Source organism: Actinia tenebrosa, unplaced genomic scaffold (genome assembly GCF_029948245.1).
Source record: "Actinia tenebrosa isolate PJP-AT-01 unplaced genomic scaffold, QUT_ActTen_1.0 PGA_scaffold2__45_contigs__length_23673736, whole genome shotgun sequence".
NCBI classification, from domain to species: domain Eukaryota; kingdom Metazoa; phylum Cnidaria; class Anthozoa; order Actiniaria; family Actiniidae; genus Actinia; species Actinia tenebrosa.
The window spans coordinates 14,325,131-14,397,219 of NW_028292579.1; the positions used below are offsets into that span (position 1 = coordinate 14,325,131).

General features: G+C 41.5%; 3 protein-coding genes, 1 long non-coding RNA gene and 2 pseudogenes across 4 annotated transcripts; 5 read left to right on the forward strand and 1 right to left on the reverse strand.

Moving 5' to 3' along the window:
- Positions 1-2,398: 2,398 nt before the first annotated feature.
- On the reverse strand, positions 2,399-5,836 carry LOC148909330 (uncharacterized; annotated as a pseudogene).
- A 2,604-nt stretch (positions 5,837-8,440) lies between these two features.
- Positions 8,441-8,995, forward strand: LOC148909331 (uncharacterized). Its single transcript, XR_016120557.1, has 3 exons — positions 8,441-8,496; positions 8,574-8,671; positions 8,903-8,995. It is a non-coding gene; the product is annotated as an uncharacterized LOC148909331 (long non-coding RNA).
- A 2,468-nt stretch (positions 8,996-11,463) lies between these two features.
- Positions 11,464-12,432, forward strand: LOC148909332 (uncharacterized). The gene has a single exon (XM_089034088.1). The coding sequence runs from the start codon at positions 11,464-11,466 to the stop codon at positions 12,430-12,432; it is 969 nt and encodes a 322-aa protein (XP_088890214.1).
- Positions 12,433-18,853: 6,421 nt separating this feature from the next.
- On the forward strand, positions 18,854-19,736 carry LOC148909333 (uncharacterized; annotated as a pseudogene).
- Positions 19,737-27,706: 7,970 nt separating this feature from the next.
- LOC148909334 (uncharacterized) lies at positions 27,707-28,933 on the forward strand. Its single transcript, XM_089034089.1, has one exon. It carries the CDS (start codon positions 27,707-27,709, stop codon positions 28,931-28,933), a length of 1,227 nt encoding a protein of 408 aa, XP_088890215.1.
- Positions 28,934-29,020: 87 nt separating this feature from the next.
- Positions 29,021-30,142, forward strand: LOC148909335 (uncharacterized). Its single transcript, XM_089034090.1, has one exon. The coding sequence runs from the start codon at positions 29,021-29,023 to the stop codon at positions 30,140-30,142; it is 1,122 nt and encodes a 373-aa protein (XP_088890216.1).
- The last annotated feature ends 41,947 nt before the right edge of the window (positions 30,143-72,089 follow it).

The following is a 72,089-nucleotide window of genomic DNA, read 5'->3' on the forward strand; positions in this document are numbered from 1 at the left end:
GGTACATGGAGTGTCATGGGGTATCAGAATCATGATACTCTGTGTCACCGCGTGTCATTTAGTACCTGGATACGTATACCCGTACCACTGCGTGTCATACGTATCACGGTACAGTATATTTCGAGTGTCGTAATGTATTATTCTAATTTATTATACAATTACCAATGAAATATCTATTTTTCTCTATTTCGAAAAATTGATATCTTCACACGTGAAAATAACATATATAATAACAATATTGCGATGGCTATTCAAAAATACACGGAAAGAATTGCCTGAAAAAGTCAAAACATACTTCATTGATAATTATATAATAAACAGAATATTACATGGGCGCTTGGAGATACGAAATTTATCTTCTCGTGTTGAAAATCTCTCACTCGTTCGCTGCACTCACTTGTGAGAGATCTTTTCAACACTCGAAGATAAATTTCGTATCTCCGCGCGCCCATGTAATATCCTCTATTTATTATATAATTACCAATGAAGAAAAAAAAAAAAAAAAGAAAAAATCAAAAAAATATATATATTCACACGTGAAAATAACATTAAATTATTTTCAAGTGTGAAGATAACACCATTGCGATTGCTATTCAAAAATACACGGAAAGAATTGCCTGAAAAAACCAAACATACTTCATTGATAATTATATGATAAACAGAATATTATATGGCCGCTTGGAGATACGAATTTTATGAAAAGATCTCTCACGAGGGAGCGTAGCGAACGAGTGAGAGATTTTCAACACGAGAAGATCAAATCCTCTATTTATATTTAGATTTTCAACACGAGAAGATCAAATCCTCTATTTATATTTAGATTTTCAACACGAGAAGATCAAATCCTCTATTTATATTTAGATTTTCAACACGAGAAGATCAAATCCTCTATTTATATTTAGATTTTCAACACTAGAAGATCAAATCCTCTATTTATATTTAGATTTTCAACACGAGAAGATCAAATCCTCTATTTATATTTAGATTTTCAACACGAGAAGATCAAATCCTCTATTTATACTGCTGTCACTACGTGTTTCAAATTCGTATTGTTCTACGGAATTGAATTAGTCAATATATCGTCAATTTTCTCTTTTCCCATGCCCTTGTAGCTTAGAATAAACTATACAGAGTAACGCAAAATATATGATATGGAGAAATTTATGACCTTGCTTATTTCTTTTGGACCTTGCATTGAATGATAACGAGTCTTATCATGGCCGTGTTCTTCCAAGTACTATTTTTGAATTATTTGTGGAGATCCCCTAGACCACAGCACAAAAGAACAAGTCTCTGCCTACAGGTGAAGTTGCGACTCTTCTCTGCAAAGCGAGTGCTTGAACCTTCGGCCTTCCTCGAATGTCGGAGCGCCTTAAAAGGTCTTTTGTAGTTCTGAGGAACTTGACGGTGCCTTCACTTGACTGCATGGGAGGCTACTACCGGGACCCAAGGCCACAGATAACGCCGCCGCGCATTGATAGTACCTATTCTTTTGTCATGTGCAGCTGGTCGACGAGTACATCCCACCCCCTCACTATGAGCTAAGATTTGTGTCCCATGTGGGACCGGAGAACAACTTGCGAAAATCTCCTCTTGTAGCCGCATATTCATAGCATGTACCAATTTTTTCGTCAAATGCAACTAGTGACTGTTTCTTTATCCAATATGAGTTAATAGGTATATCACATACGCAAAAATCTATAAAAATCTTTATACGCATGCGCAGTTTGGAAATTTGAAAAAGCGATTGTTCCTATAACGTAGAACCAAACAAAACAAATGAAAAAACACGAACCGAAAAATTGCAGGCTTGAATTACACGAATTACGGCTCTAAATACCCGAGACAGGAATCAAAGAAAAAACTTATGTATACATACACGTTAACACAGTGTAAAATTAAAATGTATCAGAATTCTTCAAGAAATGTTCATTTGGGGTCAGTTTTTTTATCTTGCATTGCATTTTAAAACAATAGTTTTTTTTTTAAATAATGAAGTAATAATATACTAACAGCTAGAATAAACACCTGGTACAATACGAGACAATGTTATCATTTTTTCATCAAAAATACTATCATTGCAATTTCTGGATATACTATACTCGAATATCTAACTATAAACATCATCTTTATACAAACTACACAAGCTAGAGTGAAATCAGAAACCTTGAAATAAGGTTTACTGACAGTAAGACAAATTCAAAGAAAACAATAGAATTATAATATCTATTTCCCAGGTCAGTGACTCCACTCTCTCTTTCTCTGTCTATCTATGTTTAATATATATATCAACATCAGTTTTATGTAAATGTATTCTCATCATATGTAAATACAGATAATGGATTAAGTAAAGCAACAGTAAATTTTATGTTGGTTTTTAGTGAATATCTGTTATAATTTATAACATTGTGGATTTTGGCAAGGGAATAATGACATTGACCTTTTCTTTTTGTCTACTTGATGCCAAGATTACAGTCTTAACTGCAACACGACTTTCCTGAATTCTAGCTACTGGCATAAAGTTAGCATATGGAGGGACAGAATGCTCAAAGTCAGTAGACCAGACTTGAAGTGGAGATGAGTACCTAGCTGTGCACAACGGGTGCTTAACAAACCAATCTACTTTTGCCAAAACATGAGTTATTCTTTCGGACTTGCCATTTTCTTTACCTAAAACAATGTCATGTGAAAGAAATTCCCTAATTACGGCTGGTCTTTTGCCACCATCAAACCAAACTGCAAAAACCGTAGAGGCCTGTTGGTTATCAGTTGGATGGGATTTATAATGACAATCAGAAAGAAGAAGATGTTTAAATTTCTGACAAAAACTCGACACATGAAGAATTCTATGATTAGGATAAACATATTCATACATGTGCCTTAATTTTGTAACTTATAGAGCATTGACAGCAGTTTTACAAATTGGGGGCAGGGGAAATTCAGCCTCACTCTTTGAGAAGTTAATTTCTTGGGGGTTTCCATCCACTGATGCTGCAGTGGCTGTAAAAAGCTTAGGATCTACAGTTGTTTGTAAAAGTGTTCCTCTTTGCTTGACTGCATCATCAATGAGTTCTTTGATATCCTGCATCTCATCTGGAAATTCAGAGTTGATCAGCTCCTGCTCTCTGAAAAACTTGCGCATCATCTGTACACCTAAACACACAAAAAAAAATTTTTTTTTCAATAACAGTGTTGTATCACTTTCCATAGGTGGGATCGGGGGGGGGGGGGGTTGAGGGGCATGGGGACATGGGAACTGTATGTTCATATCAAGATGTACTGTATAAATTAAATAGTAATATTACAAGATATCACCTACATGTAGAGACCTTACTTTCGATGTCCTTTACATCGTTTGAAATAATAATGGTTTGGAGACTGGCTAATCACCCTTCCATGCAGAATAGGTGAATTGCAGAGGACACATCTCATGGAGGCCAACTCATGACTGACCATGAAACACAGCTCAGATCAAGTAAGGGTTGATTTTTGTTAAGGAAGGAAAACCAGAGAACCCAGACAACGTTCCCCCTATGGCCAGGTGAGAACTAACAAACTCAATTCACTCATGGTGTTGAGTCCAGTTGTATGTGTTATGGTTATTACATTAGATAATATAACTTACCAATGTTGACATTATTGGTGTGATACTCCCCCAAGATTCCATTGTACCGTTCGAATGAAAAACACCAGAAAGAATATACTGCACCATAATCTACGACACACTCACATAAGTGTCCATGAAGATGCATGTTTGGAGTGCATCTTTCCTTTTCCACACAGCTCTTCAAATTGTTTACAAAAAGACATCAATTCTTTATCCGCCTTCTTGCAACCAATTGTAGTTATTACTTTGGAGCATAAGATTTGGCATGCATGGACAAAGTGTGTCCACATACAGTACTGTTCATTGGGAATTAAACCCTTTAATGCATACAAAGAGTACACACAAACCCAGTTCTTCCACTGATCTGCTGTGAATCCAGTAAAGCCATTCAATATTTTTCCAGGTATTCTACCAATTTCTGTTGGAGCCTTGACACTGTTAACACGAGTTTGAATTCTCTGAAAAGATGCATTACTGAGAAAACCCATATCTAACCAAGTGTTAAGCACATGCTTAGCAGTTCCAAGTAAAAGATTGTGCATGGGGTCAATAATAACAAATCGCACGGCATCATAATATGGCAGTTGGAATAAGGCAGAATATCTTGCTCCAGTACCTGATGAGATACTTTTTGCATCAGTTGGTGTTTTAGCATGCAACTCTCTTTCTGCATCTGCCTTGTGTTGATCACTTGTGCGAGGTATCCAGTTGTCTCTGTCAAAGCCTGAATAATCTGTTTTATCTCCAAACCTTTGTCTTGTAAATTCTTTGAAGCATTTATTGCATCCTGCAAATGAAATAATTTAACACCATAATATTATAGCAAAATCATACACATAAGAACCTGATTGTTTCAAGTTAGCCTAAAGAGGTTTTTTACATAAACATTGGCAATTCCTGGGAAATCAGGCTAAATAGGTTCTTTATTTTTAAGAGGAAAAAAGCACTTGTTGTTGAGAGAATAATGGTGCAGTATATTGGTCTATAAAATGTGTGCATATAGTTTTGTGTAAATTCTTGAAAATAAAATACAATAAATTGTGAATTCTTAAGACTTCAATCTTGAAGTGTTGTAATTAAATGAATTTGACAATGGCAAGAAGCTGTTTAAAATCATAGCCCTAAAAACGTTTTTATAAAAATAGGCAGGCAATGACTGCATGTCTACTGCTGCTACAGTACTAAATGCCCTTAAAAAAGAACCTCTACCAATTTACAAAATTATTGCCTTTCCTATTTGAATTATATCAAGGCTTTAACCCTTTCACTGCTTTTCATCAGTGACATTCTGTGTTACTAGAATGTATCTAGGATTTGTACTTTAAACTAGGATAGTGATGTGTGTGCACACACAGTTGGTTGATTTTGATTAGTTGATAAGCTAGTCACCTAGTTTGGCTTGTGTTTTGTTATTAAGAGAGTGCTCAAATCTTATTTGACAGTGACATTTTCAGCCCCTTTTGGCCACTCAAGAAAAAAATGTTACATTCCTGGCAGGCCACTTTTGGCCTTTTTAGTAGTGAAACTTATTAAAGATCGGATATAAGATGATGTCAAAACATGAAAATATAAAACATACAGATAGCAAACGCAGAAAACAAAATCAAATATACTAGTGTTGATTGATATTTACCTCGCTTAGCTCCATGGCCTACAAATCCACCACACTTCCTTGATGCTGGTATATCACATGACAATGCAAGAAGTGCTGCTCTAAACATCTCATGTCCTCCAGCTTTTGTCTTCAATAGGATTCCATCCCACAGATCTATGAGTTCATCAGCAAGTGGCTGAAGGAAAGTGTTCACATGTAGTTTTGGTTCTTTTGGTGCCTGGAATGATGCCCACAATTATAACATTTTCAGGTTTAAAGCGCTCATCTCTAGGAAGGTTCATGACTACCATGTAAAGCACTCCAACTGAATGGCATCCATGCTTTATTGGTTGGAACCAGTCGAGATTTAACATGAAGCCAAATGTGTTTGGAACTGAGAGAAATGGTTGACCATCAACATATTGAAAGTCCTTCCAAACTTTGCCTTCAAAGCAATCTCCTAAAACATTATCTTCCAAATAGTCACTACGTATTCTCCATTCTTCACACTTTTCAATAAAATTTGGTTTCTTGATTAGTGCTTCAAGGAAATCTGACAATTTTTTGTAACAGTAGAGTTCCTTGGGATATAAAAAGTTTTTTCCAGATTTAGAGCGCATAGTTTTTGACAGTACAGCACCACATGGACGTCTACGAGATTGATGTGGGTGACGTGGAAATCTTATATGACTGCATTTTGCTAATACTATTTCTCCTGATAGTTTCCTTTTGATACACTGATCCTTTGTATAAAGAGTTTTACATTTTGGGCAGACTCCATACTTCACAAACCCATCTTTCTTAATTTTCAGAGACTTGTGAATCTTGTACATTGTTTCAGGGATTGCTTTTGCAAACTCAACAAGTGCATCTGCTTTGATTGCCTTCGATAGATATATGATGAACAGCTTAAAAAACTTGAGCAGCAAAATAATTGCTCTATCTGACACCTTAAAAGTCATTTGCCAGAGGAGTAGAAACCAAAGCAGAACAGTTGTTTCTGAATGGGATTCAGGTTCCGGATGTACACTACCAGCATTGTTGTCTGTAATTATGTCTTCTTCTATTTCATCTGAGTACTCAAACTCGCAATCTTCCTCTTCATTGGCCTCAAACCCATCCTATGTAAAAGGGAATGCTCAAATTAAAAACAGTTATATCATGCAATTACAGGCACATACACATAATCAGCTATGGCAATACCCCATTAGTTCTTACAATTTCTCTATTGAGGGATGGGGGTGGGTTATACTGATGTTTTTAAGCTTCTAAAATTGATGGATTATGGAAAATAGAGGAGGGAATATGACTATACTTAAATCAATAATTTGATCATAAACAGGAATTGTTAAAAACAGGGGCCACCAAAAGAATGTAACGCAGATCTGAGTATCCGAACTTGTATCCATCTTTGTCCATAAATAGACCTCTTTACTTTCGTGTGCAAATTGCCCATTTCAAACCATGTGATGTTTACATGATGGTCACTGGAGAATTTTTTTTTTTTTTTTCCTGGATTGTTTCCCTTCATATTGAAAGACTAAGAATTCTCCTGAGACCATCATGTAAACATCATATGCTTTGAAATGGGCAATTTTCATACGAAGGTAAAGAGGTCAAATGATTGACCATATTTTTAACTTACTTCCACATGTTCACTATCAGGGGTATCTGAGTCACTATCTCCAGAAAATGATCTATCCTCTTCTGAGAAAAAAGCCATATCTTCTTCCTCCAAATTATGATTTGGTTGAAATTCATCATGATCAGGAACGGCGTGTTCAAGAGTTTCTGGAACATGATCAGCGGCTAAATCCCGTAATTCTTCGTGATCCCTAGTAGCAGTACTACTACCTGTACCATATAATGCCAGATGATCATAATAGGTTCTCTTGCTAACAATTGTGTTGCAATGCTCACAGTGATAGACCTTATTTCGAGCAGGAAGACGCTTTCTTTTTCCTGTGTAACGAAAATGCAATTATAGTGAATAAAATAGCTAGTGAATGATAGGACTTCATTTTAAAGCTGCTTCTCTCCAGCAATTCCTGGGATGATGTACTGTATATTTTAAGCAAAAGGTCAAAGTTGATCAGAAGCAGATATAAGCTTAGCCTACTTACCATGAAGATTTGGTTGGGATGACTCGCATTTTTGAGACATTCTACATGGCAAATGGTCGTAGTAAGTCCTTTTTCCCATCCAATTCTTACAGCAACTACAAAACTTTTTACTTTTGTTCATGTTTAAGGAACGTCAAAATGTATAATGAAAGAAACATACGATAAGAAAACTGTAGATAAGATCTGTAATGTAAGGATCAGCTTTCACAAACTCCTGCGTATGTTTGAACAAGCAAGGACTTTGTCCTCATCCGGTCTATGTCTGTCTCTGTCGGGATAAGAAGCACGAGTGTGTTCACGTGCACGTTGTACGTCATAGCATTTCGAAATTCCTATTGGATGAAATTGCAATGGCGGGCTTTTTCATTATATCAATAGATGCAGAATCAATCACTTCATTCTTTCCAGTTCTGGCTTTTTGTGAGCAGAAGGTTTTCGATTTGTGAATTCACGACCTCTTTTGTGTACTGTAATCCATAACTTACATCTCTAATAGTCATCATGGTTCTTACCACAAGTTCTTTCTTTTCGGGAAGTGGAAATCGCACACAGACTACTACCTCGAGGTCTGATCGCAGTGCCTCCACGAATGATCAGGACCGGCGAGAAACAGTAGTGGTGAGTTCGCTGGAGTTGCGACAAATATTCGAAAGCATTAAGATATTGAGCAACACAGTTAAAGAACAAAGTGGCAAACTCGAGCAGTTGAACAACAATGTGAGTTTCGTGAAAGCTGAACTCATAAAGTTATCAACTACTGTGGATGAGATGCGGTCCGAGCTTCCATTGATAAAGGAGGCGGCAAACGAACAAACTGGCAGCCAACATTACGGACCAGTCCCTAAAGCAGTAAAGGTTAGACTTCAGAAAACATTATAGATTTTTAAAAAATCATTTTCCTGCTCGATGTGTTAAATTGAAAAGATTTGTTATTCCAGTTTTATTCCAGTTTTAGTTTATTCAATTTACTCTAATTTATATATTACTGATTTAAGCTTATACCCTGTATGCGGCGCAGCTTATATTAAGCTTAGTATCAGGCAACTCTTAATTTATTGCTTAGATATGTTTGAATATTATGCAGTAATATTTTTTCTCTCTATTTTAAAGGATGCCGTTCATTTACTGCATAACAAGCAAGAAGACAACAACAAGTTCAAAGGACAGGAAAGGTAGGTATTTTAGCACTTAAAAACTAAATCAACACTGTCAATTTTATTAAGTCGCTATTGTTTCATGCTCTTTGTAGGGTTGACAGCTCTCACAATTCAAGGCTGAGAAGTTTTCTAGTAACAGAGTTGGAAAAAGACGCGGATTTAAGTGAATTTTCAAAGCAAACGATTTTTCGTAAGTATTGTTGTTTCAAGCTCACTTTGTTAGGCGCATTTTTTGAGAACCGTATAAATATTCAATTGCAGGACAATTTTTAGTTTGAATGATAGTTTCGACAGTAACAACGTCTGCCACCTTCAGATTTAATATCGTAATGCATATTGCACGAGGTATAAATACATGAATAAACAATAAAATTTAATGTAGCTTAAGTTAACTTATTTTCGATGAAATTCTTTTCAATAGGTGGTGTGACAAGATACTACGAAACTAAGCGCCAGCAACATCTGGACACTTTACCTGAGCGTTTAGAGGCTGCAGAAAAGAAGAATTATGAAAAAAAACTCACATCCAGAAGACGGAGAGTGAGTATATTAAGCTCATATTTATTCATCGAAGCAGGGCTCGAAAACTAACCAAAATGCCCATCGTGTGTGTGCGTTTGCGTGTGCAGGGGAGGGGGAGGGGGAGGGGTGATTGTAGAAAAAAATTCATGTTAGTAGCTTTCTTTCTTGCTAAAGTAAATTTCATTATAAGGAGCCATCTTAAATACCTTGAAATCATCAAGATCTTTGAAAGTCGGTAATGCAAAAGCGAAATGAATACTGAAGGGGTGGACCATTAGATAATTGATGGGAGGAGGGCGGGGGGGGGGGGTTGAAATTGCACAGCCTCCTATCAACTATCTAATGGTCCATCCCTAATACAAACCTTAAGACTAACAAACCTTATTGACAGAATATTATAAGTGCAGTCCTTTTAGTTAATGCTTTCTTTCTTTCTCTCCCGCAGCTATTTGTCAATCGCCTCAAAGTGTGCGACGAAAATCAACAAGAAAGGTGGCAGGAACTAGATCCCATTCTAATGAGTGACGAAGAGGATGGAACTGGAGAAAATTCAGGCGCTTGGCTTGTTCGAAAACCAATATGGCGAAGCCCGGAACTGGAAAACCTCATAGCAACACTCCAGAAAAAAGTGGACGAAAGGGATGCAAAAACCACTTTCAAACATCCCAAAAATAGGCGTGTACTTGGGCGACCTTGTCAGAGGCCTGTGCCATCTTCTTCTCCATCCTGGGCCATCCGTGAAAGACAGCCTGCAGCCCGGAGTAATCCTTCAAGTAATTCGTCGTCGTCGTCGTCCTCCCCCTCTCAACACTCAACTTCAACTCCACGAGCACAAGCAAGTACACCTCGTCTGATAACCCCTACTTCTCCCTCAATGCCTCGTAACGCTTCTTCCTCATCAAACAGCGGAAATTCGGAAAGGCAAAGTCGTAAGCGGAAGGCATCCAAAAAGAAACGTGACCATCATATAAATAGACGGCGACTAGAACTATCAGACGTGGTACTCGCAGTTCAAGCTTCAAGCAAAGAGTATGACAGCAGCGATGAAAAAATAAGCACTAGCGTTTGTTCATCAAACTCCTCTAGCTCCAAAAAGCGATATCGCAGAATAATGAGTGACGATTAAGACCAATTTGAACTTTAACGTCAGTGTATTTTGCATATTTTCATTTAATTGCAATTTGGCTTTAGCATTACTTATTCCATATACACGACTTCTTTGTTATGACTTTATTTAAAACTCTTTTTAATTGCCATGAATTGTTCCAGTTCCATATTAAAAAGTAGATTATCTCATCACATGACATGTACTAGATCTGATATTGATTGATGTAAAATAAAATGATTTGCTGTTGAAAGAAAACATTGCATATATTTTTTGTGGTAACGGGGGTACTTTTATTAGATTTGAAACCATAAGTTTAGAGCCTAAAGAATCCTCAAAAAATTTAAATTTCCGATATTCATTGAGTATTAACCGAATGACATTAAGTGTCAGATCACGTATTTTTAGTAACATGTAGAGTATCAGGGCAGCTTTGACATCTTATATTCCACCACACTTCGAGAAACACGAAAGGTAAAAATTAGTATATAGCCCATAGTATTTATATAAGACAAAAATACTATTTTGAATTAGCTAGCAATCAGCTTTGATAAAAAAATCGCCTTTCGTACTTGCAAAGTATACGGGAGTATAAAGTAAGTGTAACAAAGCTGACACTTCACGTATCTTAAGCGTATCCTGATATCGGAAATTTCAATATTCGCACTATATAGTGCGAATCCAAGAAAGTCCTTCGTTTGACACGCTATGACATTTGGCGTATACGATGCCCGACACGCCCGTATTTTAGCGTATACTCTGAAAATACAAGTGCGAATATGAGAGTTTCTGGTCTACGACACGCGGTTTTTCACGCAGTGTACACTACAGAACAACAGTTCTACCAAATCATTACGTACATCCGGGTTAACACGAGATGCGCATGCACCGCCATGGTTCAGTGCACTTCAACGTCTTGCCGTGGTTCGGTAGTTCATAATTTACTCCTCAATTCTTCGTTTATTTCAGTTGAAATCTTTCAGGTAAGTTTTCAAATTTACTTGTTTTATTTATTTCAACATAGTAGACGTGTTTCTATTACATATTTGGGGTTTTTGAACCCTTTTTTTTTGCGAGTGTGACGTGTCACGCTTGTCAAACTTATAATTCACTGTTCGAAGCACCAGGACGTGTCCCATGTGCTTTTCTTTCGAACTGTGTAAGGCATATAGACGTGTCTTGTGCCTTCTTATGGTAAGAATATTTATTTCTACCATTATTTATTGTGTACAACGAGTTTGACACACATGACTAGCGACTCTGTCGCCTTAGTCTTACTACGTGGACGTGTTTCACTGTGTATATATATCTGATTAGATTGTACCTAATCTAGTTCTCATCGTTCTCTTTAGACGATGTCGGATATTGAGGAAAGCACTGAAGGGCTATCAAAAATAAAAGAATTCTTTACGGATCTTATGAAAGATACCAAAGAGGACATTTTGTCTCGTGTCCAAGAATCCATTGATAAGGTGTACTCTGACTTTGAAGTTTACGACGAAGACTCCACCAAGGAGACTCCTGATAATGACAGTACGGCCTTTGGATCTAGCGCATCATTAGCAGCCAAAATCGAGAGCTTTGTTGATCCCAATAAAGTGGAATCAAGTGATGTCTTCAAATCCCTTGTTGAGGAGTTTAGTGTCACTGAAAAGACTTCGGCCGCCATCAACGATGGTTTAGCTGAAATAGTCAATAGTTTGCTAAAAGACAAACTTCCTAAAGAAAAGCTGTCAGGATTACAGGAGAAATATTTAAGACCAAACAACTGTCCTAATCTGGTCGCTCCTAAGATTAACAAACAGATTTGGCAACAACTTCACCAAGAGACGAGAAATTCTGACTCTGCACTCCAGAAGGCCCAAGCCCTATTGATATCTGGCCTTTGTGCCATACTTCAACTATGTAATACTTCAGAGGGAGACCAAAAGAGTACCTTGACTCATGCAGTCGTTTTGCTCCTTTCTGCTAACAGAGAGTTTAATCTGAAGAGAAGGGATTTGGTACGACCAGATCTTAATAAGCAATATGCAGCACCATGCAATCCCTTTACAGCTGTATCCACCTATCTGTTTGGAGATGAGCTTAATAAAGAAGTAGAGGAGCTTACCAAGTCTAATAAGCTTTGCAATAAAGTCACGCCTAAACAACGTACAGAACCTTACAGAGTTTCTCCCTCAAGGGGTCATGGACGTGGCCGCTTTGGTCCACAGAGCAACAAAGGGAAAGGTCCAAAATATGGTGGATCACCTTTTTTAGGGGCAGGCCGGGGTCAGACCCGGCCCCAAAATCCTCCAAGAAATCAGCAGAACAAGAATCAGTAGAGCCATCAACGCAGGTAAGTTCACTCTCATGCTCAACTCCAATTTCTAGTGTGATTGCCAGTCAATGCCAGTTTAAGGCAGGAGGGCTACAAGAATTTGTTAATGAATGGACTAAGATCACTACGGATCCATTTGTGTTGGATGCCATAGCCCACTGCCATATTGAATTTGATTTTATTCCTGATCCCCAGATCAGTGTTTCAAGACCCCGCTTGAGTTTTTCTGAGTCAGAACAAACTATCATTGATAATGAAATAGCAAAATTCCTTAAAAAGGGAATTATTGTGTATTCCGTCCCTGAATTTGGAGAAATTGTATCCCCAATTTTCATTAGGCCCAAAAAAGATGGGTCCCATAGGGTCATATTTAATCTGAAGAGACTGAATGAACATGTCTCATACCACCATTTTAAAATGGATACTCTCAAGACTGCAGTTAAGCTCATGCGTCCTCATTGTTTCATGACTTCTATTGATCTGAAGGACGCCTACTATTCTATGCCTATTACTCCAGAACGCCGGAGGTGTCTCAAATTTTTTTGGGGAGATCATTTATTTGCCTTTACTTGTTTACCCATGGGTTTAACAAGCAGCCCTAGAATTTTTACCAAAGTTCTCAAACCTGTCTTTGCTACTTTGAGAAGCAAATTTGGCCATACCTGTTTAGGATACATTGATGACTCTTTATATGTTGAGGATAGTTATGCAGAATGTGAAGAGGCAACTTTGCATGCGGTCCAACTTTTCAGCAGTTTAGATTTTATGATCCATGCAGATAAATCTGTTATTACCCCTTCACAATCCATTGAATTTTTGGGGTTTATCCTGGACTCTGTTAATATGATAGTGCGGCTAACCCTTCAAAAAGTAGACAAAATTATGCAGCTTTGTCAATCCTTTTGCCATCTGAATAAGCGATTTTCTATTCGCCAAGTGGCTGTGCTCCTTGGCTCCCTTGTCTCCAGTTTTCCTGGAGTGGAGTTTGGCCCTTTACATTACCGCTCTATTGAACTGGATAAAGAATTTCACTTAAAACTTAATAATGGCAATTTTGATGCAGAAATGTCATTATCTGCTGCTAGTCTGAGGGAAATTCAGTGGTGGATTGACCATATTCCTTCAGCCTCAAGGAAAATTCATCCTACAAGGCCTGACTTAATTGTTTACACTGATGCCTCAGAAACTGGGTGGGGTGCTAAAACAAGTCATGGTGATTCTACCTGTGGGATTTGGTCCAAACATGAATCTAAAATGCACATTAATTATCTGGAATTATTAGCCATTCAATTGGCATTATCTTCTTTGTGTGAAGTTCAGGGCCCACTCCATATTCGTATTATGAGTGATAATACCACTGCTGTTGCTTATGTCAATGCCATGGGCGGCTGTAAGTCAGTGGACTGCAACTCGGTTGCCCGTAACATTTGGGAGTGGGCTATTGAACGCCAAATTTGGCTTTCAGCAGCCCATATTCCGGGTGTCAGCAATGTTGATGCTGACCAATTATCCCGTAATTTGAACATGGAGCTGGAATGGATGCTCTCAGCATCGGCATTTCACCAAATTGTTTCATTATTTGGTCTACCAGGCGTGGATCTCTTTGCCAGTCGGCTCAATGCCCAACTTGAGATCTATGTCTCGTGGAAACCAGACCCAATGGCCAAGTTCATTGATGCTTTTTCCATTGATTGGTCTGGTTATTATTTTTACGCCTTTCCACCCTTTTGCCTTGTCTCTAGGTGTGTGCAAAAAATAATCCAGGAACAGGCATCAGGAATTCTAATCATTCCTTTGTGACCGACACAACCCTATTTTTCAGTAGTCCTGAGTCTCCTCACCGAGATTCCTTATGTACTGAAAGCCTCCAATCACAACCTGGTTCATCCAACGCTGACAGATGCAAAAGCCATATCCGTTTGTTCGTGAATGAGGGCAATGACGTTACCAACGCTCTAGAAATGAAAGATGCCCTTCTGTCCAATGGAGGAGTAGAGGGAGTCCGAGTTGCTGTAGTGTCGAGAATTGAAAGCTCTTCCCTTTGATCAGCTGGGAAAACTTCCGGGGATAAGCAAGCTGAATAACTTCGAATATAAGAAGGAAAGTATCATTGCATGGCGTGGCTACAACATTGGTAAAGGCAAGAAGATAAAGAAGGAAACCATCCAAGAGGGTAACTATAGCAGTGACGTAAGGGTTCAGTGTGTCGTGATATTCTTAATAGTTTCCTCTATTATTTTTCCAGATTTGAGCATCAAATGGATTGAAGTGGAGTTTTCATTCGGCAGTTTTAGACTTGTTGTATCTAGAGCTAAACAGACAACCAAAGACCCGAACCAAGAAGCGGAGGAGGAGGCGGTCCCTCAGCAAATACAGACTTCAATCTACTCATGTCCTCAAGAAGGTTGTCTCCGTGTTTTCCAAAGATCTTCAACATTAGAGAAGCACCTGTCCCTAGAATCCTGCACAAACACTCCAGAGAAGCAATCGATGCTAGACCTAGCAAAAGAAAGGTATGCATGTCATCTCAAGGAAGATGTTGATGCCATTCCAACAATTATGGTTTCTTCCTCTAATGATACTACCCAAAGAAGCTCAAGCACTACACTTGATATGGGATGGGCACTCAAGGAATCCCGGAAAACGTACCAGTTTAATGAGAAACAGAAGTCATATCTTATAAAGAAATTTAACATCGGACAACGAACCGGACGGAAGCCTAGTGCTGAGATCATATCCAACGTGCCCGTGGCGACGATAGTATGCGACTGTTCAGCGTCTCAAAGTTCCTTTCAGTCGAACAGGTAGCCTCCTTTTTTTCGAGAACTGCATCTAACGCACGGAATCAGACAGAGCGAAGGAAACGGTAACGGAGGAAGATGCTCGCGCCACTATAGAAGAACAAAACTACCACCAGGCCAAAGAATCAGTGTTGTCATCCCTTGGTCTACAGCACCCAGTAATTTATGACCAGTACAATGTGTGTCAGTTGGTCAAAGACTCTAAACTGAATAAGTTGAAGGTCGACATGCTTCCTATGATGTGTGAAGACCTGGACCTGGATGTACCTGCAAAGCCAGTTAAGAGGAAGGCAAGCTGGTTGCAAGCTGCAGTTGCAATAAGTAGTTTTTTGTTATTATATGATTTCTTTCTTTTCACTTGAAACGTTTTCTTTGCCATGTTGTCGTAGGTCTTGGAATCTGTCCGATAAATATGGCACGCGTCCGGCTAGATTAGAGGCTCCAAAATATATTGTATATTAATGTATTTTATTTTGTTTTATTTAGGTTTTTCCTATTCCTTTCTTTTTTATTTAGTTCGTATACACCCTTTTAATAAAACTTACAATGCTTTATTTTCCTCGTTTGACGTCAAATCTATTCTTTTAAATTTCATTCAAAGGAGCAAATTTCAAAAGCATATAATTTTGACAGTAAAACGCGGTAAATAAAGCATTGTAGGATTTATTACAAGGGTCTATACTTTTTCTTCGGGTTCATTTTTCATTCTTTTTTATTTATTTATTATATGCTTTTCCAATTTCTTTATTTTATTTTCCTTTAGAAAGATAATTTTTTTCTTGGATACTTAATGGCCTTCTTGGTGAAATAACATGTTTTGGATCACCTTGCGTGACCACCGGAACTAGTGATGACAGAAGACTAAAATAATCGTACTTTTCAACATTATAAGCGAAAGAAGAAATAAAATGGCATCACTAGAGGTCATGGCGTGTGAAATGTGGTTGTCTTATGTTGTTTTCAGGTTAAAATCCCGCGAGCATGAGATACTTGCATAATCAATAACGCGTTGCGTAATGCTTTCTTGGGTGAAAACTAGCGACACATTTGGAACTCTCAGCCAATAAGGATTAGCGGGCCGCCAATAATCTTTGGATATGTTATTTTAGAAGGGTTAGGCTATAACATGGTGGTAATTATTTAGTTCTGGTACATGTACCACGACCCATTTAGGCATATTGAAAATGACGAAAATTCACGAATTTTCTGAAGCACCACAGTAGGATCACTTTAAAAATCTGTAATTTATTTACAATGGGGACTAGCAAAACTATTGTTCCATGAAACTCAAGAAGGAGAACGTACCTTTTCAAGAAAAAAATAATGGTCTAGATATAATAAAACGCGAAGCCGTGCGAACGCCTAGAAACCTGCGATTTTTCTTATCCGACACAGGGTGACCAAGCCCGTTTCGGCTCAAAAATTAACTTTTGGCGATTTCTCAAAAAATAAAAGGACGCCCAGCACTTAAAGTTATATTTTTGAAAATGTCTTACCAGGGAGGTTATTTCGGCAAAGTATGAGCAATTTCGATTTTTCTCAACTGTCCGATGGTTCTCGACCGTTACGGACATTGACTCTTAAGAGGTTTATGCTGTATTTTTGTACAAAAAAAGCACAAAGACGTTGCGTGACAGTGCCGTAAGCGACAAAGCAAGGCCTATTTACACGGCACGATTTGCCGCGCGTGACTTGACGTATACGGCAAAATCGGCTCAAAATAAGGTCGTGTAAATGGTCCTACGACAGACGTACGCGGCCTCAAGACTTGTCGTAGCATTTTAAACTTTGGCTTAAAACCCTACGACATGCCGTACGAAAATGACGTAAATATGACGAGATTGGGCCTGAAACTAGTTAATTCCAAAACAAAATCGCGGATTTCCATGAAAACGTCTTTACCGGTAATTAAACACGAAGTGCAAAAATTCTGAATGATCTCATCAAATAACAAGGTAGACATGATTATTTACTGCACTTCTCAACGGTGTATGGTGGCATTTCACAAGAAACATTTGCTTTAATGACGAGTAAATTGCTCGCGTTTTTTCTCGTGCAGCGTGCGACAAGTTGTGCTCGTGCACATGGTACCAAAATTTGCCGTATACGTCAAGTCGTGCGTGGCAAATCGTGCCGTGTAAATTGGCCTTAAAAGTTTACCGTGTCAAAAACACGATAAACTTTGAAACTCGAAAACACGAGTGCCCAAAAATTTTATTTCTGAGTTTAGTGTTCCAAGTCTTAGTACTAATAATCAGCATAGGGGTAGACTGTGGGTCTGGTCCCACTTCCGAGAAAATAATTTTTGAAATATATATTTCTGATAACCAAACTTTCTTTTTTGCCGTGCAACAATATTTATTAGATTGTGGACGATTTTTTCAGTGAATATTATGTAATATTTATAATTGTTGAAATAATATTGATAATTCATAATTGAAATGTACTACTTATAAATTAATATATTGAATGTAAAGTTATGTATGTATGCATATATCTATATATACATGTGCGATATATATGTATACTAATTATTTATGTCAAATATATTACTTGAAAGTGAAAATTAATTATTGAATTTATTGTTGAAAAAGTTATTAAATTATTGAAAAGTTAAAAAAGTTTATTGAATGTATAGTCGTATACTTATTTTCCTAATGAAGATTGCCACCTTAAACGGTAAAGGTCTCTGTGATCCTGTTAAGAGGGCTTCTTTTTTCATCTGGCTTGTATCGTTAAACCTTGACATAGTTTGCCTCCACGAAACTCATTGCAATTCTCAACAAGAACTGGATCCCTGGTTTGAGTACTCTACTTTTCTTGCTTATGGTTCCTTCTTTTCTTCTCGTTCTGCTGGGGTGGCTATCCTCATTAATCGTTCCTTTTCTTGTAATGTGGAGAATACTCACTCTTTTCCTGATGGACGCATGCTTTTTATGTTAAGTCATCTTGGCAGCCGCCACCACAACCATCGGTGACCCTTGAGACTTATCTTGAACTTACTAAGTCTGAGTTAGCAACCGTTGTTTTCACACAACAGAATGATAATTTTAAATTTATGTCATTCAAGTATTCATAAATTCGTAAGAACACAATCTTTTCACAAATTTTGGATATTAATAGCAAAAGCGAAACTGGCCGATAATTTGTTTTCAACTGTCGATTATCTTTTTTAAACAAAGGAATAACATTTGCGCGCTTCCACTAACTAGGGTAAGTAGCTAGCTTAACGGACAAATTTATAAAGTCAGTTAGAGATTGGTGAAAACCATCAGCAAATAATTTAATAATTCTATTACCAATTCCATCATCACCACATGCTTTGGAAACATCAACTTTTCGCATTAGCTTGAGAGCTTCATCACTTGTTGCTTTTAACGCTGGAAATAAATCATTATAAAACATTAATTTATAAGAAGATACTGAAGAAGAAGAAGACAAAGAGGATGCAGTTTAAAGCAACTAACACTGTGAGGATTGCCAACCCAAAGGGAGACGATAGCCTTACCGTCACGTGCCTTCTACGCAGTCCTCAATCTACAGCATTATAAGGTCATTGGCGCCTAAACTTGCCCAGGAGGAGGGGATATTGACATCGTCCATCAAACTGAAGCCGGAGCAGAAATGTTCGAGCAGCACGGAGTGGATGTGCACAACATACACTACCACGTGGCCTCCATTGCCACTAAACATACATTCATTTCGGTATTTGTACCAATTGACTCTCTTGAGCCGGTATGGCGAAGTCCGGTCTATTCGCCGGCTTCACTATAAGGAAACCGGACTGGAAGAGTTCGAGAACGGAGTTCGCGTGGTAGACTTCAAGAAGTTATCCACTCCACTGCCATACCGGATGAACGTGGCTGGTTTCTCGTTTGGCTTCAAGAACACGGGGCAACCCGAAAACTGCCTGAGATGCTCATCCATGGAGCACACGGTTCAAAATTGTCCGCTCAAGCGTAGACGCCAACCACCAACATGGATCCAACAGCAACAGGGTCACCAACCTCAAGAACAACAACTGGACAATACAGTCCAGCACCCACTGATGCCCACAGAACTAACCACGGACTCAGAACCTGAGATACCGAATGATACTTCGAGTCCTTCCATGGACCTTCAGGCAGGCAGTGCCAAGCGGAGCCTAGACAGGGAGTTGGAGAGCCCTTCGCCATCCCCTTCAAGCCCAGACCACAAGAAAGCCAGACAGACCAGAAGGAATAAGTCACCGTTCGAGCTTTTCCAGTCTGATCTAGCGATCACCAGCGCCTCTGGCTGCCCTCAGCACCTCCGTGACGTTCACAAATCAACGATGGCTCAAGCCCGTGCTGTTCTGGCCCAATTACAACACGGAGCTTACACTCCTGAGGTGGCCGAGGCCAGCAATATAAGTGAGGTCGAGGTGACCGAGCGCTGGCAAACGATGGACAAACTCTCCACCCCAATGGCTGCTGAGAAGCTGGACAACCTCTACTGGGAACATTTCAAAAACATTTATGAACAGTAGCGGTACTTTTTACTTGATTTTAATAGTCACAATGGCAGTCTCGATATGCTCGATCAATGTCAATGGCATGCACGAGTCTGTCAAACGTGCTAAAGTACTTAATTCTTTGCGTGAGCAGAATTGCGACATCACACTCGCACAGGAGGCCCATATTTTGGACCCGACAGAAGCTCTGTCCTGGGAGAAAAATTTAGATGGGCAGGCTTTTTGGAGTTACGGCTCTCATAACGCACGTGGTGTCAGTATTCCCTTTAAAGAAAATTTTGAGTTCAAATTTTCTCGGCCTTAAGCGTGACACTCACGGCCAAGTGCTGAGTGTTTTGCTTGAGGTCGGGAACTTGAGGCTTCAATTAATCTCCATCTACGCGGCCAATGCTGCGGCTGAGAAAATTTCCTTTTTTAATCGGATGTGCGAACACTCTTTAGCTGGAGTACCGGCGATAGTGGCTGGAGATTTTAATTGTATTGCAAGCCTTTTCTTAGACAAATGGGGAGGTGACCCAAGGTCAGGCAACGTCGGCGAACGTGAGATGCAGGACCTTTTGCCCGGCTTTCGCTGCGTAGATTTGTTCCGTTTTCTGCATCCCTAGAGTGCGGAATCCACATATTTTAGAACCGATGGTTCTCTGGGATCCAGAATAGATCGGATCTATGTCCCTGTGAGCTTGGCAAATAGAACGTACATGTGTTATTTTCATGCCACCGTTAAATCCCATTTATTTTATTTATCTTATTTTATGTGTTATTAAGCCTTTTCCGTTCTCAGACCATACTTGTGTGGTGATTCATTTGACACTCTCAGACTCCCTGCCACGGGGCCGCGGAGTTTGGAAGTTCAACTTTACTCTACTACAAGACAAGCATTTTTGCGAGGCGGTCATTGCCATCTGGCGCGAGTGGCAAACAGAAAAATTCAAGTTTCACGACCACAAACAGTGGTGGGATCTTGGTAAATTCCGTTTGAAGAAGATAGCCATCTCAGCTTCCCTGCTATTGGCTAGACAGAGTGCCTCTGTCAAAGCTGCCCTCGAAAGAGGATATCAAACACTGAACAGAACACATACAGACAATCACCGCATGCAAACAATTCAGTACAGAACTCGAACAATTACATACACAATCTCTCGAGGGCACCAAGATACGCTCCTAGGCCCTGTTCATAGAAGAAGGTGGAAAACCCACCTAATTTTTCTTCAACTTAGAAAACAAGAGAAAATCCAAAAATACCATCATGGCTATAAAAACCGAAGCCAGCACTACCGTGGCCTCAAACCCCGAGATTCTGTCAACCCTTCGGGACTTTTATAAATCTCTGTACACAGCAGAGCGGACAGAACCCGTTGCAAAGGTTTTTTCTAACCCTTTTGCATTATGTTTCTGTTCTTCGTGTTTAAGAACAGTCTCTCATATAACTCATAATTGTCCATGCTTGAGTGACGCTTAATGTCTTCACCAACATAGACTGAGCATCCAAGGCTCTCAGTGCATATGTGTAGCCCTATAAAATTCTTCTGCAGTTATGGCATGTGACCATAATAATTTTTCAAGTCTTTCAATATTTGTACAGCATCACAAAGTAGCACATATGCCTTCGATGGGATTTTCTGTGCTAAAACTTGTCTTGCAACACTGCTAAACCTGCCATAAAATATAAATAAATAAATATATATATTTATCTTTTTACTTTTATATACTAGCATATTTCTATGAAGAGAACAGACTGTTGAATTCTTTTGGAATCCTTCTACTGAAGAAAATTCTGTCTGCAATACTGATATTCCACAATACACTTACAAAATACAAAATCTATGGGTTGAATTGAAGAATAAGAAAGGAGAAAAAAGTATAACTCTAGGATTAATCTATCGACCTCCCAATTCTGATTCTTTGTTGTTTCATAATTCATTTTCGGATACTTTGTCCGAAATCTGTAATGAAAACAAACAAATAATAATTCTTGGTGACATCAATATTGACTTATTGAAGTATGAATCCAATCAGTTCACTTCAAATTATTTGGAAATGTTGTATTTAAACCGTTGTTATCCAACAATAACACAGCCGACGCGTATAACGGATCATTCTCACACTCTAATTGACCACATTTACACAAACATTTTGGAAAAACCCCTTATTTCAGGTATTTGCCTATACTGATATTTCAGATCATTTTCCACTATTTTTGCTCATACAAAATATCAGAAATATAAAGAAGTTGCGACAGAGAGAATGTAAACGCTTCTTGTGATTCGTTATTGAATAAAGTTAATGCACTGGTAGATATTCATGTTCCGTATAAGTCAATCTCAAAGAAACAACGTAAACACATTGAAAAACCATGGATAACAAAAGGCCTCCTAAAATCTATAAAACATAAACAATATCTTTATCATAATTTCGTAAATGGTAATGAAACACAAAAGAAGTATTATAAACAATATTCAAATAGGTTAAAACATGTCAAAGAGCTTAGCAAAAGACTTTATTTTAAGAATAAAATAATTAATATCAAAAATGATACTAAAGAACTGTGGGAAACTATCAGTCTATTCATTATTATTTTAGGGATGTTGGCCCAAATCTTGCGAAGTTCATCAATATGAGAACTTATTCATTTCATGAATTTCTTTTACCTTCATCATCCGGTGACAGCTTTTTTATTGATCCTACTAGTCCTCAAGAGGTGAGCGACCTGATCGCCTTGTTAAATCCATATAAAACTTCTGGTCCCTCAGGAATTCCATTAAGTCTACTGAAACTTGCTAATCCTTACATATGTAAACCGTTAAGTAATATATTTAACCAATCTTTCTCATCAGGTATTTTTCCTGATAAATTAAAACTTACAAAAATTATTCCTTTCAATAAAGGTGATTCAGCCTATGAGTTATCTAATTACCGAACAATTTCAATACTGTCCCCATTCACCGAATTATAGGAGAAACATATGTACTGAAGGCTTCTTTCATTTCTGGAAAAAAAAAAAAACTTCTTTACAAATATCAATTAGGGTATAGAAAACATCATTCAACTTCGTTAGCGTTTGTTGAGATAGTTGACAATTTATTGAATTCAATTGACAAAGGCCTTTATACTATATTCCTATATATAAGATCCAAATGCCATCTCTCGTGATATGTGATTTGCCCGAAAATTGGATGGCTCGAAGGTCTTTAGCTGTGAGGAACACCTCAGCCCACAGCAAACACAATCTTACTTTTCACGAACGGCCGCAAAAATAAGGAATAAAGAATACTCGGAGCCAGATCAAGCAGCAGCACAAGACGAGCAGCTATACGATGAACTTCGACAAGACATTCTAGATAATGTACGCCTATGTCACCCAGTTATTTATGACAACTTTGATATCTGTGCAATGGCCAAGGGAAATCGATTGAAGCAACTGAGTATATCTATGCTCAGTACTATCTGCGAGTTTTTTTGATGTACCCAACAAAAGGTTTCAACAACAAAAGAAAAAAGCAGTGTATTGACGCCCTTCAACAACTTATTCTTATTTGTGACTGTAATAACTAATACCAAGAGAATCGAGCTTGAAACTCGTGGTCTCTATCCCGGATATTTTAAAAACAATTTACAACCCTTTTAGGTTAGATAAATCATTTTTTGTTTCCTTTGGATGCCACCGATGGAATGCCACCGAGGCAAGCAAGCTAAGTGTCTTCAACACCGGAAGTGTAGGCTTAACTTCAACAAATAATCGTTTAAAATAATAACAAAGGCCAATCATGCTTAGATAGTCCTTAGATAGGCTAATGTGTGCATTAATAAGCTGTTAAAACTATTTTATGACTTTTTTCGCGGCCGTGATCTGTGGTGTGGAGATGTAAACAAACTGCTAATTTGCATATTTACATGGCAAATTTTTCCAACTTCGCATAAAGTTTTCATAAGGCCTGTGGAAAAACCCAAACTAATTTTTGTAGTTCGTGTTATTCTATCACTTGAACATTGTACAGCTTGAGTTTTGTAAAAATTGGAGAATGGCCACATGCGAAAAATCGCTTTTATAAATGTGAGGTAAAATCGAGACTGTGAATAACTGTGCTGGAAGAATGCAATTTTTTCTATCTAAAGTTTAGTTTAAAACGTCTAAAATCACCTGGAACAATTGTTCAACACCCCTTTTCTTGAATTCAGTTGCAAATTTGATTGTAACTTGGGTTTTCACTTGGAGCGAGAATTTTTTTGAAAGCGTAATTCGCAGCCGTTTCTTGAGCAATTTTTAGACCGACACGGGGTGAAATCGTTTTTTTCAAAAAAATCCGGATTTTTTACGTAGATCGAAAAACCGACCCCAGTACGTTGATAAACTCATCTAATAGTGTCTACAGACCAAAAATGAAGGACTTTTATTTTTTGATTGTGGCCACAAATTTTCGATTTTGCTCAATATTTCTGGACAGTCGCTCTTAAAATGCAATAACGAACAACATAAAGTGTCCTCTATAATACGGTCTTTTTATTTAGAACAATTAGGGGGTCTTAATCAGATTCAAATAAATTTCGATCCCTTGAGAATTACAGAAAGTTTACCTAAAGTTTATAAAGAATTATTACTAACCTGGGCAGAATTCACAAATACCGATCCCAGCAAAGATCTGACATTAATAAAACAGCAACATTTATGGAATAATAGATACATCCGAATAGGCAATAGTTCAATATACTATAAGGACTTTTCAAATTTAAAAATCAATAAAATTGAAGATCTCTGTGATCTCAATGGAGAATTTAAGTGGATATACGCAAAATCAATTGGTCTAAAAAATAAGGATTATATACGATGGGCTGGAATAATTCACTCTTTGCCTAATAGTTGGAAAATGTATTTAAAAAATACAGATGACTCGGAAAAGTATGAAAATCGAAACGACTGTTTGAAAATCAACAACAAATTTGTACACCCAGAAAAACTTAAAACACATCAAATTTACACAGAAATTGTTAAAATGAAATTCGTTCCCCCTACATCACAAAAACATTTAAGCGCAAGAATGGTACAAGATCAACCCTTAAATTGGAATGATATTTATAATAGAATATATAATACTTCAATGGATACGTATCTACGTATGTTTCGGTACAAAATATTAAATAATATCCTATATTTGTAAGATATGGTCAGCGGTAACATAGTTCGCCATGCGCAAGAACGTAACAAGAACGTAACAAGAACGTAACAAGAACGTAACAAAAACGTAGCAAGGACGTTAGAGGATCTAAAGTCATTATCGTAGGCCAAACTTGAGGTAAATTCCGGTTTTCTTACGTTCAGATTTGTAAGTCTTATGTTAAGAATATAACTTTCTCGTTGTAGAACCGTACAATAGCGTATAAACCATACAAAGGTCATAAACTGTACAAAGTCTTCAATGACGAGATGTAATGAGAGTCGTTACGAATTAAATGAAAACTGAGTTACGCCTGTCTAAGTCTGGTCCCTACATCAAGTTCTCAAGTCGTCCAAAGTTAAGGTAAAAGGCAAATGGAAAACTAGTGATAAAGATCTGAAAATTGTTACGTTACGACGAATGGAAATTACTGAGTTCACATGTCAACTGAAACAAATGAAGATGAGTCTGAAAACCCGATAAGCGAAGTATGTGGAAATGTTAACGCTAGCATATCAAAAATTAATGTCAATGTTTATGGTTCGCCGACTACTACTGGAATTTCAGGAAGTTATGAATTCCCTGCTATGGCAATTTCAACATGTAATGTTCCTGTTAATGGTTTGTCAAGAGCCGAAGGTCGACCGCTTAATGTTTATGTTAGTTCAGAGACCACAGGAACTCCATCTAGCGAATTTCACCCGCCGACCACAGGAATACCGCCAACCGATGTTCATTGGTGTACCACAGGAATCCCATCACACAGTTTCTACGAATCAACAGGAAATTCATGGAACAATCTTCATGGGCCGTTGAACACAGGGATTCCAATTAATGTTCATGATATTTATGGATTATCAAAGACACTTATGCTACCACCAAGACTGAGGACTACGAACATACCGTATGACGACTTGGAAGGAGTACTTTCAGAGAAACTGACAAGCTTCAAAAGATCCTATAGTAGTTACAAAGGACACTTGACAAGAATTTATAACGAAATCGACCGAGCAATTAAACTATCAGACACACACTTAGTTGAAGAAAAGAGGAACACAATGGAATCTACCTTCAAAGAACTGACAAGGATTTATGACAAAATGATGCAGCTAATGGATTTGCACGAAAGAGAGACCTTCACCAAAGAACACACCAACGAGATTCAACGGAGAGGTGCGTGTTTACTGAAGTGTGGACAATGGCTGACGACTGTTAATGACCAAGCTTCGAAAGCTACCGTGCCAGCCGCGACAAGAGATTTAACAACGACGACGGTAGTGCCATCACCTCACATGTTTAAACACTTCGCTTCCGTCAATTTAACCGAAGAAGGCGACAGATGGAGCCGCAAGTCTTACAGTAGAATGTCGTCAAAGTCCAGTCGATCTTCAACACGCAGTCGCGCATCTACAAAGGCTAAGTTGGAGAAGGCACGTCTACGATTGCAGCGGCTGGATGAGAGGAAGGAGCTAGAGAATAAACTAGAAGAACACCGACTTCGAACAGAAATCGAAGAGGCTGAGATAGACATGCGGGTGGTGGACGAAGTAGATAGTGATGGATCGCAAACCGACTGCCTATCACTGAAGAGAACGTTGTTGTCAAACAGGATGTCAGTGAGATGAAATCACATGAAGGACATTGACTTGCCAGAGTTAATAGACAAGAAGATAACATTGCTAATCGGTAGTGACGTGCCCGAAGCGTTATGGCCTTTGGAAGTTAGAAGTGGAAAGAAGGGAGAGCCCTTTGCACTGCGAACGTTATTAGGATGGACGGTGACTGGACCATTGAGAAAGGGAAGCAGGCAAAGAGCAAGTATGAACTACATCCATGTTGATCAATCGATAGGATGCAGTGAATCGGAACCAGTCTTAACGAACATACACGACGACTTTGTGCGCATGTATAATTCCGAGTTCTCTGAATGCACTGCGGAAGTTCGAGTGCCTCTCAGTAGAAGACCAACGTGCCAAGAAGATAATGGACAAAACGGTAGAATTCGTTAATGGACACTACCAAATAGGATTGCCGTGGAAGTACGAGCGACCACAGTTATCAGACAACAAGTCAATGGCAGAAACACGACTCATGTTACTAAAGAAACGTCTTTTAAAAGACCACAAGCTGTTAACGAAATATACGGAAACCATGGAACAGTATATATCGCGAGGTCACGCAGAGAAAGTGCAAGCAAGCGATCACAAGGAACAAAGTAACCGAACAAGTCCCCGGTGGTACCTACCTCACCATCCCGTGATGCACCAACAAAAGCCCGAAAAGGTCAGAGTTGTCTATGATTGTGCGGCATCTTACAATGGAACATCGTTAAACGAGCAGCTGCTGCAAGGTCCGGAATATACGAACTCGTTGGTTGGAGTGTTACTACGTTTCCGAAAGTAACGTATGGCATTCTTATCAGACGTCGAGCAGATGTTTCATCAAGTTTATGTACAACCAAGTGACCGGAACGCGTTGCGTTTCTTATGGTGGCCAAATGGAGATCTTCAAGGCGAGCCTGAGGAGTATAACATGAACGTTCACTTGTTTGGGGCAACGTCGTCACCAAGCGTCTGCTCTTACGCACTCCACAAGGCAGCGGAAGATAGTAGAGAAGAATACAGTGTCCAGACGATCGAAACAATCAACAACAGCTTTTACGTGGATGACTGCCTCAAATCGGTTGCAAATGTAAATGAAGCAATTTCACTTGTCAAAGAACTTACCTCTTTACTAGCGAAACGAGGTTTTAGGCTCACCAAGTGGGTTTCCAATGAAAGAGAAGTTCTATCAGCAGTACCGTCTATGGAATGAGCAAGGTCAGTCAGTCTCGATATGGAAAAGTTGCCTGTCGAAAGAGCTTTAGGCGCTCAATGGGACGTTGAAAGAGACATGCTAGGATTCCGTCAAGGAAAGGAAACGAGCAGCACAAGAAGAGGTATCCTGTCATTCGTCGCATCTATTTATGACCCGCTAGGTTTAGCGGCACCATTTGTTCTCCCCGCGAAGATGATGTTACAACAGCTGTGTCGCCTCAATCACGACTGGGATGCAAGCCTATCAGAAGGATGTCTTAAGAAGTGGGCAGAAATCAAGAAAACGGTCGAGAAACTGATGGAAGTACAAATTCCACGCTGTTACAAGTCACCAACCTTGAAAGAGATACGAAGTGCAGAACTACATCACTTTGCCGACGCTTCTGTAGAAGGTTATGGCACAGCGTCGTATATCCGCTTGGTCGACATCGAAGACAATGTTCATTGTACCCTGATCATGGGAAGGTCAAGAGTGGCTCCCTTAAAAACAATAACTATACCAAGACTAGAATTGTCAGCGGCGACCCTGGCAGTAAAGGTCAACAAGCAGATACGCCAAGAGCTACAAATGCCAATACACCGTGTTGTATTTTGGACAGACTCTGTTATCGTTATCGGATATATTCGAAATGTATCCAAGCGTTTTCATACATTTGTAGCTAACAGGCTACAAATAATCCACGATGCATCTTCTCCAGGACAATGGCGTCATGTACCGACGGAAAGTAACCCTGCTGATCTCTCTTCAAGAGGAATTAAAGTCAACGACGAAAAGGAGATGTGCAAATGGTTCAATGGTCCAGAGTTTTTACAAAGGGAAGAAGATTACTGGCCGTCATCACCAGACAACGAGCAAGAGATAGGAGACGAGGATGCTGAAGTAAAGGGAAGCAAAGCACAAATGTACGCTCAAGTCAAAGCGAATGTTGATGTCAAGAATGTTACCACTTCCTTAGATGAGCTTTTGCATCGTTGGTCAAGTTGGTACCGACTATGTAAAATGGTTGCATGGCTCCTACGCTACAAGCGATATCTGATGTGGCACTTCAACAGGACAAAACATCCTGCAGTATCTTCAGAACCATTAAAGGTGAATGAAATGTCGGAAGCAGAAGTTGAGGTGATCAAGCTAGTGCAGAAAGAGGCCTTTCCATCAGCACCAACCAAGATGCGTACTAAACATGGAGCAAAGATCGTACATGATCGTCTTCAAAACCTGAGCCCGATTACAGAGAATGGAGTCTAACGAGGAGGTGGTCGTTTGACAAACGCTCCACTAGACGAAACCCACAAGCACCAAGCTATATTACCCTCCAGTCATCATGTGACGAGTATGATTATCAGACATTACCACAAGCATAATGGCCATACTGGTCGTAACCAAACGTTGGCGGCGATACGGAAGAAGTTTTGGATAATAAAGGGACCATCTACTGTCCGGCGAGTTTTGAACTCATGTGTACCGTGCCGTCGTCAAAGTCAGCAAACTCCAACACAGATAATGGCACCGTTGCCGAAAGCTCGAGTGACCCCTGGTAGACCGCCATTTACATCAACCGGTGTAGATTACTTCGGTCCATTACATGTCAAATACAGACGCGGGACTGCTAAGCAGTATGGATGTATCTTTACCTGTTTGAGTGTACGCGCTGTGCACATAGAAGTTTCCTCTGATCTGACGTCGGACTCATTCACCCAAGCAGTATGCAGATTTGTTAGCAGACGAGGCGCACCTATTGAACTGTACAGTGACAACGGGAGCAACTTCCGAGGAGCCGAGTCGGAGATCAAAGAAGCCCTGAAACAATGGAACCAAGAGAAGATACGCGAAAGATTGAGAGAGAAAGAAATCCAATGGTATTTCAACGCACCATCCGCTAGTCATACTGGAGGAGTTTGGGAACGGATGATCCGTTCAACCAGAAGAATTCTTAGAGCCACAGTCGGAAATCAACTACTTGATGACGAAACGCTGTCGACGACACTGTGTGAAGTCGAGAACATCATAAACGCTCGCCCGCTAACAGCCGTCTCAAATGACCCTAAGGACACGGAGGTATTGACGCCAAACAGCCTTTTGCTTCTCAGACCGAACTCATGTGCTACGCCATGCCCGAACGACGATAACATCGCGGCAAGGGAAAGATGGAAGCTGGCCCAAAGTTTAGCAGATTCGTTTTGGAAGCGCTGGGTAGCCGAATACCTTCCAACGCTGCAGGAAAGGCAGAAATGGCTCAAGAAACAGAAGAACGTGTTGAAAGGTGATCTGGTAATGATCAAAGACGACAGCCTTCAACGAGGACAATGGCCCCTAGGACGCATTATGGAGACATATCCTGATAACCTAGGAGTAGTACGAAGAGTTTTGGCGCGTACCGCCAAAGGAAGCTACGAAAGAGATATCAGGAAGCTGAGCCTATTGGAACGACAGGAGGATTCTGATGATACCCCATGAAATAACAAGCGTGAATACACGTACTAGGAACAAAGAAAAAATTAAGATAGTTAAGTTACTGTTATATAAATATCATAAGTACCGTTTTTTTTTTTTTTTTTGGTAAGGTAAAAAGGGTCAATGCCCTTTTGGGGGGCAGTGTAAGATATGGTCAGCGGTAACATAGTTCGCCATGCGCAAGAACGTAACAAGAACGTAACAAGAACGTAACAAGAACGTAACAAGAACGTAACAAGAACGTAACAAGAACGTAGCAAGGGACGTTAGAGGATCTAAAGTCATTATTGTAGGCCAAACTTGAGGTAAGTTCCGGTTTTCTTACGTTCAGATTTGTAAGTCTTATGTTAAGTAGCGTATAAACCATACAAAGGTCATAAACTGTACAAAGTCTTCAATGACGAGATGTAATGAGAGTCGTTACGAATTAAATGAAAACTGAGTTACGCGTGTCTAAGTCTGGTCCCTACAATATTTAAATCGCGATTTGCACCGTTTCAAATTGATTGATTACCCCTCTTGTTCTTTCTGCTCTCTTGTACCGGAAACAATTCACAATCTCTTTGTGGAGTGCATTGAATCTAAAAACTTTTATTTTACCATCAGAGATTGGCTAGAACATTTCAATGTGCAGTTACCTGTCTCTAGTAAATTTAATATAATATAAGGAGTAAACGATATTACAATTAATTTCGTAATTTTGATATATAAGATGTCATTGTACAAAGCGAGAGAAAAAGGTAGTATACCATCACTGTCACTATTCAAAAATATTTTAAAACATGAAAATATAGAAAGGAATATAGCAAAATCAAAAATAAGACACAAAAACATCTAAGAAAATGGGGGAGAAATCATTAAGGCCTTGAAATAAGGTAAAAGGCAAGATTTTTTCTTTTCTCTTTCTGTTTTTCCCTTTTCTCTTTTTTCTATTATTGTCAATTTTTGTTTCTGAATCTTGTATATAATGTTTAATATATCGAAAAGTAAAAACGCTGTAAGTACAGTATTTTAAAATTAAGCAAAAACCTAGTAAATTTATGTACGTGTAATTTATTTATTTGTTTAATGATAAATAAAAATGTAAAAAAAAAAATTTTTTTTTTAATTGTATATTCAAGAGATTCCAATAAAGCGTTCAAATGAGATCACAACTTTCTGAGTCCTTTAATTCTTGACATAAGAACCACCCACAAACCCGTTGAACACGACAGTAAGTGATGCAGAAGATCACACCTATTTGAAAATAGTTGAATGATTAAAATATGTCTCTTATTTGTTTTCAGACTCGTGAACAAGAATTCGAAAAAATGCATACAACTGTAAGTACTTACGTACTTACTGAGCAATGGCATTGATAATATTACTGTCTTATTTTCTTGATAAAAGAGGCTCACAAAAACGAAGGAAGGGTGGAGTTATCGGCTGGACCTGATCTTGTGTATGTAACAAACAATGTACTGTACCGATCCCCTAAACATTGGCTTGTTGTATGCAAAAACCAAGGGCTGGTGTAGTTATTGGCTGGACCTGACCATTTATATGTAACAAACAACGTACTATATCTCCCCTATATATTACTTTTACAATTATTATAACTGTTATTATTATAACTTTTACTATTATTACTGTTATTATTATCATAACTTTTACTATTATTATTACTGTTATTATTTTTACTGTTATCAATATTACTGTTATTATTGTTCTTCTTCTTATTATTATTATCAAATTTAACTTAATTATTAATAATGTTGTTCTTTTTATTGTATAAAATAACAATATTATTAAGTTATCCAATGTCATTACTTCAGACATTGATATTTGTTTTTGCACTTCGGGGAGATTTCGTTTATACCAATGACAATGAATTGACAATCAACGAAGGTGACTCTGGTGAGTGGCAAAAAATAGGCAATTGCTTTGATTTTACATAATTACTAACCCAACATTTCGTTGGTGCAGCAGGGAAAGACAACAAAAATACCGGAAAAGAGGGAAAACAAGCAAGCAGAAGAAAAACAAAAAGAAGCTGTAACCTCTCCCAAAATAGAGTGCAAATAATATCAACTAGGGAGTAGTACCAGAGTGTCATACCACGCTATGTTAGCACTCAAGGCCCCGTCCACACGTATCCGGTTATTTTGGAATCTTCCGTCCTCGAGTATCCTGTGGATACGGCAGTTCAATCCGCAGCTTTTTCAAAACGGTCTCAGAGGATTTGTTCATATTTCATTTTTGTGCTATTTCCAGGTTATAATATTTGCACTCTTAAGGTGGTAGGTAAATAGGACATTTGCACTATTGCATCATGATCCTCTACCACCAGAATCCCTTGCCTTGTTATAATTTGAATATGAAAGAAAATTCGTGAAGCACTCTGTTACTAGTGCTCAAAGGACGTCCTATTACCCTTCTTTCTTTTTTACAAACATTAATTAATAGATTTGTTGTTTGCTGTGCCCATTTCAGACCCTGTGATGCTACTTTATTTCAATAAAAGAAAATTTCTCTATGGGATGTCATGTGGTCTGGAATGGACAATTCGCATACGAAGCTAAAATATTTATTCCTGTCTCCATAGATTATTTACTAAATGCAAAATGGCAGTATTTTTAGCATATTTCTCGTAATTACACACTGTTGTCATATTAGATTTTATTCGTGCTTTTAATCAAATAAGCTGGGATATAGTCGGAGCAATACAATTGTTTGTTAATATTTATTTTGTTACAATTTATTTAAGCACCTATTCTTGCTTTTATAAGTAATGCTATACAAAAGTTGTAAGAAAGTGAAAAATAAAATAATTGATCTCAGGACACGTGTATTCAAATTAAAATTCATTATTTAATACGTGACCCTTAGTTTAACCAGGGTTAGGGTCAGGACTAGGGTCAAGTCACGTGAAAAACACGGGAAAATCAAGCCTTAGACACACAATTGAAAAAACTGGAATAAGTGGTGAAAAATAGTTCTGAAAGTAATGTATTTCTTCATTCCTGACCCCCTTTTTTTAGCCAAAAATTTCTGATCCCATGTGTTATCATGGTTATCAAAACCATGCATTCACCATCAAGGGGCGAAGAGCAAGACGTTATTAACCCGTATGGAGTTCGGCGGGAAAGTGGTGCAAAAAAGACGCTCCTGTCTTTGATAGAGAAAAAATCATTTTATCGCAGTCTATCTTGGGGTGTTGACTGTTGGTTTGTGTATGCGATAACGACTTAACGGAATAACAAACACCTAGTTTCTAATTTTGCCTACTTGTTATCTATGCATAGCAGCTACAAGGCCAGATGATCAGCTAATCCCACATGGCAGAAGTCATTCATGAACGAGGGGTGAGTGGTGGGGCGTACAATCAAGCATACTTACCTGACGCGAGACATTCACTGAGGTGAAACTGTTCCAGTAGGTAGGTTTCGGGCTTCCTGTGGGGCATGCTGGTTTTTCCTTTGTGGTGGTTTTCAAACCTGGCGCCTGTGGGATCATTTTGGGCAAGACTTTTTTGTCTTTTCTTTTTTTTTTGTATTTTTTCTCTTTTGCTCGCACTATGACAGTTTCCTAGTATGGTAGACCATCGCAGTTATGCAACTGTCACGGCTACTATGAGGTCTACTACTGCCTCGAGCAACGGTGTTCAGCCAGGAATCTTGACTTGCGCTGGTCTGGCAGCACTCCAGTCGCAAATGATCAGGCGACCCAATACTGTTATTTTTAGTATTCCTCGTCAATTTTCGAGGAAGCATGGTTCTCTTGTGAAGGACAAGGTGATTAATGCCCTAACGGACATCGTCTCCTCGGCCTTCATCAAATGTATCCAGCCGATAGGGTCTGAGATGCGTGTCACCTTTTCATGCCCAAGATATAAGAAAGAGGTCCTTTGTCGGGGGCTTACTTGTGACGAGGTCCACTTTTCCCTGAGAGGCTGAAGTGAATCAGACTTTTGTCCAAATTCATCGTCCCCCATTTCTCCTTCCCCCACCAACTAAAAGAAATAGGGCCAATGGCCCTGGGACGCCGTCAAGGGGTGGTGCCCTGTCAGGGTCCCTGCCTGGGAGGGGGGTAGAAAGTACAGATACCCCTCCCCTCCGGAGGAGAGTAATATCATCTCCTTTATTGGAAGATGCCTTGCCTGCTGCGCACTTCCCAGAGGAGGGCTCAGACAGGGCTAATACTGAAGAGGAAGAGCTGGATTGTGACATGGTCTCCCAGACGGGGTCAGTTTTCAGCTCTGCTGTGTCCTCTTTACAACACGATCATGGGAAGGAGAGACCTTGTTATACAGGGTGTCCGCCAAACCCCAGCGGGTCCTCCTCTTATTCTCCCCGACAGAGTGGGAGTCCTTTGTCAACAGACTTCACGGTGGGGGATTCCACTTTTGAGAACATACCATTGCCCCTTTCTCCCTCTCCCTCGTTCAGTGTGGGTGATTCTACCCTTGGTGAGATTAGTACTCCCATTCCATCTGTGTGCTTGGCTCCCACGGTCAGTGATTCCCAGCTTGCGGCGCTTTCCCTGGGCTGTGTTGTCCAGGTTATTAACAGCTCGGAGGACCTGGTATTTGGTGGAGAGGTTGATTCATCGGGGTCACTGGGGCATGCAGGGGACTGTTCGCATCCACTTTATGACACCCCCGTAATCCAGTCCAGTAAATCGCTGGCTCTTGAGGCCCGGCCTGGCGTGCACAAGATGCCTGTGATTGCGGTTGACCGACTATGTCGGTCATCTGGACTGCGTCGACATCATAAGGGTGACACTCCTTCACGCCCGTTTTCACCACCTCCGGCCAGGAATAAGAAGGATTACCGGGACCAGTTCCCCATAAAGCCAGTAATCGCGCTCCCACAACAACTTCTGATGGCAGTTTCCATCATGAGTTCCAACATCTGTGGCCTACGTCAAGATGTTAGGAGAGATGCTTTCAGACAGTGGTTATCACACCATCACCCGGACATTGTCTGTTTACAGGAGACTCATGCAGTCTCTGTAGACAAAATGTCCAACTGGTTTCGTTCCACCGGCTATGAATGTGCCTCATCCCCTGGAACAAATCGTTCTCGTGGGGTGCCCATTCTTTACCGCTCTTCTCTCCAAGTCACTCAGCTTTGGAGTGATGATGTTGGTTGGTGGGTTCAAGCAGAGTTCTCTTGTCAGGTCACGGTGTTTAGGGTCGTCTCTCTGTACGCCCCAAACCGTAATCCTGACAGAGATTTATTTTTCATCCAGGTACAAGACGCAGTCGACCCGGGTATTCCTGTGATACTCGCGGGCGACTTTAATTCTGTCTTGGACCGTCGTGTTGATCGCAAAGGATCAGCCCCCCTCAGCACGTACTCTGAGAGTTCAGGAGCAATCCTGGACTTGATGAATGCTGCTGACTGTCATTATGCGTGAAGACACCTTCATCCTCGTGACAGTGGTTACACGTGGACGAAACCAGATGGGTCTATCTCCTCCCGAATTGATCTGATCCTCTTTCCGAAACAGTGGGCCCACGAGATGGGTGGGGCGAACATCGTGCCCTGCCCGTACTCTGATCATTCTGCCATCACTCTGAGTTTCCATGTCCCGGATACCATCGCACCTGGACCTTCGTTTTGGAAGCTCAACACATCCATCCTGGTCGAGCGCGAGTACCAGGACCTCATTGAGGCCTTGTGGGGGCAATGGCAAACTCGTCGCCACGAGTACCCTTCCCTTCAAACGTGTCGTTCGCGACATGTTCGACATCGTGATGACCTGGAAAGATTTCTACCGAGATCTCTTTACAGCGTCGCCTCTGGATGTCCAGATTCAGCACGACATATTTTCATATCCGGAGTACACACTCTCAGATGCTGAAGTCGCCTCCTGAAAGGGATCATTGACCGTTGGTGAAGCCTACGTGGCTCTCAAGGGTATGGCTAGGGATAAGAAACAGCCTGAAGCTAACATTTCTCTTACTTTCGAAATAAGAGTAAGTCTCCTGATTCGTCATTTTTTTGTCAACCAGCTTCTCCAGCTGAGATACAACTTGAAATATTATCTATCCCTAATAATAAGTCGCGCGGCCTATATTCCTGTTCAATAAACTTATTAAAGTATGAAAGTAGCTGTATCAAAGAAACAGCAGAAATTTTCAATTTAACTATACAGCTTGGATCATATCCATCAAAATTGAAAATGTCCAAAATAATACCAATTTATAAATCTGACGATGAATGTGATCCTAATAATTACAGACCAATTTCTTTACTCTCAAACTTTAACCGGATATTTGAAAAAATTATGTATTCAAGAGTGCAATCTTTTTTAGATGATAAAGAATAGCTTAATCATTCCCAATACGGATTTAGGAAAGCTCATTCAACACAACATGCTATAATTGATATCGTAAATGCGATTCAGACAAACATGGACAAACCGTTGCTTTCGTGTGGCATTTTTATCGATCTAAATAAGGCATTTGATACTGTTAATCACAATATCTTATTATCAAAACTCTATCATTATGGATTTCGGGGAATAATTAATGATTGGTTTTCCTCATATCTTGAAGGCCGGACACAGACAACTCAATTAGGTTCACATATCTCTAATAAAGCTAAGATCACCTGTGGTGTGCCACAGGCTGTGTGTTAGGACCCTTATTATTTCTGATATCTATAAATAATATAAGTTCCTGCTCTGATCAATTTCATTTTTATCTATGTGCCGACGATACTAATATCATGTACTCTGACAAAAGTCTAAAGGTTTTAGAACATTCAGTGAATCGGGAATCAGAAAATGTTTACGACTGGTAGACCTCCAACAAACTTACTGTGAATATAAAAAATCAAACTATGTCATATTCCATCCACGTCAAAAACCTCTTCCTTTTCAACCTAAAATTTCTATTTTTGAAAACACAGAAAACAAGAAAATTACCCTTGAAAGCAAGGATTACGTTAAATATGTTGGAGTTTTCATTGATAAGAACCTAACATGGAAAGATCACATTCATTATATTTTAACAAAAAAAAATAGATCTGTAGGTTTCATTTCTAAATTAAGGTATTTTATTCCAAGGCGTACACTTTTGACAATCTATCAATCTTTAATTGCACCATATATCAACTATGGCATTCTGGGGCCAGGCGTGTGCGACCCATCTTGACAATATATTGGTGCTGCAAAAAGCAGCTCTCCGATTCATTTTTTCCACCCAACGAAATGAACCTGCAATTCCATTGTTTACAAATGCTAAATTGTTACCTCTGCACTATGTATACTTTGAATCTGTGGCCAATCTTATGCAGGATGTAAGAAACAAAGCTGGCCCCTTAAACATTCAACTTTTATTCAGTGACGTCTCAAATTTTCACTCCTACAGAACACGTTCTTCTACATACAAGAACTTTTACACTAAACACTCAAGAACAAATGTTTTAAAGAATTCCTTTTCACATTTTGGTGCTAGGGTGTGGAATGAGATACCTTATGCTCTCAGGGAATTAACAAAAAAGAAATTCAAAAAGAAATTTCATGAAGTACTTTTAATGCTTCTTCATCAAGAGAATGCATATCTTGATGCATCTTCTATTTTAGATAAAATAAAAACTGTTAAAGTAAAATAAAAGTTTGAAATGTAAATATCTAATTATTTAATGTAAATACCTAATAATTCGTTAGACCAACCAACAATAAGAATATAATGTAAATAACAAATATTTTAAATATTTAATATTATTTTAATAATCTGGCCTGCCTAGACTAGCATAGCTAAATGCGGGTCAAGATTTATGCATGTAATTTATGTATGTATGTATGTACTAATCCCCCTGTCCAGCTCCGCTGGTCTTCCGACTTTCTTCCTACTTTGGGTACTTTTCTTGGTCCAGAGAACTTGGAAGAACAGAACTTCCGTCCCAGAATCGAGTCCTTGACTAATGTCCTGGACTCGTGGCGTCAACGACAGCTCTCTTTCCGTGCAAAGAGCCTGGTCGTTAATACCTGGCTTTGTCGGGTCTGTGCTACACTGTTTCTGTGCTCGCTGTGCCAGAATGGGTTTGGGTAGACGTTGTCCGGGCATTCCATTCGTTCTTGTGGTCCAACAAGAAGGAATTGATTGCACGCGCTACAGTCTGTCAACCTACCATGGAGGGAGGAATCGGTTTCCCTTGCTTTAGGTATAGGGTTCTCGCACTCCATGGACAATGGGTCAGAAGATCCTTCGACTCCACGTCCCGGAAGTGGAAAGCCTTCTTCCAATATTTCAATAGTTCACGCCCGTCTACCCTGACGTAGTGTGGCCTGATGCCTGGCAACAGGTCCACTGCTGCGCGATTGAAAGGCACTGACCTCGCTTGGAAGATTGCGCACAGGTTCCTCTATACTGCAGCACGTCTTTCCAGCTTTGGTTGAAATCACGTGGATCCAACATGTTCCTGCGGCCATCCTCATGATGACATTCCTCACCTTTTCTTTGGTTGTCCCTTTGCCCAGAGGGAGCTTGGTTGGGTGTCCTCAGTGATTCATCGTGGCTTGGCCGATGCTCCTGACCGGACTGAACGCTGTGTCCGTGCTCCCTTTCTGTACGCATGTAAAAAACAAAAAATTACCTGACACGGGAGATGCACTGTGATCATGAAGGCTTAGCTATTTCAAAAACAGTTGAATCTTTCTCGCGCCCGAAATCCAATTGAACAATGCAAAAGAATTGTAGCGCGATGACAACGTATAGCGCTGTCGCGTCCAATGGACTTAACGCCGGCTCGAGCGTACCACGAAGGACCACAGTCCGATTCACATTTGAAATTTTACCAGATAAGATAAGTTTTATAGAAGCAGTGTGCCACAGTCTTCCTAAGGATGCGGCAAAGAGAGAACTATATGAGGGAACGACAAACGAGACGGGCACGAGGTAAGTCAACCTCGAAATACAACATGCGATACCTTCGCTCATCGGTGTTGGTAACTACAGGGCCAGAGTCTGGCACAAAGGCAACATGTGGATTTTGTGGAGAGCCATCACACTTTAAGAAAGATTGCCTGAAGCCCAAAAGACCGACAGATATGACGGAGACCACTACTACTGCAACCACAGAAGAACCTGACTCAGTGAAAACACAAGATACACCTCAAGAATCATCGAAGGCTAAGGACACTGAACAAACAATACTCACGAATGCAGCTGAAGATTCGGAGTCTGACTCGAGCTCTAAATCCGATTCCGGGACAGACTCTTCAGACGATGAAGAAAACAAAGATGAAGAAGATGAAACACAGGACCGAACAAGACCATGAAGATCCACACGGGAATCTCAAAAAGAACAACAACAAAAACCGAAGGAACAACCACAAAACATAACCACAGAACAGCCCATGGACGTTGTCACAACCAGGGCTGTTAAACGAACTTGAGCACCTAATTAACCTAACATAAAAACCTGTTTCAGGGACCACGGGGGGGGGGGGGGGTGGGGGGGTGGGGGGGGAGGGGGGGAGAGTAATAATTTTGCGACCTTTTTGAATCCTTGTAGTACTTCAGATCTTTGGCGGTCGCTAGCCCACCCCCAATTGAAATTATTGGTCCATTACAGTTCGACGCGCCGTACCGTAGTCACTTGAGCAAATTTTTGATGAATTTTTGACATATTCGTGACATATTTGATGTGTGTAATTTGTCCTGCCTTCGTTTCCGATCAATTTTGCATAGCTCCTAAAGTCACAAACGATGCATTGGAATATAATATAGAAGTTCAAAAACTCATGAAACCCTCCATATACTAAGTATGGAACCGGGATAAGATACAGACTGCGTACGGTGTTGTCCCCTCTGGTGATTTACCCTGCGTATTGCAAATAAACAAAGTCATCCATAACAAGTTGGTTAGCCACACTTTCCTAGGCATGTCTGATTCCGCCTTAGTCTCTGCCTTAGTCTCCGCCTCTCAAAACAAACTCATACGCGATTGGTTCCATTAAATAAAAATATGTCACGAATATGTCAAAAATTCATCAAAAATTTGTTCAAGTGACTACGGTACGGCACGTCGCACTGTAAAACCAACCGAAGCAAATTCATCTGAGCAAAAATCCTTTTATGCATATCACAAATGTGAACAAAGGCGATAGGTCATTCCAAGACGGAAAGGAATTATGAGTATACTACTAAACATGAATAATCAAAATTGTCGACTACAACTGAAGCAACACCTAATGTTTCAACCACAATCTCCATGTTTTTGACCCGTATCGCCTTTGGCAAATAGGTATAAACCTATTTCAAAAAGGATGTCATAGGCGATAGGGCATTCCAAGACGGAAAGCAATATGGGTAGGCCTTTAAATAATAATGGAGGTGATATAGTTTCATCGACTCTAAGTAAGACTGAATATTCAAACAGTAACCTACATGTTTTTGAGGAGAGTAATGAGATGTAAACACCTCTGCTATTCAGGTTTAGAAGTATACCCATAATTCCTTTCCATCTTGGAATGTCCTTTCGCCTCGACGACAACCTGTTTTGAATTAGGTGTATACAAAGCAATTGATGGAGGCCAATAACAAAAACAGTTTTTTCTTTATCAAATAATAGCCTGTTTAAGAACTTCAATAGCCTTATAACCGAAAAACCACCAAATATATAATATCCTGTTTCGCCTGCGCCTGGTTCTTATAGCTAACACAAACATTGTTCACGTGCAACACTCTGCTGAAATTATTAAGAAACCCAAGCGCAAAAGTACTTGTTAACGTCAAAAACGTTCTTGGCCTTGCATTTGCGTTTGTGTTAATCGTTTGTGTTAATCTTAACGCTAGCATTTGAAAACGAGGGGGAAATATTTTTCTTGCAGGTTTTGCAAGACATCTCAGGCGACAGTAGCTATGTTTTCAACCCAACCGGTTGGGTTTTGGACGAAGGTGGCGCTGAATGGAATGCAATATGCATTGTTTTTGGGGAGCTGTCCATTTCAAAAGTGGTGTCGTGCGAATTCCATTACGAGCAGTCAGTGGGTCGCAAATCTGCGAAGCTGAAAGAGCCTGATAGATCAGAGTTTGGCACATGGACAGGGAGTTATTGACTTTATTAAACAAAGTCAAGCACTTAAACTAAAATGGATTAAATTGCTATTGTCCGACGATTTGCTAATTAAATGGAGACACTTGGCTTTTCATTTCCTAGGCAAAAACGTCGGTATGAATCTGGGTGCTCAAATTTTTGATCTCAATCTATTTCCATATAAATTTCAGACGATGCTTCCTTTTTATAAGGATTTTTTAATCAGCTGGAATGTATTGGGCGAAACCACGTCAAGAATATGGCTCATGGACGATAGACCAGATTCTTGAAGCGCCATTGTTTGATAATCCTTTGATTAAGGACCCAACCACCGGAAGGTCAATCTAATGAAATTTTGTTCGTAAAAGACATCAGTTATCAGTTTATTACCGGCTTTCTTCCGCGTAATACGATCCGAGAATTGTTTCGAGACCCTCCGAAAGACAACCGCTTGGACAAAGAAATATCTACTGTCATGCGGAGTCTTCCAATCACGTGGCGCAGACGTATCAAGACAACTAAGCCGGTTTGACACTCGCGGAACAAGAATATGGTTTCCAAGCTGCACCGATTTTCAAGCCCTTACTAAAACAGGCCAATAGATTTTTTTATACTATAATGATGAAAACAAATATGTGTCTCTACTCATGAAAAGGAATAACATTGATTTAAGAAATTCTTATAGACAATCATATGCAAATACAGTTGACACGAAGATCACTGACCTGAACTGGAAAATCATCCGTCTCATAACAAGTTAAATTATTTAAATGGCAAGTGATTCCCGACTCCTTCTGTCGCTCATGCGATAGAAGAGCCATCGAGAACACTCAACATCTGTTTTGGCTTTGTCCGGTTGCTGGGGGACTGTGGGACTTTGTGACTGTGCTAGCGAGACAACTAGGTTTTGAAGAACCTTTCCCATACGATGGCGTAGTCATGAACTCCCCTCAGTCTGACCAAGCCAGCCTCCTTCTTTATCATTTGATTTCCATAGCAAAGTACTCGAAATCTTTTTTTGATGTAGAATCAAAACCTAATAATATTGTCACGTACTTTGTACAAAACGTCAATTTTTTAATTTCACGCGGCCACGAGATTCTAGTCACTCATAACCGCTCGAGCACAAACTTCTTTTGGGCCTTTAAAGGCATCTTGTGCCATTTTCAAGGCCAAAGGTTAGCGGTAACAATCTAAAAGTAAGATCTAGTTCTCTTCTTAATTGCTTAAATCATAAAGAAGTAAACCTTTTGTTTATTGCTTTCAGAGGAGACCGGTTTCGAGTGGCGAGTGACTGGGCAAGCACTCTTGCTCTCAGCTGCGGAAGGGAACCACTCAGTGCTGTGGGCGGGGAATTTGTGCAGGATGTTCACTGCTTCAACCTGATCCTCTCTTTAATTGAATTAATTAATCGTTATGTAAGAAGAAGGGGAAAAAAAGAATTGTAACGCTCGAGAGTTGAGCTCAGCTGGGGCGTTGTCAACTTCAGAGCGCGGGCCGATCCCACATACTCGAGTGCCAAAAGCACATCCCACACGGGATATTTTGTAACTAACAAAACATGTTTATTCTTTGTAATAAAGTGAAGCCGGGCATCCTAGCCGAGCCGCACAAATACCGTGATCATGAAGCATTCACATGTCAACCTGCACAGAAGTGGGCCTAACAGCTCGATCGATGTCAACCGTGATGCTGGTGATGCTGGTGATGCTGGTGATGCTGATCTTTCTAAAGTTTCCCAGAAGACCGCTGACCCGCTGACGATCCCACATGGTGTACCCGTGGAGATTTTTGATCCCCTGCTGTACTTTCTCCGCCTGGATCCCAACCCTCGTTGGGCTGTCGTGGATTGGAACAGTGGTGCTAAACTCGTTCTCAATTTCCGAAAGGACAGGAAGAAGACAAAGTCACCGTCCAAAACTGCTCTCCAGTTGTGGCTACGAGAAAGAGGCCTCTACAAGTTCATCCCAAGCAAATGGATGTCGAAGAAATAGTGCTGTCTTGAAAGATTCTCATGTTCCTTGCTCTAGTGCTAGCGATAGTGCTATTGCGATCGCATCACACGTCCCTTGCTTCAGTGCTAGCAATAGTGCTGTTGCGAGCAGATTAGTTTCCCGTCAAGTTACTGGCACCTCTCCTCTTGTAATTGAACAGCCTCCTCATCTGTTGTCAGATGTGGACAACCCGTCTGACGTTTACTCTCCGCTGAAGCTGGTTCACCGTCCAGCACTTGAAAAAGTGGCAAAGAAGATTAATGTCTGCCTTAGTCATAAGTTCCCCATGTTCAAGAGTGATGTGTCAGTAGAGCAGCTGAAATCTCTTTGTCGGTTCAACCGTCTTGTTGGGAAACCACACTTGGGTACTGCGGGCCGCCTCCCATCGAGGATAGGATCACACACAGTCATCTCCTCGCTGTGTACGGCTGAAACTAAAAATCTCTGTGCTGAATTTGACCACCGTCAATACGACCTTTTTTCCCCTGAAGAACAGTATAAGAAGGCTGGCCTCACGCTAGCTGTCTCCTTCTTCAGTAAACTCCATTAAAGAACTGCTTCCAAATCGTTATATGTGCTCTTCAAAAAAATAAAAAACACACACAAAAAAAGGAAGCGCTCTTTCTGACCTTGGGTCTTCTTTAAATGTATTGATTTCAGGATTACCAGTCTACTCAACCTTGAGTTGTGCTGAATGTATTTTGTGTCAATGTGTTGTCATAAATGTAAAGATTGTCCAGTATGGTTAGCCGGTGGGGAGCAACACCTAAGCAAAGTTCGCGTACCACTGTACCCTACAAAACTAATGCTACAGAAATCCCTTTCTGTACGAGTGTAAAAAACAAAAAAACTTACCTGACGTGGGAGGTTCAAGTATTGCCACTCTCGAGTGGTTTTTCTATTTTATACTGCAGATTTTGCAGAGTGACAATGAAAATTTCCAGCAAGATTGTTCTGCTCGAGCTCTCCAGGAAGCAAGTTTCAGGAAGTTCGTAGGTTCCTGCACTTGTGTAGTTCCAGTGTCTGGCTTTTGGTATCATGGCTTCGCCGACCTACAGGGTAGACAGGGAGATGACTTTGACTTTGAAGATCCCTCATCGTTTTACTGATGAAGGCATTTTCCCCACTAGTGGTGTGGTTCTTCAATCTGTTTTAGACGTGATTGTGGAAGCAGCAGTAAGGTGGACTCGCGGAGCGTCGGCAACGCACCTGGAATTATGCAGGTATTACTGGGGCCTGGGACCCCCTTGCGCGATCCGGCGACAGCGGCGAGGAGCGCCTTACTGCTGCAAGCATGAGAGATGGTTAGTATGAAGTGTAGGCACTGAGGGTGGTCACTGCCCGGGTTTCTTTACGTCCTCAATGGTTCTTTTACGTCCCTCCGATGTTGGTTAGTAATGATGATTGTGGAGGGACGAGACCACCATTTAAAGTGGTCATCTAAGCCACTTGAAAGCCTAACCGGCAGCACTCTCTTCTCAGTTATTTTAAGACCCTGAGTGTTGGTCCGGCTGGGACTCGAGCCACGACCTCCCCACGAAAGTCCCGATGCTAAACCAACTAGCTGAGCCAACCGGTTTGCGGTATAGCTAGCTAGCACTACTGATTCTACTGTGGAGAACACTTGCATTCCTTAATGACTTCCCCAACCAAACGCAAGAGCTCTGCCTTAAGGTCTTTAGATTTAAACTGTACTTCAAAGTGATTAAGTATTTTTTTTAAGCATTGCAACATTGAAGGCTGAGATCTTGTTTCTTTGATATAGTAGGCGCAAAGATCGTACATGTCATAATGGGGTGTTGCAGGCCAATATGCTATGCTCATGATCAATTTCTTGTAACAGCAGGGGGGGGCTAATTGAGTTGGGGGGGGTTTAATTGAGTTTCTTCCGTCAACACAACGGAAAACAATATAAAAAGTATCGTTTTTTTCCTGCTGAAGGGGGGCTTCAGCCCCACTTCCCCCCCCTCCCCCCTCCTCCCCCCCCTCTCCCCCCCCCCCTCCCGCCCCCCCTCCCCCCCCCCCCCCTCCCCCCGTCCTGGATCCGCCCTTGAACAGATTCATACGTTCTGACTCTGGTATTACATCCTGAATGTCTTCCTCTTCTACCAAAGATCGTACATTTTCCTGAGGACTGGTCACGGTAATATCTCGTATTGTGGATTTTTTTTCGCGAAGTGGAAAGACGTGAAAAGAATCTTGCAATCTGGGTCTTCGATAGCCATTCTTCTCTTTCAAAGCGCCTTTCATCGTTCTCATTTCTCGCGCACCGCATTTCCGCGGCAACTTGTTCAGGGTCTGCTTTTCTACCAGTCCTCTCACCCAGGTTAAACTTTGCTGTCAAATACGACCGCACATTTTCTGTAAAACGAGCAGCTCGATCCGGTTCTTGGTTTTAGAGCCCAGCTCATGCCAAGTGTTGAAGGTGTCTCTTGAACAAATGATATATGTGAAGCTTCGTCTGGTTCTCGGCGGAGCCCATCGATATAGTTTAATTTCTCTCTGACTGAATTCCGCTCTTAGATATATATTTGTATTTGTAATAATGGTTATTTGTATTATATTTAAAAGATGTATATTTTAAAAAAATTATTATGCATTGTTATTTTGTTTTATTTTATTTCATTTTATTTTTTTTGCAAGAGTCTTCAATTTAGACGTCCTAGTCTAGCTCACTGGTATTTAGTACAAAGACATAGATTCAGTATTCCAAGTACTACTAATATAAGTATGGAGTTGATCAATAACACAGTGATTAACGCTACTAACGCGGGCAAGTACATCCTTTACTTACAATGATATGAATGATATGTTACCTTCAACTAAAAAAAATAGAAATATTCAGCTCTACAGGCAAGAACAGTTCTCAGTTTTGGATCTTTTAGGGTGTTTCGAGATATTACTAAGCGAGGATTTCTTTACTAAATTTACTATAAGTAAATAAACAAATAACGATTGACCTCCCGAGGAGCTCGAGATATTCAAATATAAAAAAATACTGTGCAGTGAAATTTCAAAAACAACTTATAGAAACGCTATTAAATGAAGCCGTAGATCATTGAAATCTTTTATAATGGAGCAAATATTGTAAAGTTAAGGTTTAATTCATCATATTATATTTTAGGTAATGGTATTGAGGATAATGAGTAAAGAAGTAGCTGTCACAGACCCAACGGCCTGTCGTGTCACGCAAGGAAATAACTGAAAATAGAACAATTTGAAACTTAGCTTATTTCGTAGAAACGCAATGTGCCGCAAATTTTATTGCACACATCTATAAAATAGCTTCTTATCTCGAGGTTGAATGATATTTTAGGGCTGGATTAGGTGCCACAAATGAGAAATTTGCAATATTCGAGGTCTCATAATCTTAGCTTTCCATGTCACGCTTTCAGTAGTCTCGATCAGTTAGGATTATTTTTCAGAATTCGCACATTCCAAAAAAAATTATTACTGTTTTTATGCAGAAGTTACACTAGACTAAAGTTCTGGATAGAAAAATTAGCTTTTATGTGCAGAGAAACCCGAGAAAACAGACTTTGAAAATAGCCCTCGGCCGACCTCGAAAATCGGCGTCTTTCACTGATTTGGGGTCGATGGACAAAAATTCGCATAGCTGGTGGAAAAAAGGATTTAGAACAATTCTAACTGCAGTTTTGTAGTGAGGATAGATAGTACTTTCGACGGTAGGCATATAAAAGAAATCTATTTTTCGAGCCTAGATCGAGTGGCACGCTGTTACAGAGACGCCCTCTTAAGGATGAGCAGATCAGGCTGACCTCGTTGGTAGCCCTTCTTCCAGCACTTTATGCGCTTGTACATGAGACAATTCAAGCTTACCGTCGATTCCCACGAAAGGGAAGATGAAGACAATAAGGATAGGATTGGTAAATTAATACACGAAAGGGATAAAGCCACATCAAACTTTGACCGCGCAGTGGCAGACATTGGAGACAGAGACGCTGAACTTAGGCGCGTAGGGATATTATTAGAGTCCTCGGTAATGCGGGAACGGCAGCTTAACACGGAAATCAACACCAAGGAAGAGCAAATTCGGCAAAGAGACCAGGCCATTGAGGACTTGGAGGGTCAAATACAAAGGCAACGGGAAGTCATCGAGGACCAAAACCGCTCTGAAGAGGAAAGGGAAGCGGCTCAAAGGGAATTAGAGGCTCTTCAGGAAAGACTGGTGGAATTGCATACGCAAAGAGAAGGCTTGGAAAGGGAGTTGGGGCTTACCACCAAGGAAAAGATAAAAAAGCTCCTGGTGAAGTATGGTATTCCGCTGGCATTTGCGGTCGCTATTTCAAGCGTAGTAGGAGCAATCCTATCCACGCTTAAGGCTACGGGCGCGGGAGTAAGCAAGTTGGGTTCTGGTTTGACGGACTTAGGGAAGAAAATGGCAGCCGGCTTGCCTGGGCTGCTTGGTAGTGTTCTTGGCCTGGCACTTAGGGCCGGCGGAGAACTGTTAAAGTTTGTAGGGAATAACATTTGGATCTTGGTCGTAGCTATTGGGGTGGTCCTCCTGAAGAAGATGAAGGCTTAATCTTATCCTTCTCATCGGGCGATGCCCTGCTTTGAGGATAATGAAAGACGGTATTAGCACCGCCCTGGTAATTTGGAACCAACGGCAACACACTCATGGTAGAAATGGGCTTATGACTCCAGGCTGCATTAGCGGGCCTGCGACCTATGCGATTTATTCCAAACTTGCCGTCATCAGAAGTGACTTGCAACTTAGCATATTTACAATTGGCTAGCATATGAAAAGTCACTGGCGTTAGGTCTTCAGTAGACCTAGTGTAGGGCTCCATCGAAAAATGGGTAACTTTCCTGGTGTTCATTGAAGTTCGATAAGGAAGCAGGGGCTTATTATTCTCATCGATAAGCCTAAACCCCACATTCGCATGCGTATTTGCATTAATGCTAATAGTGCAAATGACCAATGCAGTGCCCCCAACTTCAACCCACAGTCCAACGTCATGCCAAGCGCCGTTGTCATATCCCTCTTCATCTAAGCGGTGGGCATAGCGCGTTTCCCTCACGTATGGATTCATATATTTCAAGGATCAAAGATCCTCCTAAAGGCTAACCACCGTCAAAGTGCTGATGGTCATGTGGTTATAGACAGGATCCCTTTGATTTTCTATGCTATTTATGCAAACGCTCCCGGAGTCATCTATGCGCATTTGCAGCTTCACTTTCCCATGGCAGTCGGCAACTAGGTGAAAAGTCCAAACGGAAAGATTCTCAGCACTATTCGTTGGCGGCTCTACTGAGAAATGCGTGGGCTCTCTGTTGTTCGTCTTCGCGCGCATGGGCTGTAATGCCCCGCTGTCGTCGCAGAAACGAAATCCTATGTTTGCATTACTAACAGCTCCCAAAGAAATGCTGCATAATATCAACTTCTTCCCGGAGTAGTTTAGATCTACGGACATGCCCGTGACATCAACCCAAGATGCTTGGGTGTATTTTTTCTCGCCTGTGTAAGTCGTGTAAACACAATCTACTCCAGCTACGTAGGGGTTGTTCATCGCCATATATAATGACTCAGACCAATGCTTGCAGCTGTTAAGCCGGCTTTTAGTAAGTTATGGTCATATTCCTCAGGTATCGTAGGCAGGACCTTCTTCTTGATTACATTCTTTGGTTTCCCTGCAGGATTCTCTACGTGCTCCTTCTTTGGCTTCTCCACGAAATGGGGAATGTTCCTAAGAGTGTCAGAGTTCACGTCATTCACCCCAAACTTCATATCCTTGGTAGCTCGTTGAAGTTTGTTGTTGTAACCCACGACGGAATTGGCATTGATGACCAAATTACTTGGCATTAACCAACAACCGGGCGACAAGGCATAATCTAGCCGCACTTTAGATTGCTGCACCGCTAATTGATACCTTTGAACTGACTTAGAGATCTCATTCTCGATAACAGCGCTTTCGAAGAGGACAAGGAATACTTGTTGCGTTTCCTGTGACTGCACCACTGGCATCTACGATGGGGCTGCGAGTGCTAACCTGGGCCCCTAGAATGCAGTATACAAAGGCTTCGATGCTTCGATTAATCCTTGCTAAATTCTTTAGTCCAATGCCCTTCGTGGCAAAGAAAGGCGCCCATGGATATCTCTGCTTGCTTTCTATGAAGTAAATTAGATTACCCTTTGTTCCGCTACCTCCTAAGTCCGAGAATTCGTAGGAACTGGGATACCCCATACCCGGCGTTTCTATGCTGGCACCAACATACGAAGCATAGGTGTAAGTCTCTCCTAAACCATGGGCGGCACCCTCTTTGTTGCGAAAATCAGGGTTGGTAAGCTTAAACTCATTCCTTAATCGCTCCCATGCGACTTTGTCATATTTGTTATCCTTTGGGTTAAAGACAGTGTCACCAGGAAGCGGCACTCCTAACTCAAACAATATCCTACAAATAGTAAAAGCAACGTGGAATCTTAGGAAAGGAATATGGAACATGTCCGCGGCTATGCCACATCCTTTAGTAGCAGCCCAGACAGCAAAGTGTAACTGCTGCGGCCAATACCGCATGTTGGGACCTGATAACCATTCTCTAGATTCCTTGCCGGTCGTATGCTTCATCCTCGTCTCTTTGAAGATGTCTCTGACTTTTGTCTTGAACGTGGTAGGGCCCACGGGGATTTCTAAGGAGGTAACCATCTTAGCAAAGTCATCCGCTCCACCTTTGTTGTCGTAAAATGGGTAATCCTCTGTTGTCGGTAATAGATTCTCTGGAAAATTAGGTTACCTTTCTTTATGCTCGGGTTTTGGTTGTAAAATCTTAGGATGCTTTGGCTCCAAGTCCGCATTGCTGTACATCCTGGAGCCGTTAAAGTAAATCCCATCGGGTCTTCTTTCGAACTTACTAGGGTCTGCATGTGGAAACATCTTCCTAAATGCTCTCCAGTTGGCATAATCCCTGTTGTCGTGATGTGGCTGCTCCTCAATATCATTCCCAAAAGCGTCGTACATTAGTATATATAATGGATGTTATACCATCAGCACCTCAGTCGTACCCAGATGTTCCAAACTATCACACCACAACACCAATTGAAAACGCTGAGAACTTTCGCTTAAACAAAGCAAACCTAATCCTGGCTTACTTGGACGCACAAGTTAAACACTACGAGAACGTAAGGAAGAAGTATGCCCGCGCCCGCAGCACTCTGCATAAGGCGGCGGTAACGACGGGATCTTTGTCTGTTGCTTTGACGGGCAGTGGTGTTGCTACTTCTTTGACGGGGCCCGGCGTCATTGTGGGTGTCCCTTTGGCCGGCGTTGGGGCGGCTTGTGGTATTGTCTCCGCTGTCTCCACGGGCATTATGAAACAATTATCGAATAAGATATCCAAACATGACACGACCATAGCCCTAGCAAGGGCAAAGTCTAACACGATTGCCGACCGTCGTCTCCAAAGCTCTTGTCGACCGTAAGATAGACGACGTGGAGTTCTCCTTGATTCTGGCAGAGGAGAAGAAGTACGAGGAATTAAAATCGGGCACCAAAAAAACAATCATAAGGGATCTTTCCGACGAAACCCGAAAGAAGATCTACGAACAAGCAAAGGAAGACCTACAAAGAAAACTAGCTCAATAAACTTTCACTTCGAATTCACGTCAACGTCTGGGTATCCATACTAACGGCGGATGCTCGGGGTCGATTTCCTTGAAGATCTCGTAAATCGCGTCTGGATAGTGGGGAATATTCTTATCCAAACGGCAAAACAACCACTCAGCTCTACTCATCACATCCCTAGACACCTCCGGGATGGGTTCATTGGTAATTTCAGACAAAAGATAGGGAATAGCTTTGTAATATTTCCCTAGTCTTAATTTTTTTGGCGTTTTCCGCAGACTTTGCAGGGTTGGCTCTTCTAAGTGGTCTATGATTTTCTCCTTTACTTCGTTGTCTAAATATACCGGTCGTAAACCCCGGATATGACTCATCCAGTCCCTAAAGTATTTTATTCTCTTATAAGGTGTTTTCTTACGACCTCCATTAGCGTAATATTGCTCTCTGGTAGCATTTGGTACGGCATTGCGAATATTTTTACCACACTCGTAACACTGTGCTGACGTGTCATCTTCTATCTGCATTTTCTTACCACAACAAATATACTTATTTGGCTTAGTAGGTACAAACTTGGGTTTCAAGCACTTTACACAGAAGTCATTAACAAACTCTTTACATTCATGCATATATATATCATAGATTTCGCAAACACAGCAGCAGTAAGGCGCTCCTCGTTGCTGTCGCCGGATCGCGCAAGGGGGTCCCAAGCCCCAGTAATACCCGCATAATTCCAGGTGCGTTGCCGACGCTCCGCGAGTCCGCCTTACTGCTGCTGTGGACAAGGAAGTCCTGTTATGTTTTCAGAGATCGTCATCTTCACATTATGATGTCACCTTCAAACCTGAAAGAATGAAGCATGAGACCTTCTCCTAAATTCCGGGATCACCCTCCAAGGGAATCATTTGTCTTTTTTTGAATGTGACCACAAGTCTGTGTCTGTGACCATCAAGAATACACCTGCTGAGGTACCGGATGCAAAATTAGTGGATTTACTGTGTGGTTATGGCGAAGTCCCTAATTTAAAACACTTTTTAGATGAGGAAGGGGTGTAGATGGGTGATAGCTAGGTGGAAATGATACTGACCTCTGACATCCCTTCGCTAATTCGTCTTGGTAAGTACCCTTTAGTGGTACGCTATAAAGGTCAAAAGCTATGTTGTCATTATTGTAATCGTTGGGGTCACGCAATTTCTGAGCGTCCCTATAAAGTTAAAAACTTATGCATTCGATGTGGTATGGCGGGGCATTCGGCACGCTTTTGTTCTCAACCATGGACTATGGATAACAGCTCAGTTGTCTATGAGCAATTTCACGCGACACCCGAGTCAGCCTCTCGGGAAGTTTCTTCAATAGAGCCTTCTGCATCTGACAAACAGACTAACCTTCAACCTGTTTCAGACTCGGTAGCTCCTTCTTCTTACGTACGACATTCTCCGCCTAAGAGCAACAAGCATAGTAGGAAGAAGTCTAGCGCCAATTAAGAAAATCTGCAGGCTTTTGAGAATATCAGGGAAGAGTTTTCCCTTGATGATTTGCCTTTTGCTTCTGAAGTCTCCCAAGATTATCCCGATATAGAGGTACACGCTCAAGAAAATAGATTTTCTGCTTTGGATCAAGCTCATTCAGATTCCTTCCCTCTGTTCTCAACACAAGATGCCTCTATGAGAGAAGTGTCGGGTGCTATGTCGCCTGCTATTACTCAAGTCATTTCTAAATTACCTACGGGGCCGAAACGTCTAGCAAAATCAGCCTTGCCCTTTGTTCCTGCCCGCTTAAGCCTTCTACTAAACCTAAAAAAAGGAAGAGTGTTTAAATTTCTTGTCGAGTTACACAACCTCTTTCCTTTTTATCTGTTAAAAGGTCAATGGTTTAATGTATTACCTTATGTCAATGTCTTAACAAATAGTATTATTCGTTGTAAATTTGAATGTGTTAAAGTATGTATTTTATGTAATACTATATTTAAAAACGTATTATTTCCTATATTTGCATTTAAAATAATAATTGGTGGCATTAAATTTGCAATTATGAAATTGAATGTGTCAAAAATAATTATTTTATGTATGTTTTTGTTAACAATGGTATTTAATAGCCGCGGTTATACTAGGCTTTTTGCCCTCGGGTAAGTAGGAGTTTACCCCTGGGGAGTCGCGGTTCGTGTGTGACCTCTAATCCCACAGTGAAATTACGCACAGGGAAATCACCATGCATACATCAAAAAGAACAAAAGAATTACCCATTTTACATTTCCAGAACCAAGTAGTATGGTTTATCTAGAGTTTATCTAGCCAAAAGAGTAGCCGAACCAATCACGTACCAGTGTACAAGAAAGTCCTTTTAAGAGCTTTCCTATGGAAATTTTGGCGCCGAAATATTTGCTACGCGTACAAGGAACGATAGCCATGGCTAACTTTCGAGTACGAGACGAAGATCAAGATGCAGTTGGATACTATAATGGATATTTCTTTCAAAGACAACGAGAGCTACAGCATCCTCCGTTAGCATACAGTAATCAAATTCCGGCTTTTTCTAACAATCAAGCTGCAAATTTTTTATAATTTGTTCCCGACCAAACCAATCGTCGAAGTGCAACAGCATCCCTACAGTCTGTCCCCGATAGTCAAACAAGTCGGCAAAATGCTACAGCAGCTACAGTATCATCCCAACAGTTTGTCCCCGATTGCTCATACAGTCCAATGGCTGGATGTTCTGGCGACTCACAGGAGTCTTCAGAGAAGAACAAACGGTGTAGCTGGTCGAACACCGAAGTGAAATGCCTGATAGCAGCATACAATGACAACTATAAAAAATTGAAGACAACAAAGAGCAGCCACGGCAAAAAGAGCGTATGGAAAAGTATTCAAGAGGACTTCGAGAGCTTCTGCAGTGATGCTGGGATAGACTCAGAGAAGAGCCTTGCACAAGTAAAAGAGAAATGGCAGTCAGTTTTCGACAAATACAAGGCCATTAAGGACAACAATAGTAAGACCGGACGTGACTGAAAAGCCTTCGAGTTTTTCGAGGACATCCACGAATTTTTGTCTGGATCAGACAAAGTTAATCCAAAATATGTGAAGGAAACTAAAGTGAAGCCTAAAGAATCAAATAAGCATGGCAACATTGAGGCATGTGGTAGTCCCTCAGACGAATCTGGCCCAGATGAGGTAAGCCAAATTGCTGAAGCAGGGGGAAAGGAAGATGAAATTAACAAAGAATCTCCTTGCCCTCCAAAGAAGAAAAGTGTAAATGCTCCAGCCTTGAAGATACTGAATCGGCAATACTGGAACTAATGCAGGCCCAGCAAGCAGCCATCGAAAAAGCCGACGAGAGGGATGAAAGAATGTTTGAAGCACTGCTGAAATCCCAAAATGATGCTCAACAGAGACATCAAGAATTTACTCTTTCTGTGTTAGGAAAGCTAGGTGAGATTTTCTCTTCAAAAAATGAACTTCCATGTAACTTAGCCAATCTGCATTTATCCAATTGCAATTTTTATATTTTTCTTTACGTTTTATCTGTTCCCAATTTTCACAATAAGTCCCACAAACATTTGGACAATAATAATATGTAGGGGATGTCTTGCTTTAATAAATTCCACTTGGTTCTCACTTGTTACTGTTTTCCTGATGCAAGTTGAACTTTCTTTTCTTCTTTATCCTAATGTTTTGCCTCTTAAATGAAGTTTTAACTGAAAACACCAAGGCCAGGTTCATATATCATTAACTTGATCGTTATTGAGATAAAAGACGGCGAATGTACAAAGTCCCTTGTTTGACAGGCCGTTGTTTTTATAATATGAATATGTTTTGCAAGTGCAAGGTAATCACTCACTGTTAAATACGCGTCCTAACTCACAGTAGAATCAAAACATGGAGATTTGCTGTTCTTTTAAATCTATTGTTGGTGGAATCTGTGGTTTTGACCGTAAAGATCGTGCATATGATACACAGGTGATACCTCTACAAAATGATCTTAATAATCAAGATGATTTAAGGGCGTTAATAAAATTTTGAATGTATTTTTATTCAAAGACGGATGAAGATCCAGAGGTCTCCCTTAAAACACCACTGAAGTCATGAAGGCCTAGTTCCTTTTATTACAGTTGAATTTCTCTCACGCCCGGAAAACGTTTCTTATTTAAAAACCATTTATATATACAACAAAGGATATTCAAAATTCATTCATGGCGTCATACAGCGCCATCGCTTCCACAGTACTGAGCACTGGCTCGAGCCTGCAAAGACGAGAGACATTTCCATTCAATTTTGAAGTACTGCCAGACAAGACAGGCTTCATACAGGCCATATGCCATAGCCTTCCGAAGGACAGCCGTAAAAAATCTTCAGACCATGCCGGGAAATAACGTCGATCTAACTTTGAGGAGCGAATCGCTTGTTCGATCACTCCTACGATAAGGAGTGAAGTTGAATGGATGTAGGTTAAAACCAAGACCACTGGGCTTTAGAACAACCTATGTCTATGCTCACTACTTGCCATCGGAGCTAGCCTGGTAAGTCCTGGCTTCAGCGCTGGAACCATACGGCAAGGTGATTGAAGTAAAAAGACACCTTTATGAAGGAACCTCTATCGAGACAGGCACGAGGATAGTCAATATAGAAATACAGCAGGCTGATACCTTCGTTTGTACATGTTGTAAACTATCGTGCTCGGGTCTGGCACAAAGGTCAGATTCAAACATGCGGATTTGGCGGAGGGTAATCCCACTTTAAGAAAGATTGCCCAAAGCTAAGATCCTTAGCACACAATGCTGAGAAAGACTCAACCCCACCAGCTAAAGACAACACAGAGATTGAGGAACAAACAGAAGGAGCGGACAAAGACACCGGAAAGGGCAAAAACCAGATAACAAAAGTCAATAACTCAGCTAATGTCGAACAAGAAGATAATGCTGACACAAACGACGGAAACACGGATAAGGAGGAAGATATGAACTCTGATGAAAAAGTTGACGAGGAAGACTCAAACGACGATTCAGACAAGAACGAAAGTGATGAAGAGAGCAACAATGAAAGCGATGAGAACAACGAGAAATCAATCGAACTAAATGATACCGATGGAACTACCAATACAAACTACGTATCAGTCAATCTGCTTAAACGGCTGACTGAGGATAAAGCACCAGTTAAAAGGACACAATCTCCCTCGTCGCCTGCGAAAACAAAGAAGAAGAAACAGAAAAGTAACATGTAATTATTTTTATGACTATTTTTAGGACTTTTCTATTTTCTTTAATTCATAATTAACAATAATAATCAAGGCAATCTGCGCGTCGCGAGCATTAATGTCCGCGGGTTGCGAGACCCAATTAAGCGCCACGCGATTTTTAATTCACTTAATAATTTAACTGAAGATATATTTTATTTACAAGAAACTCATGGGACTGATTTAGATATTGATTCATGGGGAAGGGAGTGGGGAGGGAAGCATAATTTTAGTGTGTTCTCTACAAGAGCAACGGGAGTAGCTATACTATTTCGCCGCTCTCTTGACATTGAGATAAAGCAAACAAAGTCCGACTAGGACGGCAGAGTTATTCAAGTTTAAGCAGTATTCATGGATCAGCTCTTGAATCTGGTCAATGTTTATACGCCCTCTCAGGTGGGTCGAATGTTGATCAGAGACGAGAGTTTTTTGATTCACTGTCTGACTATATGGATACTGATGACGACTCCTGCGCAAATATAATAGGCGGCGATTTCAACTGCATCACTGATGTCTCTCTTGGTACTGATTATGCAAGAAATTATTCTGACCCAACAAACAAACAATTGCGTGACATAACACTAGGAAGTCACTAGGATTATTAGACGTTTATAGAATTCTTCATCCAGATTCAAAAGGATTTACTTTTCGAACGAATCGAAAAGCCGAATTGATCGATTCTATTTAGACACCACTAAACAGAATCATGTTCTCACCACCGGCATTGAGCCATTTCCAATGGCACCAGATGACAACATGATAAACGTGACCCTGTCATTTGGAAACGTGCCTCGGGGTTGGGGTTCGTGGAAATTAAACACTTCACTGTTAATTGATCAAGCCTTTAAGGACAAAATCACAGGAAGCCTAATCTCATATAACAGGACGATTTATAAGGCAATGTTTAGGAAATTACTCTATAGCTTATGACTCTGTGAAAAATAAAGAAAATAAATCCAAACCTTCATGTGGTGTTCCTTGTGTTTTTATTGTTGTCTGGTAACGATTTCAAGACGATTTGGTGGATTTTAGGTCAGTAAACAAACACCTCAAGGAGCTACGCTAGTGATGTTCGGACCACCTGTGGGTGTCAAGGTATTGGACACCTCCAAACGCGACCCTTGTTGTAGCTTTTTGTACAAATTTTGTTCATGCATATGATTCGGAAAAGCTATGCCGCAGCAGTTCCTGAGTAGTATAGGGGATGGGGGTTCCAGCGCAACGACCACCGGAGGATTACCCGTCTAAAGTACCCCCCTCGATTCGTACCGCGATTACCCGCATCCCGTGTTTATGTAAAATATGTTAGTCTATATATGGAGTGCGAAGATTGTAAGAGAACTTTTAAGAAAGAAGTGGACTTGAAGAAGCATTTGAAGATGAAGACGAAATGTATGAGCAGCTATGATTGTGGATGTGGTAAGAAGTTTGAGACTAAGGTTAAATTGTTTTGGCATTGTCAGGATTGTGAGTATGACTACGACGATCTGAAAAGGGTCTGGAATTAGGTATAAGATATTTCCTATTATATAGATGGAATCCCAAAGCAATTTCGAAACGGTGTCAATACCCAGTAACGGTGAGATTGACGTTAGACAGTTTTGGCGTCAGTCAGAAAGGAAGGTTAAAAGGACTCTCCAAAAAGGTATAGAAGAATTAGGAGCCCTGAAAGCGAGTATAATGGTAGAAGTAAGTTTATCAAAAGATGAGGTAACGACGACAGCAATGCTGCGATCAAAGTCACTGGTGATATTAGAGTCCACGAATCTGGATAGGTCACTCAGCGAAGCCTTAGAAGCAATAATGGAGTCGCTGTCTAACTACACGAAAGAGGGATCAGGTTGGACAGTGGAGGAGGTAGAAGGTATGGAGGTTAGCATGGCAAGGTACGTGCCAATACGAGGAGGAAGTTACGTGCCCCTACCAACGTGGGTAGAAAGGAAGAAAGCCATAGTCAACGTAAAAAATGATGACAACAGATGCTTTATGTGGGCAATACGATCCGCACTGTATCCAGTAGATAAGGATCCGTGTAGACCAAGTAAGTACCCAACAGACGATTTGGAGTGGGACGGTGTGGAGTTCCCAATGCAGCTGATAGACATACCGATATTTGAGCAGGAAAATGACCTAGCCATTAACGTTTACGGAGTCAGAGACCAAACGATAGTGCCACTAGTGTTGTCAAAGAGTAAAAGAGAACGAATACATCTCTTCTACCACGGCGGGCATTATTCGTGGGTCAAACATGTTAGCAGACTATTTTACAGACACACCAAACACAAAGGCAAGAAATACTTCTGCGATTGCTGCTTATTATCCTTTACCAGCGTTAAAGCTCTAAAGGATCACGACGAAATATGTCGCGGAGTCGAAGAAGTGGCGCAACGGATCCAGATGCCCACAGATAAGAACCTAGCGTACTCAGACCATCAAAAGCAGATGCAGGTGCCTTACGTGATATATGCAGACTTTGAAGCGTTGATAACTAAGGAAGAGCAGAAAAGTGGTGCCACGAATAAGGTGGGATTACATGAGATTTGCTCCTTTGGTTACATAGTAGTCAGATCAGACGGTAAGGCTAACCCCCCTGTAATTTACCGAGGCAAGAACGCAGCTAATAAGTTCCTAGAAGCATTGCGAGAAGAGGAGGGGGAGATAAGAGAACAATTAAGACGTCCAAAGAAGATGGAATTTACCAAAGAGAACCAGGAGGCTTTTACCAAGGCAAAGAAATGCCACATTTGCCAACATACGCTTCTTCAGTTTGGAAGACGGGCCAAGAAAGCGTGGGACGAAGATGGAAAGTATCTAGGAGAAGCTCATTTCAAATGCGGGAAGTATGCTAAGAAGGGTGAGAAGCCGGGAAAGCCCTCCACGCATTGCATTCACTGCCACAAAGCATTTGTTGAGGATTTCTATGTGGATAAGGTTAGAGATCACTGCCACATCACGGGTAAATACAGAGGAGCGGCTCATTGGAAATGCAACATAAACTTCAAAGTAGACCCAGAAATGGAAATACCCGTATTCTTTCACAATTTAAGGGGTTACGACAGTCACTTACTTTTACAAGGAACAGACGGCTCCGAAGTAAAGTGCATACCCAACAACAAAGAAAGGTACATGTCCGTAACTGTGGGTAAGCTGAAGTTCTTAGACTCGCAGCAGTTCATGGCGGACTCCTTAGCAAACTTGGTTAAATACAACACGGAGTTCCCCATTTCCAGTCAATACGGCGCGGAAAGGAAAGGAGTCTACCCATACGAATACATGGACTCCTGGGAGCGATTCGAAGAACCCCTACCACCCAAAGAGAGATTCTACAGCACCCTAAACGAGTCCGGTATAAAGGACGAGGAGTACCAGCATGCGTTAGATGTGTGGGAAAAGTACTCCTGTGAGAATATGGGAGAATACCACGACATCTACCTACGTTCAGACGTAGTGCTGCTCGCAGATGTTTTCCAAAGCTTTCGAAAGATGGCAATGGAATACTACGGGTTGGATCCAGCGAACTTCTACACGGCTCCTGGGCTTAGTTGGAGTGCGCTGCTAAAGAAGACAAACGCGCAACTGGATCTCCTAACGGAATACGACATGTACCGCTTTATGGAAGACGGTATCCGCGGCGGTGTTTGCGGACCCAGCAGACGATACGCAAAAGCGAACAATCCCACGGTGGAGTACGACCCGGAGAAGCCAACCACATACATCTTCTACTTAGACGCAAACAACCTCTACGGTTGGGCAATGTCGCAGTACTTACCTGTACGCGACTTCGAATGGGACAACATAAAGCCCATAGAGTTTTACCTAAACGTAGGTAAAGAAGACGACAAAGGTTACGTGCTGGAGGTTGATTTGGAATACCCAGAGCATCTGCACGACGCACACGATGAGTTCCCCTTAGCACCTGAAGCGATAGAGATACCATTTAAGCAGCTAAGTCCGCTGCAGAGGGAAATGTGTCCTGGCTACAAACCCTACAGGAAGCTAACGATGAACCTGATGGACAAGCGAAAGTACGTGGTGCATTACCGCAACCTGCAGCTCTATGTGCGCCACGGCTTACGCGTGAAGAAGATCCATCGCGTTTTGAAGTTCACGCAGGAACCCTGGATGCGCCCCTACATTGACTTTAACACGCAAAAGCGTACCGCAGCGAAAAATGACTTCGAGAAAAACCTCTTCAAACTGATGAACAACAGCGTGTTCGGAAAGACAATGGAGAACATCCGCAAGCGCGTAAGCATAAAGATAGCCAGCACCAGAGAGGAAGCAGAAGCATACGTGTCACAGCCTGGATTCGCTAGATACGTAGAAATGTTAAACTTCTACGTGATTCACATGAAGAAAGCGAATTTATTCCTGAATAAACCCGTATACACGGGGTTTACAGTGTTAGACCTATCAAAGCTGCTCATGTATGAGTTTTACTACGACAAGCTAAAACCGAAATACGGTGATAAGTGCCGCCTCTTATACACCGACACCGATTCCTTGATACTAGAGGTGCAGACGGAAGACATTTACGAAGACTGTGTTCCCGACATCGATGAATACGACACCAGCGATTACCCACGCGACCACTTCCTTTACTCCCCTAAAAACAAGAAAGTAATCGGGAAAATGAAGGATGAGATGAAAGGAAAACCCATCGTGGAATACGTGGGCCTGAAACCCAAGATGTACAGCGTGCTAAAGCTGGACGGTGTAGAAAAGAAAGCTAAAGGCGTAAAAAAGTACGTGGTTAAGAAGGACATAACCCACGATTCCTACTTAAAGGTCCTGCGTATGCGTAAGGAACAGCGACATAAAATGAACAGCCTGCGCAGCTACGGACATCAAATACACAACGTTACACAGGAGAAGGTGTCACTGTCTGCATTTGACGGTAAGAGGTGGATGTGTGGTGATGGTATCCATACGATAGCATTCGGACATCACACGATAAGCAGTTCTTCTTTGACGAACCCACGCGTGGGACCATCATGAAGATAATACAAGATGGGCTGACCCTTCTTAGCTATCGCACTTCGGATCTGGTAAGTTTCCAAAGACCAATTGGGATCCGTAGCTCTTTTGGATCCTCCTTCTAGTTCACCCGGCTCATAGAGATATCGAACCGTGACATTACCTAATCTCTTTTCCTGGGGGAAGACCGCCCTCGAACTTCTGACGAAGGACTTGTGTTCCACGTGTTTCTTTTTTATGACATCCTTGGGTTTCATTCCCGTAGCCCTGGCCGCCTCGTTGTTCAAAGCCGCGACGACCTGGGGGAGCCTCTGAGTCCATTCCCTGTTGCGTTTGGAGGGATCTTCCAGCTCTTTCCAATACTGGTATCCAAAGAGACGCTCGGCCAGGGTCTTATTGAATCTTTCGACAATGCTTTGACCCCTGTGGTACTCTGCTTCGGCTCTCCTAATCTTAGTGTCGTGGTCTTTCAGGGTCTTAGTAACCACGCCCATGAACTCCGTCCCCGCATCCACTTGCAGCAGCTTAGGCCATTTCAAGACGCGCTTATAAATCCTACCTAGGGCTTCTGCGACTTCCCCAGAATCCTTGCTGGTTATGGGTTCAGCGTCTTTGTATCTGCTTGCGATATCGACTACGGTCAAAGCGTACCTATAGGTCTTTTTTCTCACCTTATCGTGCGGTAAGAAAAGCAAATCCGCCTGATGAACTTCATTAGGGGTATTTACGGTAAAGCTGGGCCTGGGAATGTACTTCGGCACGGGAAGATAAACCTGCCAGATGGTTTGTTTTTTCAACCAGTTCTTAGCCGTTTCATCTGATACCCTGGCCGCGATCGCGAGTTTCTTGATAGCTGACGCTCCTTTCCAATAACCTTCGGGCCCATTGTTCCTTGAGGTTACTTTCATCTAACTGTGTGGGGACTTCATCTAAGAGCTGCTCAATGTCCATATACATTAGGAATCAAAGATTCCAACCGCGTACGGAAACCTCAAAGAGAAGATCATCTTGGAATGTTGGTGCGTTTTTAAATGCCGCATGTATTCGTGTAACTGTTCCTTGGATATCTCACCGCCGTAGTCGCTTAAGATGGTTTCCAGGTCAGACTTACTTGGAGTATAAAATACGACCAGGGAGCCTATGTTTTCCCTGAAGGGTTTAGAGACACTGGTAAGCTGCTGCGAGAGCAACCAAACGCTGATATTGTCGTGTCTACCGCTGAAGGCGAGCTTCACTAATTCGGAGGTGCGCTTTTTTACGTCGTCCCCACAGGCAATGTCATCCAGTATGAGTAAAGTCTGTGTATCTTTAGGGAATTGCTTGTGCCAGAACTTCAAATGGCTGGATAACTCGTTAGGGTCTAAAATATCTACGAAGAAGTCGTCATCTTTCACTCCTATGCCTTCCCAGGTGCGGTTATTCACGTAGGTGGGACAAAGCAGCACTATGTAGTCAAAGCGGTATCTAAAGGATCCTAATAGCTGCTCCACGACGAATTGGGTCTTTCCACAGCCGGTGGGTCCTACTATCAGAGCGTTACAAGGCATGTGATCTGGGTTCATATATAGATGGAACCAGTGGAAGCAGTAAGAAGGATTACCGCCGACGCAAAGGATAAAAGAGACACCATAGAAATGCAAAGGGAAGAGATAGACCGGTTAAAAGAGCGCGTGCAGGAATTGTACGATGAAATGTGCGGTCTGAAGCGTGCAGAACGGTTTGGCGCGCTTTTGACAATGGCGGGCTGGGCTAAGGAGTCCATCAAGGATTTCATACGATACCCTCCATAGATATATGGACTGTATTACGTGTGAACTACCTGCCGACTGCATAATCCCTCCCAAAACACCGATACCCAAACCGTGTAAAAAATACACCTGCCTTCATTGTAATAAGGTATTCCCCGAAGGATCCTTTGTTGGGCATTGGTGTCCCGCAGATCCTAAAGCACAGCGAACCTTAGCTGACACCTACAAAGAGGAGTAACTCTGCAAGGTGGTTTCAAATAAGGTCTTCTTATTTATTGTTAATTTGTTAAAGTAAGATAAGAGGTTTCAAAAGAGTCTTAATAATTATCGTTAATTTGTTAAGACCTTCTCGCAGGCATTTAACAAAACAACAAGAAATAATAGACCCTATCCTAAAACCCTCTTGCAGGGTTTAACAAAATAACGATAAAAAAATAAGGTATGTATAATGGAGTGCATGCAATGTAATAAATCTTTCAGCAGTAAGCAGCGACTGCAATACCATCTTTCCAAAAAGGTTTGTCAAAAGACCGTAAGCACCCTTTGCGGTGACTGCGGTCGAGAGCTGTCCACCCTCCAAGCCTTACAATATCACCGCGACAACAGGGTCTGTCTTAAGAACTGCTGCCGCCGCTGTGATGAGCCCTTCTTTGAAGAGAACTGGCATAAGTACCGCTGCCGCCGTTACCACCTCGAAGGTATTGCCTGCGAAACCCACGGTGACATAGCCGAACGCTGTTGCCCCCTTGAAACCTCCCGGGTGCTGACAAAGCTTAAGAAGGAAATTGACCAAACCTTCGTAGGCTTTGACGATGTTGAGGGCGTTAAATGGGAGGACAGGGAACACTGGGAGGCTATTTGCGATCGCTGCGGCTGTCAACGGAGTGGACAACATATTTGGTGCTGTCTATACGACGGACCACGTCCTTTAGACCATTACCTGGTGGTACGAAAGGCTTGGGAAAAAGAAAATATCTAATGAGTTCCGCGGTGCTATTCTACGCCGCCTTTGCGGTTGGTGTTACCTCTACGACAGTTGTTTGCGGGAGGCGTCTTGGAGGTATTGGATCGCCAACGCCAAGAAAATGAGAAAGATATATGATACCTCAAATCGCAGCGTTCATAGGTGGTGTCTTAATTACCGCATCCGTTTACCACATGACAGAAAAAATGAGGTCCGCCGTAGCAGACCAATACTTAACCGCTCATGAGGATGACTTCTAATCACAAAGAGGATTAGCATCTACCTTCCTTTCAACGTCGAACTTCCATCGACCGTTAACCTTACCATGACTGCGTATGTGTGTGTACTCTTCACCTTGAATGACGTACCGCACACAGTCCGGTGCCCATAGCGTGCACTCTTTACCTTCGTGTTCGAGGACCAACCTTAAGCGGCTGATGTCTTCGAAAACGACGTAATTTTTTATTTTGTATGTGATGCCTTGGGTCAATTCACGCCAGTGTGTCTGTTCAACTATCATTATATCTATGAAATATTCTTTGGTGAGTCCTTAACGCCTCCTGCGTCTTAAAAACCTTAACACACCAAGGACAAGGTACACGAATACCTTCCGCGTAATAGTCGATCTCCCTGCATATAAGGTCGTAATCGTTGCACACCATGGTTAGGTAACCATTTGCCTCGTATTGTGCGAGTAACGCCTCTTGTTTAGGTGATAATACGCCGTTACCCTTAGGCGTCTTCAACTCCAGGCATAACCCATTATGTTTTTTATGTGCATTAAGGACTAAGATGTCGGGTTGCCCCGCCTGATACCCTTTCTGCCAACATACTATCCTTTTGCTAGCTGAGTCCTGTAGTTCTCCAAGACCTGGTGCGAGCAGTAGGATAGGGTGGAATCGACGTATGTAGTTTACGACCTTCTTATGCAGGTCAAATTCATTTTCTGTTTTGAATACCAACTTGTTAGGACCGTCAAAGCGCCGCTCTATTTCATACTTACCTGTTTTCCTGAGGGTAGGGAGAACGTCACCTAACACCCATTTTCTGAACTCCTTAGCTACAGACTTTTCAGATCCGAATATTAACTCATAAAGACCCATTTCAGTGATGTAAACGGAATGTGGTTGCGCATTAAGGGTGTCAGTCAGATTTACACCCTTTATAGACCTCAAAGTTACCTTGTTTTCCTCTGAGACGTGATCAGACGCCGCTTTTCTGGAATTTACGTAACCCAAGGCATCAGCCACGGACTTTGCTTTGAAATAAAGTTTATCGCCTTGCACTATGCATTGCAGTTTGGTGTTGTTGTTTTCAAATACGCGAAGCATTATATACCAACGATATTTTTATCAAAAGGATGAGTGAGCACGAATCAATAGGCAACGCTCTTTAGCTGATTCATTTCTACGCTCAGTTGCGCGTCTGAGACTACGAAGATATACGCGTTGATCTTAGTAGTGTCGCTGGCATGTTTGGTGCGCTTGATCTCCAACGTAATGCCGTCCTGAGTATTTACCAGGCGTAAACCCTGACCATGTAGGTCTTCGTCGTTCGTCGTACGCATGTCGATCCACAGCGCATACTTATCCTTAAAGAATTCCTTTGGACCAATTTGGTCACCAAACTTACGCGCGACTTCCCGGTACATGTCCTCGGGCTTTATCCCTTGTGAGTAAACCTTATTAGGCACTCCGTTAATGCTAACGCCTACGTTAGTGATGTTAGGATTAAAGAACGCCTCAGAGTCACGCAATCCTGCCGTGTATGTTTTTGCAAACAGTAACATTACCCCTGTAAGGCTGCGTCTGGGTAGGTTAATGCTTTGGTTGATGACCTCTTCGACGTTGTTCGTGAAGCTGAACGTCTTGTACATCACGACGTGATCGTAAAGGAAAGCCTTCCCGGCGCTGTATTCCATACCGGCGCTACGTGCTAAGTCTTCGCTGTATACCGTTTCATACTGCAGCTCTAAGTTAGTAACGGAGTATGGGTGGACGGCTGAGGAACTTACGTCCTTTCCCTGCAGGATGTTCGTAGTGTCTGCTAGGGTTACTTCGAACTGCAGCTCGCTTAGCTGCCTTGGGTAGTATGCACCGTGGTTCGTGATAACTTCGAAATCTAATGGAACTACATGCTTAGTACCATAAGCCGTCTTTATTTCGTCTTCTCCTGAGGCGCCAGAGGTTGCGCTTCTTACCTTGCGTATGGCATCACTGGCGATTCCCTGCTCTATCCTTTGCGCGCGGTCAAATGCAGTCAACCATAAGTCTTTGTACGTGGTATACAAATCATACCTGTTTAAGTCCAGCAAGGATTCCCCGGCGAACTTTACGCGTATTTTGGAAACGAGGTTTCTACCCACGTTATTGACGACGTAACGCACGTCCGCAGTGTTTGGTTGTACTGCTAGGTCAAACCTTAGCGCCAGGGTGCCAGGAACCAACACTAGGTTATCCGTTAGGCAGGGCACGCCTACGTACAGCGTTTCCCCTGGCTTTGCGCTAGAAGGCGTAAAGGTGACCCGGTGAAAGGTGCGTTCTGCCTTTAGTCCGCCAACCTGCTTAGGTAATACGTTGGGATTTAACTTTGAGCTTATCATATATAATGGAAGTAGAAGGAACGGATTTTGATCCCACCACCGAAGAAGGTCAAGTCGATATTAACGACGAAGAATACGAGTCTTTACTACCTAAAACCAACGACCCCACGGAATTCCGAGGTAACATGGTGCGTCGGTTTGGAAAAAGAGTCCGCGCCGGCTGGATGGCTTTCCTAGACAAATACCGCACTAAGAACCCAGGCAAACCCATACCAGAATACATAAAGCTCGATAACATCGACTTTGGTAGTAACACGATGATGAAACCTCCTAGGAGCAAAACCGCGGAAACCAGCTTTGGTCCGGACGGCAACATCCCCGAAGCCCCCGGCGCTGCATGGCTTAGTAGGGTTCAGGAACAAATGGACGAATCCATGGAAGAAACCCCGGACGACTTTGATAGGATCAAGGAAGAATTCCCAAACTGGGATCCAAACAAAGTCCAAGTAATGTTTGACGCGGATAACGAATGGGGCAGGGAAGTCGTAGTAGCAAGGTTAAATAGGTCTAATGCTCATCCATATGTCATCAGGGACATAAATGGTAAATACTACGCAGATAAAAATATTCCTCCAACCCTTAGAAAGACATTAGGAGAACCCAACTTACCCGAAAGAATGAGAGAAAATAGTGAGAATATTGACGAAGCCGTCGAAAGAGTTAAGACCATAATGCAGCGGCAACAAAAAGGTCTTGAGGCGATAAGGGAAGTAGAAGAGCTAAAGCAAGCGATGGAGGAAAGGGAAGCAGATTACATACGGCAAAACCGACTACTCCTTGATGCTCAAAAGAGAGAACTTGACGACAAGAATCAACGCATATTAGAACTTAGAGAACAAAGAGACATTTCTCTTCGCGAAAAAGACAGCGCCCAAAGGGTATTCAATCTCGCCCTGCAAGACCTGGATATAAGCAAGGAAGAAGCCAAGGACTTACGTACCACCATAGAGGGTTCTTTGGTGGAGCGGCGGCAGTTAGTTGCTGAAATCAACATTAAAGAAGAGCAAATCCAGCAAAGAGATCAGGCCATCGAAGACCTGGAGGGGCAAATAGAGCGGCAGCAGGAAATAATCAATGACCAGGCGCGCCCCGAAGAAGAAAGGGAGGCAGCCCAAAAGGAATTAGAAGCCCTTCAGGAGAGGGTTGCGGAATTACAAGCGCAAAAGGACAACCTGGAAAGAGAATTGGGACTTACCACCAAGGAAAAGGTAAAAAGAGCTCTGGTGAAGTATGGTATTCCGCTGGCATTTGCGGTTGCTATTTCGAGCGTAGTAGGAGTCATCCTATCCACGCTTAAGGCTACGGGCGCGGGCGTAAAGAAATTAGGCAGTGGGCTGACGGACTTGGGAAAAAAGATGGCAGCCGGTCTTCCTGGGCTGCTGGGTTCGGTTGTTTCCTTGGCACTTAGGGCCGGCGGAGAACTGCTAAAGTTTGTGGGCAACAACATTTGGATCTTGGTCGTCGCTATTGGGGTGGTACTCCTGAAGAAGATGAAGGCTTAATCTTATCCTTGTGTATTATGTCGGGCTTATCGTTGTCGGGTGTCCGAGGCGTTCTCGACTGGGGATAAGTAAAGATAGTATTCGTGCCGCCCTGATAATGCGGAACTAGTGGTATAGCGGTCATAGTACTAATGGTCTTATGATGCCAGGTCCTGTCGGGGGTGTTAGCGTATCCGTCTGTGCTATTTATGAAAGCATAATAACCAAGATTGCTACTACCGTCAGGGTAAATCTGTAACTTAGCATACTTACAATTGACTACCATTTGAAACGTAGCCACGTAAAACGCCTCATTACTAAATGGATATGGCTGCGCCGAGAAATGAGTAGGACTTCGATTGTTGGTCAATGCCCTATAAGGAGCTAAGGGCTCATCATTCTCGTCAACCAACCTAAACCCTATGATTCCCGCCCGCCCCGAGGTAACGTTAATGCTACAAACGATCAACGCAAGACCTCCAACTTCAACCCACATCCCAATGTCAAGCCAGGCGTGATCAGTATACCGCCCATCCCTTAAGTAATAAGTGTAATGGGCTTCCTTCCAATGCGGATTCATATATTTCAGGCCTAAAGGCTAAGCACCGTAAGAGTGCTTATGGTCTTGTGGTTATAGGTCGTATCCCTTTGATTTTCTATGCTATTTACGCAAACGCTCCCAGTGTCGTCTACGCGTATTTGCAGCTTTACCTTCCCATGGCAATCAGCAACCATGTGAAAAGTCCAAGTCGTAAGATTCTCAGCGCTATTCGTTGGCGGCTCTACGGAGAAATGCGCAGGCTCCCTGTTGTTCGTTTTCGTACGCATAGGCTGCAGTATGCCATTCTCATCCAGGAACCTGAAGCCCACGTTGGCATGGCTGCTCGTGCCAATGCAAATACTACAAAGGATCAACTTCTTTCCCGAGTAGTTCAAATCCACGGACATGCCCGTGACATCAACCCAAGATGCCTGGGTGTATTTTTTCTCGCCTGTGTAAGTCGTATAGACACAATCTACTCCAGCTACGTAGGGGTTATTCATCGCCATATATAATAGCTTAGACCAACGCCTGCGGCGGCTAAGCCGGCCTTTAGTAAGTTATGGTCATATTCCTCAGGTATCGCAGGCAGGACCTTCTTTGATGGTTTCTTAACTACGGGTAGCTTCGTTTCGTGTGACTTTTTTGGCTTCTCTACGAAGTGAGGAATGTTCCTAAGAGTATCAGAGTTCACGTCATTCACCCCAAACTTCATATCCTTAGTAGCTCGTTGAAGTTTGTTGTTGTATCCTACTACAGAGCCAGTATTTATAGATAAATTACTGGGCATTAACCAACAACCCGGGGCTACTGCGTAGTCCAACCTCGCCTTAGAATTTTGTATGGCTAGTTGGTAACGCTGTACGCCCTTGCTAATGTCGCCCTCCAAGATCGAACTTTCGAATAAGATCAAAGCTTCGGCTCGCGTCTCTTCTGCGGCGCCGGTATTTCCAATTATATTTAATCGGGTATTTACCTGAGCTCCAAGGATAGAATACACGTAAGCTTCTATGCTGCGGTTCAAACGGGCAAGGCCGGCTCTAGTTAGTCCTTTACCTTCTGGGGGTATGAAATTAAGATATTGCTTCGTTTGCTCGTCGTTGGTAATCTTAATAATCAGTGGATTGGCCCCTGCATACTTACCACCCTCGTCTTTGAACAGAGGTCCGTCTCTAACTTCCTTAGTGGTCTTAGCATTTGGTTCAAAGAAGGTGCTACTGTCGTGAGTTTCTTTGTGATACCCAGTGTTCCATCGTAGATTCAACGCATGAACTTCTTTATCGCTTAGCACATGTCCACCAATCCCCCAATAAGCCCAAATATGCCCCAAGCCATTGTTAGCACCGGTAGTGCATCTAAAGTCTTTTCCCACAACTCCAAACTCCTTACAAAGCCTGTCATAGGCTGGAACGTCGTATTTGTTATCTCTAGGATAAAACGCAGCATCTCCCGGCAGCGCAGTAACGCCCATCTCATGCAGTATTCTTCGGACGGTAAAGTGGAAGTGAAACATAAATATCGAATTCTTCATCAACTTCGCACTTACACCGCAGCCGCTAGTGGCACACCAAACTGCAAAGTTTAGTTGCTGCGACCAATAACGCATGTTAGGACCACTTAACCATTCATGAGATTCCTTAGCGGTGGTATGAATAATGGGTACGTCTTTGAAGATATCCCGCACCTTTAACGGAAAGGAATGCTTGTTAGAAATCCGCATGTTCAGCGTTAGGTCCAAGCTTGGGTGTTTATCAAATGAAACTGCGGGTATCGGATAAGTACTGGTACCAAGCAATAATTCCTTTGACCAACTGGGTTCAACATGCGTTGGCGCTGGCGTTGGCTTATGCATTGGCGAATGCTTCAGTTGATCGTCTATTTGATTAACCAGCGTAGGCTTCAAATCCTCGTTGCTGTACATCCTAGAGCCGTTATAGTAAATACCATCGGGCCTTCTTTCGAACTTACTGGGGTCTGCATGTGGAAACATCTTCCTAAATGCTCTCCAATTCCAGTAATCCCGGTTGTCGTGATGTGGCTGCTCCTCAATATCATTCCCAAAAGCGTCGTACATTAGTATATATAATGGATGTTATACCATCAGCGCCTCCACTTTATCCTGAACTTCCTAAGGAACCTAACGAATTAAACGCTGAAAACTTTCGTCTGAATAAAGCGAACTTAATCCTGGCTTACTTGGAAGGGCAGACAAAACACTACGAAAAAGTTAGGAAGAAATACGTTAGAGCCCGGAGTACGCTACATAAGATTTCGATAACTTCAGGGTCCATATCTGTTGTGTTAACGGGCTCCGGCGTTGCTACTTCGCTTACTGGACCCGGAATAGTCGTTGGCGTTCCTTTGGCCAGCGTTGGGGCATCCTGTGGTATTATTTCGGCTGTTGCTACGGGCATTATGAAAAAGCTATCCACGAAAATATCCAAGCATGACACGACAATAGCTCTATCTAGGGCTAAAGTAAATACTATTACCGATCTTGTCTCAAAGGCTTTGCGTAACAGAAAGATAGACGACGTAGAATTCTCGCTCATTCTGGCCGAAGAAGACAAATACGAGAAATTAAAGACGGACATAAGGAATAAAAAAACAGTCGTAAAAGATCTTTCCGAGGAATCTCGCAAAAAGATTTACCAAGAAGCGAAAGAAGAGCTTCAAAGAAAGCTTGCTTAGACATCAGTTTTGAAAAAAGCGTGACAGGATTCTATTTACATATCGAACGTCAGTCTAGAAATTACGCGTAATCTTATGCCATAAGATTCACTATCTTCTTGGAATCCATCCTAACAGGGGGTGGTTGGGGTCTATCTTGTAAAATATTTCGTAAATTACGTCAGGGTAATAAGGAATATCCTTATCCAGCCGACAAAACATCCACTCGGCTTTTGTCATATCAGAAACCTCGGGAATAGACTTACCGGTAATTTCAGACAAAAGATAGGGAATACCTTTGTAATATTTCCCTAGTTTTAATTTTTTCAATGTCTTCCGTAGACTTTGTGGGGTTGGCTCTTCTAAATGGTCTATGATTTTCTTCTTTACTTCGTTGTCTAAATATACCGGTCGATAACCTTGGATATGACTCATCCAGTCCCTAAAGTATTTTATTCTTTTGTATGGCGTCTTCTTACGACCTCCGTTGGAATAATATTGTTCCCTGGTAGCACAAGGCACGGCATTACGAATATTTTTACCGCACTCGTAACACTGTGCTGACGTGTCGTCTTCTATTTGCATTTTCTTACCACAACAAATATACTTATTTGGTTTAGTAGGTACAAACTTGAGTTTCAAGCACTTTACACAGAAATCATAAACAAACTCTTTACAATCTTCGCACTCCATATATAGACTAACATATTTGCGCTGTTGCCCCCAACCACACTTGGAGTGGGTTGTTTCCGTAGGTGGATTTTTGACACGGGTCTTGCCCCGTGTTGAGATTGCGCTGGAACCCCCATTCCCTATACTACTTCCTGGGTATTCTTCGGACGAGGAGTGGCAAAACTACGCGCGTACTCTTCGTTGCGCGATTTTAGTGTTTGTACAGTACTCTACTCATACAATATATGAAATTTAGCAGTGATAAAAAATGACCTGTATTCTTTAAATTGTAATTCTGAGAAGTCCCGTATCATTTATCTAGCATCATTTATTCTTAACATCGACAACAAAAGAGAATATCGAAATTTATATTATATACTAACATGAATTGCTAATATTTTGACTTGAAGCGTTATGTTTTCTCAACATTTCCGCGTTTGCCGTTTAAATAAACATTAAGTCACG

Coding starts and splice junctions, on each gene's coding strand:
- LOC148909332 (XM_089034088.1), top strand. CDS start 11,464: ATGTCGGATATTGAGGAAAGCACTGAAGGGCTATCAAAAATAAAAGAA.
- LOC148909335 (XM_089034090.1), top strand. CDS start 29,021: ATGATTATCAGACATTACCACAAGCATAATGGCCATACTGGTCGTAAC.
- LOC148909334 (XM_089034089.1), top strand. CDS start 27,707: ATGGAAAAGTTGCCTGTCGAAAGAGCTTTAGGCGCTCAATGGGACGTT.